This window comes from Chenopodium album, chromosome 5 (genome assembly GCF_948465745.1).
Source record: "Chenopodium album chromosome 5, dcCheAlbu1.1, whole genome shotgun sequence".
NCBI lineage: Eukaryota > Viridiplantae > Streptophyta > Magnoliopsida > Caryophyllales > Amaranthaceae > Chenopodium > Chenopodium album.
Genome location: NC_137838.1, coordinates 63,219,487 through 63,291,575, shown reverse-complemented (window position 1 = coordinate 63,291,575; position 72,089 = coordinate 63,219,487). Strand labels below are relative to the sequence as shown.

At 34.6% G+C, this 72,089-nt stretch overlaps 6 protein-coding genes, 1 long non-coding RNA gene and 1 pseudogene across 7 annotated transcripts; 5 read left to right on the top strand and 3 right to left on the bottom strand.

The window, feature by feature from the left end:
• Window positions 1–12,308: 12,308 nt before the first annotated feature.
• LOC145632997 (uncharacterized) lies at window positions 12,309–13,938 on the top strand. Its single transcript, XM_081685311.1, has 4 exons — window positions 12,309–12,590; window positions 12,738–12,825; window positions 13,035–13,103; window positions 13,217–13,938. The coding sequence occupies exons 1-4, from the start codon at window positions 12,309–12,311 to the stop codon at window positions 13,936–13,938; spliced, it is 1,161 nt and encodes a 386-aa protein (XP_081541437.1).
• A 1,178-nt stretch (window positions 13,939–15,116) lies between these two features.
• On the top strand, window positions 15,117–21,055 carry LOC145630852 (uncharacterized). Its single transcript, XR_014112277.1, has 3 exons — window positions 15,117–15,434; window positions 20,652–20,900; window positions 20,989–21,055. It is a non-coding gene; the product is annotated as an uncharacterized LOC145630852 (long non-coding RNA).
• A 1,280-nt stretch (window positions 21,056–22,335) lies between these two features.
• LOC145632996 (uncharacterized) lies at window positions 22,336–24,926 on the top strand. Its single transcript, XM_081685310.1, has 3 exons — window positions 22,336–22,638; window positions 22,820–22,936; window positions 24,465–24,926. Exons 1-3 carry the CDS (start codon window positions 22,336–22,338, stop codon window positions 24,924–24,926), a joined length of 882 nt encoding a protein of 293 aa, XP_081541436.1.
• Window positions 24,927–29,025: 4,099 nt separating this feature from the next.
• Window positions 29,026–29,502, top strand: LOC145630851 (histone H4). Its single transcript, XM_081682997.1, has one exon. It carries the CDS (start codon window positions 29,094–29,096, stop codon window positions 29,403–29,405), a length of 312 nt encoding a protein of 103 aa, XP_081539123.1. The 5' UTR covers window positions 29,026–29,093; the 3' UTR covers window positions 29,406–29,502.
• Window positions 29,503–44,053: 14,551 nt separating this feature from the next.
• On the top strand, window positions 44,054–47,747 carry LOC145632995 (disease resistance protein RPM1-like; annotated as a pseudogene).
• Window positions 47,748–48,307: 560 nt separating this feature from the next.
• Window positions 48,308–50,177, bottom strand: LOC145630850 (jasmonate-induced protein homolog). The gene is made up of 3 exons (XM_081682996.1): window positions 50,046–50,177; window positions 49,501–49,916; window positions 48,308–48,647 (listed from the first exon to the last, which is right to left on the bottom strand). The coding sequence occupies exons 2-3, from the start codon at window positions 49,903–49,905 to the stop codon at window positions 48,447–48,449; spliced, it is 606 nt and encodes a 201-aa protein (XP_081539122.1). The 5' UTR covers window positions 49,906–49,916; window positions 50,046–50,177; the 3' UTR covers window positions 48,308–48,446.
• A 7,015-nt stretch (window positions 50,178–57,192) lies between these two features.
• LOC145632164 (uncharacterized) lies at window positions 57,193–58,927 on the bottom strand. Its single transcript, XM_081684466.1, has 3 exons — window positions 58,789–58,927; window positions 58,206–58,640; window positions 57,193–57,594 (listed from the first exon to the last, which is right to left on the bottom strand). Exons 2-3 carry the CDS (start codon window positions 58,614–58,616, stop codon window positions 57,388–57,390), a joined length of 618 nt encoding a protein of 205 aa, XP_081540592.1. The 5' UTR covers window positions 58,617–58,640; window positions 58,789–58,927; the 3' UTR covers window positions 57,193–57,387.
• Window positions 58,928–62,843: 3,916 nt separating this feature from the next.
• Window positions 62,844–68,900, bottom strand: LOC145632163 (eukaryotic translation initiation factor NCBP-like). The gene is made up of 6 exons (XM_081684465.1): window positions 68,640–68,900; window positions 65,146–65,241; window positions 64,954–65,058; window positions 64,739–64,816; window positions 63,359–63,478; window positions 62,844–63,258 (listed from the first exon to the last, which is right to left on the bottom strand). The coding sequence occupies exons 1-6, from the start codon at window positions 68,766–68,768 to the stop codon at window positions 63,127–63,129; spliced, it is 660 nt and encodes a 219-aa protein (XP_081540591.1). The 5' UTR covers window positions 68,769–68,900; the 3' UTR covers window positions 62,844–63,126.
• Between the last annotated feature and the right edge of the window lie 3,189 nt (window positions 68,901–72,089).

Here is a 72,089-nt window from a genome sequence, read left to right as displayed (position 1 = left end):
CAAGAGAGGGCGTGATAAATCAATAACAATTATATTTCAAGCAACAATAATAATAATGAACCATCATCATAATAATATTCTCAACAAAGTATAATATATTAGCAAGATCCTAGGCATTATACTAACAAGATTAATAACAAATCCTAGCATATCACTAAACATAAAAGATCAAAGCCTTAACCCTAACATGATACTAACATGATAGAAGAAAATAAGAAGCAACTTAAGCATGATACTATAAAGCAATAAAAACATCCTAACACGATACTAGGAATAGTCTAAGCATGTTTTCTAAAGAAATAGAGCAATAAAACAACTTACTTGGTTGCCTCGTATCTCATCCTAATACTCGTTAGTAACTTCAATAAAAGTATTAAATCAAACAATTAATTTAAATAATTGAAATAGGGATTTGGGACCAAACCCTCAGAAATTATCAACCTTTCATGTCTAGGGCAAAGGCAACTTCGAGTTTGGCTAGGTGTGTCTAAGTCTCGTGAATGCAGTATTTTTATTTGAAAAGGGAAGGCTTAGAAAGAGGGAGAAAGAAAAGATATTAACTTGATAGAGAAGAGAATAGAAGATTGTTGATGTTTGTGAATGAAAAAAAATAGAAAAATACTACCCTATTTATAGATAAAATAGCCCGAAAACGATCAGAAGAAGACCGAATCCTATTAGGAGTAAAACTGCCCCTGTCGCAGAATTATATGGTCCAGCGCGACGCGACATGGCGTGCCAGCTTTGTCGTTCTATGCTTGTAGACACCCATTTGTGTCTCCCAAAAATCAAACCTGGTGATGAGTACTTTTCACGTCGAATCATAATCGAATGAAGTGAAAGTGTGGAAAGTCTAGTGTTGTGGATAGTTTTAATTTCATTTCTTTTCTCTCTGTTTTTTGAAAACCTAATTTGAGAAAACAGCCAATCCAGTTTATTTTGGTTCATAGCAAGGGTTCAATAATGGTGTAGTTGGATGGGGTTTGAAAAGAGCTTTCCAACGATATATTATAAGCCCAATTCCGATGAATAATGAGGAAGTTATGGGCAAATTACTAAACTGAGCCCGGTTTGAGCCTTATATACGGCACAATGATCTAGAGGAGGGCTTAATATGGATTTATCATTCCTAATGCAATTAGGGTTGATTTTAGTCTTCTATATTCTTCTAGAAGGTTCTTTTCATTCCTAATTCAATTAGCATTGATAAATTGACTTTTGTTAACTTTTTAGAGTTTTAATCAGAATAAAAGAGTGTTTTTAAGGAAAATACGATTTTACCCTCTGTACGGCCAAATTTTATCTGATTTTTGATGATTGTTATTATGTAGCTTGATTTTTATTGTTATTGCTTGATCACGCCTTTTATGCATGTTTAAAGGGAATTTGGTACTTGTAATCACGCTTAATAAGATAATTAATAATCTTGTTTAGGGTTAATATGATTATAATTCAAGTGATCGCCAATAATAGTTTTGTTTGTGCATTAATATTCAACCAACGTAGATAAACAGGTTTAGGGTTAACCTATTGATTGAATGTTAGTCAGAAAGTGATGAGTGACATTTATGTCACTCTTAGGGAGTAGTTTTAGAGTCATTTTCGTGTTTATTTTATCTTATTTTCCCTTTCTTTCTCTTGTTTTCTCTTTAATAAAGTTTTTTGTTTATTTGGTAGTGTTGGAGCGTTTTAGTTTATTTTCTTTATTTTATTAGCTTTAGTTTATTTTCGTATTTTATTTTACTTTATTTGCTTGTATAGTTTTTGTTTTATTTTTATTAGTTTAGTTTTATGTTTCTTATTTTCTATTTCATTTTATTTATTTCTATTTTTTATTTATTTTATTCTATTTGTCGTGGTTTTGTTTTATTTCGTCCTTTGTTTATTTTCATTTTATTTTATTCTTTGTCCCAATAGTCTCCTCAATCTTGCTCGTGTTTGTAGGTGTGTTCGAGGTTCAAGGTATACGCTGCAATTTCCAAATGGAGTGAGTCTCGGGTTTGCTCTGCTACTTGCTGTTGCCCCTTAACCTTCACCCCACCTCCCTTATCCTCCACCACACACACACCAACAACACAAGCATTTCGCTGCCCCTGCCTCACTTCCAGTTTCCAGCAACAACAACCACAATCACCCACCAATTCACGCGCCCACTGCACCAGCCACCTAGATCAAATAAACGCGTCGTCAATTTTCTATCCCTAGATCAAATACAATTTATACAACCTAAACAAACCTAATACGAGTATAAGGCAAGCATAGGGGTCGAACCACAGAGAACGGTAAACACCACCAAATGTTATCGACAATTAAGCTAGTCCGGAATAGGAGATAAATAAACTAAAGTCTAAAGATGCTAAAACAAGAAATAAAACATTAAGGCACCAAGGGAAATGGGTAGGTGAAGTTGACGCTTGATCATGCAATAACAAAGTAGCAAATCAATGGTAAACTAAACATGCATGAATACCAAAGTAAAGGGTCCAATCTAGCCGCCTTCCGGGGTCAATTGGCTTCTCCTAACATAGCCTCTATGCTTCCACATTAGAACCATATACTAGGAGGTACTATTAAATAACAATCGATAGTAATGAATCTCAACTAAGTCAACTTCCGTTACTTGTTAGTAAAGACTCATCTTTGATCAACTAACAATGTGCACTTGCAAGAAAGACCAAAGAATATCAAGCATTCAAAGACTTTAATCACCATTAACATAACCTCAACATTAAAAGCATGAACAATTAGCAACTACACCATCCCCACACCCTCGGCTAGGTGACTATACTCACAAATCATGTTGAAAACAATATCAATCATCAAATCAATAAGCATCAACATGATTAATAAGCAAAGAAGAAAAAAAAAAGCAAATAAACAAAATCAAGAACAAAGGTAAAGAAAGAGAGTAAGAAATTGCTCATTAATTGAAGATGAAGGTCTACAAAGGATTGAACAAGCTCCTTCTTCAAAATCCAAGTTCATTAATGAAGAAAACCTCACTTTCTCTCTCTACCAATGAAGACTAACCCTAACCTAACCTAAAACTAAAACTAATTAGAGAGAGGAATAGATAGTTATTGAATGTTTTATTACCCCAAAAAAAAATGGGTATTTATACTAACTTAATAAAACTAGGAAAAATAGAAAAAGAAAATAAAATAAAATAAATTAAAAAGAAAAGTAAAAATAGAAAACTAAAATAAGAATAAAAAAAATAAAAGAAAGAAAATAAGAAAAAGAGAAAAGAAAACAAAGAAATAAAAAGAAAAAGAAAATTAAACCCCAAAAACATCAGACCCCCTTCCTCTTCTAATTCGAAGTTGGCTGCTCAAAAATGGGGGAGTTATCCCATGCTTTGCATCTCACCAAATAAAACTAACAACCATCATCATCAAATCACCACCGCTCATCATCATTGAAAATCGGCATCAAGCAAACACCACCGTTCGATCCTCATTAAAAGCCATGTGCATAGCTCGTGAAGCGGTTCGGTCGAACCATGGGTTGGTGCGGCCGAACTACGGGGTTGGTTCGGTCAAACCATGGGTATGTTCGACCACTCCTCTTCGATTAACAAAACCCACAAAGTCTCTGACTCGAAGTTCGATCGAACCACAAACGGTATGCTCGAACTTGATTGATTTTCAATTTGTTCTGATTTGCTTAATTGAGGGGCCGAATTGCTTGTGCGAATTGGTTGCTTAATTGTTGCTGGTTTAGGTGCGGCTGATTGCGGGTGTAAAGCAGGCTGTTGTGAGGTGAATTGCGGGCTGCTGTAATTGGTTGAGGGAGGTTGATTGCGGTGGCTGGGTTGCGTTGGTGTTAGTGGTGTTGGGGATTGCGTGGCTGCTGTTGCGGGGCAATGGTGCGAATTGGAGCAGGGGGAAAGGGAGGTGAGTGGTGGTGTGTGGTGTGCGCTGTTGCGGCTGGTGGTGCTGGTGTGCGTGGTGTTTGCGGGGTTGCAGTTGGTGGTCAGATGGTTGGTTGTGTTGCTGTTGGTGTTGTTGCGGGGTGAAGCAGGGGATGTGCGGTGCTAGGTGGCTGGTGCAGTGGGCGCGTGAATTGGTGGGTGATTGTGGTTGTTGTTGCTGGCAACTGGAAGTGAGGCAGGGGCAGCGAAATGCTTATGTTATTGGTGTGTGTGTGGTGGAGGATAAGGGAGGTGGGGTGAAGGTTAAGGGGCAGCAGCAAGTAGCAGAGCAAACCCAAGACTCACTCCATTTGGAAATTGCAGCGTATACCTTGAACCTCGAACACACCTACAAACACGAGCAAGATTGAGGAGACTATTGGGACAAAGAATAAAATAAAATGAAATAAACAAAGGACGAAATAAAACAAAACCACGACAAATAGAATAAAATAAATAAATAATAGAAATAAATAAAATGAAATAGAAAATAAGAGACATAAAACTAAACTAATAAAAATAAAACAAAAACTATACAAGCAAATAAAGTAAAATAAAATACGAAAATAAACTAAAGCTAATAAAATAAAGAAAATAAACTAAAACGCTCCAACACTACCAAATAAACAAGAAACTTTATTAAAGAGAAAACAAGAGAAAGAAAGGGAAAATAAGATAAAATAAACACGAAAATGACTCTAAAACTACTCCCTAAGAGTGACATAAATGTCACTCATCAAATTCCCCCAAGCTAAACCTTTGCTCGTCCTCGAGCAAAGCTAAGGCAAAAGAGAACAAGATGGAATTATTAAAGGCAAAAGAAACAAAATAGAAACAAAGAGAAAGAATGTACACTAACTCACTGTCGTAGGAATCACGGATGCATTTAGCGTATGCATCAAGCCCTTTAAACCCCTATGTCGCCAAAGAGGACGAGTAAGCTCTCGTGAGGGTTTCCTAAGAGGTTTAACCCACAACTCTTGGCAACACATAACATTCAAGGCAAAGGTGAAATCAAGAAAACTCGAGTTTTGATATTTCAAACCAAACACAAACAATGGGCTAAATGCACAAGAATACAATCCTTTCTAGACATTAAAGGTAGCCAAGCAAAAGAATAGCTAAGGTTGATGCACACATAATGCATGCAAAGGGTAGAGAACTTAGAGGGACTTACACTCCTCCTTATCTCCAACCAAACTTCCGCGTCCTCTCTAGTTTTGCTTCCACTTTTAAGGTGATATCTCGAGATTCCTCGAAGGAATCGGAAGAAATAATCAATGAAAAACATTTAGGCTACCCGACATCTTGGCATTGATAGCTCGCTCAATAGGCTTGGCTTGATTACCCTCCATCGGTAGTAACTAAACCTTACTAAGGTCAAAAGGTCTTAAAAGGGTTGAAACGTTTAGGCTAGGGTAAAGGGTGTGGAAATAAATTTGGAAATTGGTGGTAAACTTAGAAGTGAAGCAAGGTTGATCATTCCTCAATTCAAACTCAATAAACTACCAAATTTCAAATAAAAAATTCTAGCAACTCCTCCCCCAAGCTTATTCTTTTTCAACCAAACAACAAATATTTTTGTATTTTCTCAATATTTTCTTCTTTTTTTTTCATTTCTTTTTATTCTTTGCTCTCGCCTCTTTTAACTTTGAGCGGCTTTTTCTTTCATTTCCTTTATTTTCTTCTCATTTACTCAAACCATTCAATCATAACAAATATAATCACAAGTACCAAAATTTGAGTTTTTCACTTCTTTTTCATTCTTTTTCTCACTTTCATTAACCAAAAATACAAATCAAGTCCCGAGAATGCTTCACAAAAACTAATAAAGGTGAAAATAAAGCAAAGGTCCATTGGTTTGTAATGTGGTTATGCCAAAGAAGGGAAAATGGCTCAAATTGGGTTACTAAATGAGCAAATGCAAAAGAAAAATAAAAGAATAGAAAATAATAAAACAAAACAAAAATCCTAATTGCCTTCGTCTTCCCCTAGGTTGGTTCGGTCTCGATCTTGGGTAGATTAAGCCAAATTCTCGATATAAGCTAGCAATGCCAAGGATCCAAACGCCACACATGCAAGAAATGTAGAAGGCTAGAATAAAATAGACACATCCTCACAAAAATGACGGTAGTGGAGTAGCAAAAATCACCTTTAAAGTTTCAACTAGCTAGAGAGCGACAACCGTCTTACCACAAACCAAGTGAGTTAAGGTCTCATAGCCCTTAAGTTCTACTACCTTGGCAATGTTATATGTGTGAACCAACCTCGACATTCAAGTGCACAAAAACCTCTAACAACTAGCAAAGAGGGTATTCTAGGTGCTAAAGCCCAATTATGTCCAAGTTTAAAACAAAACATTTTGAAACTTGCCTTGAATGCCATGGAAAGACACTATACAGACAAATATTCACAAAACCAACAATACTCAAGAATGCATATACAATTGTGCAAGATGAAAGCATGATCAATCAAAACTACATATACCAAAAGTCAACTCAATAAGGCGCTCATGGCCATCCAAACATAGAAAACCAGTCTCAATAATAGACTTTGGCAAGTATGAGAGAAATAAATCAAGCAATCATGAGACTATGGATTAAGAAACCACCAAGAGATATTGATAACCCCCCCAAGCTAGCAAATAGCTACTCCCCCAAGCTAGAATGAAGCATTGTCCTCAATGCTCAAAATAAAGGCACAAAGGGTGGGTGGGAGGGGAAGGAAGAAAACTAATTCACACAACAATTCATAATCATACAATCCAAATGCAAATAAGAAAGCAAATCCAAGATGAGGGAATAAGGAAAGAGTAAACCAAATGTGAGGTGGGTGTTGAAACCCACAATTGAGCCCATTGTCCACAATTTCATCTAATTCCTCGTCTTTATTGCTTTTCCAAATGCAAGCAATCATTGGTGTGCTTCTTCTCAAGGAGCTCAATCCAAAATCTTTGCACATGAGTATATGCATCGAGTACCTATACACATAGACAAGAGAGTAAACAAAAATGAGAAACACAAAAGAAAGAAAAAGAAAGCAATAAAACACGGGTTACTTCCCGCAAAGGCTTGCTTAACGTCCAAGCATGACCAATCTAGTAAATAACCCGACAAAGAACGCAAAAGCTTGTCATATGCACCGGAAAACATATCAAGAAAGATAGAATACGCGGTGCTCATATGACAAGAAAACATAAAGTACAAGGAGACTTTATGCTTCAAGGAAGGGAGAAAAGAAAAAGTAAAAGAATCAAAAGAAAAATCAAGAAAATAAGAAGAAAAAGTAGAAGAAGAAAAAGAAAAATCCTCACAAAAATCTTTTTGGTTGGCATTATAACTCTTTTCCTCATCAACAATGAAAGAGTTGGGGGCTTCAGAAGCATGAATAGGAAGAGGATCCCTAAGAAGTTCTTTGAGAAAAGAAGGGAGGAACAAAGGATAGTAGGAGATATGGTTAAACCTTTGGGAAAAAGGTGTATGAGAAAGGGAAAAAGGGGTAGCTAATCCCTCATCACAAGATCTCACATCACTAATGAGGGAATGAAAATCAATCATGGAATCCTCAAATGAAGAACCCTCACGTTCTACATCTCCCTCAAGCTCAAAAACTCCAAGGTAATCAACCTTATCCTCCTTTTCACCACAATAAACAACCTTTCCTTCTACTATCTCAAAATAAAGAGTGAATGGGGGCAAATTTCTCTCAAACTCATCTCTTTCTAATGAAGCTTTATCAATGAACTCACTCATAAGGTTATGGGCTACCGTTTGAAACTCAAGAAATATTTGGGCCATAATCTCAAATGAGTCCAAATCATCATGAATAGACGAGTCAAAAGCTTGCTCATTGGAATCATCTAGGGGACTATGGGGCACACCTTTAGAATTCATGCAAAAATCGGATGCAATATGAGAAAGAGCATGCACTTCATCATCATTAGAATGTACCTCATTACATTGAGCTATAGAGGGAGGGGAGTTGAAATCATGCATTACATGGTCACTATGGGGAGCATCAAGCACATCATGGGAATTCATATTAGACAAATCATGACAATTAGCATCAATATTAAGAGCATGAGAATCCCGAACATAAGTCTCATGATTGGCCCTCTCCCAATCATAATTATCCCTAGCTAACCATGAATAGAAATCCCAAGCTTCATCCAAAGACATGTCTTGAAATTTACCGTTTAACATATTATCAACTACTCCTCTAAAATTCTCATTTAATCCCAAATTGATGATTTCACAATAATCACCCTTGGTTAAACCTTTAACACCATCTAGGAAATCCTCAAGTCTATTGAAATACACCCAAAACGGTTCATTATCAAATTGAGGAATAGAAATATAAGCCATTTTTTTTCAAACAAAACAAAGAGAACAAAAACAAATCAAAAGAAAATATATACAATGGACTAGTATCAATAAGATAACATAACGGTAATGGAAGCCGGTCCCCGACAACGGCGCCAATTTGACAAGGCAATAATCGTGTCGTTGAGCGACTACACCTAAGTCAAATTAATTTATAACGCTCTACCGACCTAATACGTGTATAGGGTAAATAGAGGGGTCGAACCACAAGGAGACATGCATAAACACCGCATTCACTACTTAAGACTTTAAGCTATCTCGGGACAAGAAGTGTGAATAACTAAGAGATTAAACTAAGGATTAAGAATGATTAAAGATCAATATAACTAAACACTAAGGGAAGTGGATAGATGTAGATGTCACTTGATCATGCAATAACACGGAAGCAAAGCAATGGTAAACTAAGCATGCAAGAATATCGAAATAAAGCTCGATCTAACCGCCTTCCGGGGTTAATCGATTTCTCCTAACATAGCCTCTATGTTTCCACATTAGAACCATATATTAGAAGGTGCAAACAAAGAATTATCGATAGTAATGAATCTCAACTAAGTCAACTTCCGTTACTTGTTAGTAAAGACTCATCTTTGATCAACTAACAATGTGCACTTGCAAGAAAGACCAAAGAATATCAAGCATACTAAGACTTTAATCACCATTGACATAACCCCAACATCATAAGCATGAATCAATTAACAACTACACCATCCCCACACCCTTGGCTAGGTGACTACTCACAAATCATATTGAAGACAATATCAATCATCAAATCAATAAGCATCAACATGATCAATAAGCAAAGAAGGAAAATCAAAATAAGCAAACAAAACTAAATACAAAAGTAAAGAAAGAGAGTAAGAGATTGCTCATTAATTGAAGATGAAGATTTACAAAGATTCAATCAAGCTCCTTCTACAATATCCAAGTTCATCAATGAAAATCCACACTTTCTCTCTCTACTAATGAAGTTTCTCTTTCTAGATTAAGCTCAAATGTAGAAAATTAAAACTAAGTTCATCTCCTCCCCAAAACGTTCTAAAAATGGGACTTATATAGTCCGTACAGAGCCAGCTGATAAAAGGAGAGGTCCGACCGAACAAATGGGAAGGTTCGGCCGGACTACAGGGTAGGTTCGGCCGAACCATGGGTAGGTTCGGTCGAACCTCCCTGATCCTGGTCTGGTCGAACTCCTGTGGTTCGGCCACTCCTGCAAAACTGCCAATTTTCATCTTGCCCCTGCCTCAACGTTCGGCCGAACCACTGAGCAGGTTCGGCCACACCTTGGTTCGGCCACACCATCAGAAGGTTCGGCCGAACCTCTTCTGAATCATGCTTCCTCTAGCTTCCTTTGAGCTTAGCTTCCTCCTCTTGAAAATCCCGCTACAAAGCATAAGCATGAAAATCACAATAGGAACAAAGCGGGAAGACTAAGAAAAGGGAGGATAAAGGAGAAAGAAAAGAGGAAGCAAAACTAAGTAGAAATGCTTAGAAAAAGGGCCAAACAAGTGCAAATGAGGGGAGAATTCTTAGCGAAAAAGGATAAAAGAGTGGCATAAATGCCACTCATCAGAAAGCGCACATGAATACGATCAGAATAAAGTAGAGGCCTATTATTAGGGCAGGTTCAATCTCTTTTACGGTGTGTTTGGATAGAAGGAAATGGAAGGAAAAGAAGGGGAGGGAAATGGAGAGATGTGATATCTTTCATTTGGATAACAAATGAGGAAGTAAGGGAATTAGAGGGGAGAGAAATGGAGGGATTAAATTGTAGGAAAATGATCCCTCAAACAATGGAGAGATTTTGAAGGAAAACTCACCATTTTTCTCTCCCCTCCCTTTCCCTCCCCTCCTCTTCTCCTCCCTCCCCTTATTTTCCTTCCTCTAATGTTATCCAAACACACTGTTAGGTTGGATTTGTACCTTCATCCGCGAACTACCAGTCATGGTTCCAGACTATTGGAGTTGACGATCTCCTGGATCGTTAAGGGGTGTAATCTTCACCTCGTGAACGGTTTATAAGTTCCTAAAACTTGTTGGCAACTCTTTTCTCTATCTTCTTTCCCTTTGGACACCACCGTACTTTAGTGTATGGTCACAGTGGGGTTCAAGATAGGGATAATGCTTGAAATATTCCCTACAATGCTGATTCACGCATTTTTTTAAACCCTGTACGAAATCCTTCATCTAATTAAATTCGACTAACAACGTCCGTACTTATCTTTGAAAATCAGATTTAATCTCTTTAAAAACACTTATTTTAATCCAAATAGAATTCTTTAATTATTTTCATAAAAGATATAATTATTAATCATAATCCCATTAGAACTCAAAACAACCTTCTATATTATTCTAGAAAATCAAAATCAATCCTAATAACTTTAGGAATATTAATTAATGGGCCCTCCACTAGATCATTGGGCCATAAAACCATTTTAGTCCCAAATTAGTATTTTAGCCATAACTTCTTCATTATTCATCGGAATTGGGCTTATAATATATTGTTGGAAAGCTCTTTTCGAGCCTAGTCCAACTACACCATTATTAGACCCTTATAATGGACCAAATTAAATTAGACTGGACATTTTCAATAAATAGAGTTCATTTTGAAAATAGAAAGAAGTGTTATTTTTATTAACACAACTACATCACAAGACTTTTCACACTTTCACTTTGTTTGATAATCAAGTAACGTGAAAGGTATTCATCACTGGGTTTGGTTTTTGGGGAGACACAATCAGGTGTCTACACTTACTTATCATCTATAGTCCGCTCTTTCTCTATAGATATTATGTTCATTATGGAGACTTTAGTAGTTGTTAATGATGTTGTACAAAAATTAGTTTCTCTAAGGTTTGATGGTTTTTGTGGTATAGACTCTCAAGGTCTTAGCAGCGGGTTGATAGTTTTTTTGTTTTCCACATTTAGGGTAATACCTATAGTAGTATCTCCCAATGTAATTTTGTGTGAAGTTTGTACCCCGAATGATGAAATAAAACATATAATGTTTGTGTACGGATCACCTCATGCTTCGGGTCGTTCTTCTATTTGGGCCAATATTTCTAATATTTTACAACATTATCAGTTTGTGGTTCTAGTAGGGGATTTCAATCAGGTTGAATACAGATCAGATAAGGTTGGTGGTTAAGAGAAAATAGTGGGTTAAACGGAGTTTCAGGAATAAAAATTTGATACTGGTTTACTGCACATCCCTTTTACAGGTCCTATTACTTAGACCAACGGTCATAACAATGGTGATCCAACCTTTGAACGGTTATATAAAGCTTATGCCTCTCATAGTTGGCTGCTTGATCATCCAGATGCTTCTCTTCTTCATCAACCTATACTTTTCTCAGACCATGCGGCTACTATTCTTCAGGAAAAGTCTACTTCTAATGGTCTCAAACCATATAGAATTTATAATTGGTGCCTTCTCTCAAAAGAGGTAGCTGATATTATTGCATTATCTTGGTCTTTGGATTTCTCGGGCTCTCCTATGTACTCTATCTCTCGAAATCTAGATGGGATGCGTTCTAAACTGCTAAAATGGTGTGTCACTCATAAGAAGCTTAGGGGTATTAATTGGAAAGACTTGCACAATTCTCTTTCTCCTTTGGCTACTAATCTAGAGTATAAACTTCATCGATAAATTTTTCTTTCCTTACGAGAAGAAAAAATCGCTAACTCTCAGGCTGCCTATCTCTACAGGAAACAACGCGCTAAAGTCAAGTGGGATGTTTTAGGATATAGTCACTCTCACCTCCTTTTCTCCCATGTTTAGGTTCGACTCGGAAAAAAAAATCCACGGTCTCCAATATTCGTCACGAGAATGGGTTCATGATCAGAATGACATTCGTAAGGTTATTACGGACTACTTCTCGACCCTCTTCAATTGTCATCAGTCTCCATTATCGACAGCAGATTTTGACTGGTCAAACCTGGAGCTTTCTTAGCTCTCAGATACGGCTAAAATTGATCATATGATCCCCTTCTCTGCTGCGGATATCGCATAGGCTATGTTTATTGGTATTGACGATTCTAAATCTCCAGGTCCTGATGGCTTTACTTCAGCTTTCTTTAAATCACATTGTTCTGTGGTTGGCCCATCGGTTATCTCTGTTGTTCATATCCAATACTTCTTCCTCCATGGCCATATGCTCAGGGAATGGAATCAAACCTTTATTGTCCTCATTCCTAAGGTGGATTATCCCCAGCAACCTTCACAGTTTCGTCCTATTGGTTTATGCAATGTCCTCTACAAGTGCATAGACAAATGTCTCTCTTCTCGGCTTCGTAAGGTAGATTTATGGCGGACAACGGCCTTCTAGCCCATAAGGTTCTTTTCTACATGCATGAATCAATCTCAAGGCCGCACTATGTCAGCTGCTTTAAAGCTGGATATGAATAAATCCTACGACAGGGTCAACTGGGAATTCTTATGACAGGTTCTACAAATCTTTGGTTTCCCTCCTTACAGGATTCATATTATTCGGCAATGCGTCTCTATAGTTTCCTACCAGATTCTTGTTAATGGTAATCTAACATAGGTCTTTAGGCCAGCTTGTGGTCTTCGTCGGGGAGATCCACTTTCCTCATATTTGTTCGTTCTTTGTATGGAGATCTTCTCGGCCATAATTTGAAGAGCAGAAAGATTTGGGATTTTCAGAGGGATTCGAGTTTCTCGTTATGCTCATTCAATCTCCCATCTGTTTTTTGCTGATGATTCTCTCTTGTTTTTCCAGCCTTCTCCACAGGCCTGCTCCTAGGTGCTCCATGTGGTGCAACAATTCTGCGATTTGTCATGTCATACGGTAAATTTGCAAAAATCCTTTGTTCGGTTCAGCCCTAATGTTCCAAATGATTACAGGGATTATTTAGCCTCTTCTTTGCGTTTGAAGGCTCACTTCTCTGGGCTCGTACTTAGGTCATCCTGTTGACATTGGCAGAAGTAAATGTAAATCTTTTCGGCCCCTTGTTAATAAGATTGCCATTCGCTTGGCTACTTTCGCTCCTTTGCACCTCTCAGCGACAGCTAAATTGGTTATTAACTCTATTCTCGTCGCCTCTCTTAATCATGTCCTGTCAGTATTTAAGATCCCGTCCTCTATTACAAATAAAATTAATAATATGTTAGTTCGTTTTTGGTGGAAGACAAGCTCTCAATCTAAAGGCATGGCTTTTGCTCCAGCTTCCCTCCTTTTTATGCATAAAGATTTGGGCGGTTTGGGTATTCATCGGCATCTAGGTATTTTCAATTCTACCTTGTTGGCAAGGCAGTCTTGGCATATTATGCAGAATCCTCAACTCCTAGTTTCTCGTGTTCTCCGTGCTAAGTATTCATCGCTTTTACATCTAAGCTCTGAAATTCGCATTTCCAGACCATCTTGGGGATGCGAAAGTTTACTAGAGGGTCTTCAAACTTTAAAAATTGGTCTTAGTTGGAAGGTTGGGAATGGTTCTCAGGTTCGTATTCTTCTGGATTCTTGGGTTCTAGGTACTTCTGTGCAGTTTAAGGATTCTCTTGCTGGATCGATTCAGCCAACTCTGGTGTCTTCTCTTCTGGATCCTAACACCAACTTTGGGATTCTACCTTGGTACATGCTTTATTCCCTCCTTCCACAGTTCCACGGCTACCAAAATCATTAGCCTTGAGCGTCCTCCCCAGCTTATGGATGACAATGTTTATTGGAAATTCACTCGAGACGACGTTTTCTCCTCCAAGTCGACTTACGCCATTTGATCAAAGGGTCGGAGTGGTTTCCTCAAACGTCTTCCTCTATTTATCCTCTCCATTGGAATAAGTTGTGGGAACTTCCTATTCTCCCCAAATGGAAACTCTTTGCTTGGAAAATTTTCCATGACGTCTTCCCAGTGGTGATAAAGTTGAGAAACAAGGGTCTCCCTATATATCCTCTTTGTTCCTTTTTCCATTTAGTTCCTGAGTCGATAGAGCATCTCTTTATTCATTGCTCATTTACTCGACGCCTCTGGGTTTGTGGCCCTTTGGGTATTCGTCCTCCCGCTCCTAATCTTTCTTTCCTGTAGTGGTTTGCCTCGTTACTTTCTACTGTCATTACACTTAGGGATTGATTGGGTGTAGACTCCATTTTATCTTTCGCCTAGGCTATTTAGATTCATAGAAATAACATCTGTTTTCGAAAGGCGCTCTGCTCCCCTATCGTTGTCTTCCAAATCGCGCAAGATTGGGGTCTTCGTAGTTCAGCCTCCAGGGATCTTTCTCCTTTGGTTGTTACTCCACCTCCTGGCTTTGATTCCCACGTTTTTTCTTTTACTCTTACAAGAAATGGAACTGCCTCTCCGACAGTGACTCTCATCATGAATGATGCCTGGGATTCTCAGGACTGTAGAGCAGGTATTGGCTAGTGCTTCTATTCTTTGGATACTGGTATCAGGCTAGGTGGCGCTGCTCGGGCTTGCTTCGCCCTTTCAGCTTCTCACACTACAAGAAAAAGTTGAATTAGCGACTGATTTTTGCGACTACCATAATAATCAGTTGAAAAAATTATTTTTGTGACTGAAAAAGACGAGCAGTCGCAAATTTTGCAACTGATTTTGCAGTAGTTGCTATGCGGTCGCTAATTAGCAACTAATATTTGCGACTACCATAATAATTAGTTGCAAAAATTATTTTTGCGACTGCAAAAAACGAGTTGTCGCAAATTTGTAACATATTTTATAATAGTTGTTATTCGGTCGCTAATCTGCGACATTCTTACAACTTTTTGCGACTAAATTGCAGTTGCTAAGGCTAACAAATTTGAAACAATTTTTTTAAAAAATTTGCGACTAATATTGCAACTAACATGGTAGTTGCTACTATTGTTTTTAAAATTTATTAAAAAGGAATTAAAACCCTTAATATATAATAAGTTTTTTTTTTGGTACGGAAATATAAAAACCCTTAGTAAAAGTAGTACAATAAGTTGTTGCCGCCAAAAAACACAATAAACAGTTATATCAATCCTTCCTTAAAACAAAAATTCATCACTCCCTATTTACAAACATTGCTGCTCGAGTGCTCGATACTCTTCATCCTCACAAAAAAAACAAAGGACAAAAAACGAAGGCCAGTGCAATTCAGAACTTCAGATTAAACCCACGTCGTCTTCATCTCCTCTCCGGTTAGTCGCATGCTTCCTCTTCCTAGTGTCCATTCAATATTTCTCATATTGCAATTTGCTAATTGCGATTTAGTATAATTGAGTATTTTGTCCAATTTTTTAATTTTAGTCTAGTTTCGTTTGCAAATTGCGAATTGATTTTAAATTTCAAATTGATTGAATTGTGAATCAAATGAGTTGTGAATTGATTGAATTGAATTTAATCTGGTTTATTGCGAAGATTGAATTGATTTTGTTTGACAGGAAATTGCGAATTTTTGGGTTATTTTTGAAGTCAATTATTAAAAAACCATTAAAACATGATTTATTATTCAAAAATCCCTAATTATTTTTAATTTCTTAATGACTGATTTTATTTGCACTGCTGAAATTTGCAAGGTCTGGATCTGTTCGAATTCTCTGTATAATTTTCAGAAATTGAAATAATAATTAAGTGAAGTGTATATGCATTTTTACATTGTAATTAAGGATAGAAATGACAATGATGAAGAGGATAAATAATAACCAAGATTAGGTTTCCTAAAGAATTTTAATTTAGTTAGCTGTGGTTGATCTTGTGGTGTTGCACTGCTGCCGAATTTAGGTTTCGTTACCTGGTTTTGAATTTAGGATAAATAATAACCATTGCATTACCTGGTTTTGAATTTATTATATTGCAGTAATTTTGTGTCTTAGGTGCCAGAATTGTGGCAGAATTGTATACTGCAGAATGAATAATATCTGACAATGTAAATACTCTCTGCAATATGTTTATATAGATGTTGTAATTGATAGTTTATATGACAGAAACTTATAAACAGGAGTTTATATAAATGAATTAGTCAGACTGACTTAAATCCCTATATAATATTTTTAGATTATTTTTCTTATATTTTTCCTTAACACTAGATATCCTATTCTCATATATATGATGCTTCATATTTTGATGTATGTAGTTTCCGCTGTTCTTAAATTTTGTTCCCTGATTTGGTAAAATAAATTGATTTGTACCTATCATTGTTTTGTTCTGCTTGTTTCACTATAAGCATATGCGAATCGTGGATACATACACTGATGCATTATGTTTTTTTTTTTTTTATTTTTTTGTTCCTATTAAGTTTCTTTTTTTGGTTTCTCTGTATTTATGTTGTCCCACCAAATGAATATTGAACACTTTTGTTTCCATTGTTTCAAAAATAAAGAAAAAGGATTGTGTATACACTATATGACTTAACTGCTGCACCTTTTCTTGCTTATCTTTCTTTTGTCTTCTAAGTAATTGCCTAAATAACTAAGTAACATATATAATAAGAATAAATTACATATATAAGAAGACTATATTACATATATGTGTATGATTATTAATGTCGTTTAGCAGTTAGGATCATGGAGAAATTGAATCGAAAATGGATGTATGAGAGATTAGAAGGTCGACTACTAAAAAAAGAGTTCACAATTGGCATGCGAGAGTTTATTGAGTTTGCTAAACAACACCGTGATTTTCAAGAATCTTCAAAGATCAGATGTCCTTGTTCAAAGTGTAAAAATGTTCCTTTTTTAGATGTTGAAAGTGTAAGAAAGCATTTGTATAAAAAAGGATTTCTTAATGACTACTATGAATGGGTTTGTCATGGAGAGGATTTTGATTCTTTAAAAGCATCAGATGAGCCGTCGGATCCGTATGTTGACATGATTATTGATGCATTTGGTCAAGTTGATGGTGATCCAATGCATGAAGATATTCGGAATGTTGAAGAAGAACCTAATCCTCAAGTTAAGAAGTTTTTTGAGATGTTAGCAGCCGCACAAAAACCATTGTATGAAGGAAGTCGATTATCTGTTTTAGAGATGGCTTCAAGGATTACGAGCTTGAAGTGTGAATACAACTTGCCCCATAGATGTGTCGATAGTATTTCATCGCTCATTAGTGAAGTAATTCTTGATGAGAATTCAATGTCCAAGACGTACTATGACACTAAAAAGGTGGTAAAGGGCCTTGAACTTCCTCATGAGAATATATATGCATGCCCTAAAGGATGCATGTTATTTTGGAAGGATAAAGCTCACCTTGAAAAGTGTTTGAAATGCGGGGGAGAGCGTTATAAGAAGACTTCTCGTGAAAAATGTGTGCCGGCCAAAGTGTTATTCTACTTCCCGATCGCGCCAAGGTTGCAAAGGCTCTATGCGACCAAAGACCTTGCACATGAAATGCAGTGACATTAAAAAAATCCTAGGGTAAGTGGAACACTCGCCCATCCAAGTGATAGTGAAGCATGGAAACATCTTGATAACACATACAAGGATTTTGCAAGTGAGCCCCGTAATGTTAGATTGGGTCTATGCACAGATGGTTTCTCAGCACATGGAAAATTTGGAAGGCAATATTCTTGTTGGCCAGTAATTGTTACCCCATATAACTTGCCTCCATGGTTATGTATGAAGAAGTCGTTTATGTTTTTATCCTTGCTCATTCCGGGTCCTAAAAACCCAAAAGGGAACTTGGATGTGTACATGCAACCCTTGATTGACGAATTGAAATCTTTATGGGAAGTAGGTACAATGACATATGATGTATCCACAAAGCAAAATTTCAAGTTACGAGCTGCCCTTTTATGGACGGTTAGTGACTTTCCTGCGTTTGGGATGTTATCTGGTTGGACTACATCGGGAAAGATGGCTTGTCCATACTGCATGGACAAGCATGGATCTTTTTGGCTAGACAACGGCTCTAAAGTATCATGGTTTGATAGTCACCGTCAATTTCTCCCACCTACACATCCTTATAGAAAAAACTGCACTGCTTTTTCCAAAAAAAGAGCAGAAACTCGATTGCCTCCTCCAATATTGACGGGCCATCAACTATGGGAGCAGGTTAAGGAGATTCCAAAGTCCATTGATCCAAAAATCCGTTCGACAAAATCAAAAAAGGTCAAGACAGGGTGGCATAAGCAAAGCATCTTTTGAGAGCTTCCTTATTGGAAAGATTTGTTGATTCGACATAATTTAGATGTTATGCACATTGAAAAGAATTTTTTTGATCAACTCATCCACACAATAATGAATGTGAAAGATACCGCAGTTGATACAGATAAGGCTCGCCTAGATGTTCAACGATATTGTAAGCGGAGTAGCTTAGAGCCTATTGAATCTGATGATGGGAGCTTGATCTTCCCAAAAGCACCATACACTCTTGATAAAGCACAACGTAGAGTGTTGTGTGAATGGATAAAAGATCTTAAGTTTCCAGATGGATATGCTTCTGATTTTGGTAGATGTGTGGATTTGCAAGCCTGTAAGATACATGGAATGAAAAGCCATGATTGTCATGTGTTCATGGAAAGGTTGTTGCCCGTTGCAATGAGAGAACTTCTTCCTGATAATGTTTGGAAAGCAGACACTGAAATCAGCCAATTTTTTCGCTATCTATGCTCCTACACTATTAAAGTTGATGATGTGACTCGTTTAGAAAAAAACATTCCAGAAATCTTATGCAAGTTGGAGAAAATATTCCCACCTGCATTTTATTCAATGGAGCATTTACCCGTTCATTTGCCACATGAAGTAAAAGTGGGTGGTCTTGTGCAATATAGATGGATGTATCCATTTGAGAGGTAATATACATTTTCCCAAGCCACTCCATTGTTTTCAACTTTCTTCTATATGATTTATAATTTTACATGTGAATGAGTCAATTTAACATATTTTGTAGATTTCTTAATCATCTGAAGAAGAAAATTGGTAATAAGGCATGAGTGGAAGGCTCAATTTGCAAGGCTTATCTTGCAGAAGAGATTTCTAACTTTTGTTCTTATTACTTTCAACCTCATGTTGATACGAAATCTAGAGATCTAGGACGCAATGTTGTTGATGATGATGATCTAGATTCAACTATACCAGAATTATTCCAATTTAGCAAAGGTCGTGGCAAAGGTGTCCAAACAAGGTTTTTAGATTCGAAAGAATTCAAGCATGCACACCACTATGTTCTTTCCAATTGTGGGGTGTTAGGAGAATATGAAAGGTACAAATTTCTATAATTGGTAGTTATTTTATGCAATTTGCTAGATTATTAACGTTTTAAGGTTTATAGGAAGTTTGAAGAGTCGATGATGCAAAAATATCCTGGTATTGACCTACATGATATTTGGAGCAAGTTTTCACGTGAATTTTCCAAATGGTTTCAGGATTTTGTAAGTTTTTACAATCAAGTTTCGACATATCATTTGCTAAATATGACTAAGGTTATATATTTTATTAATTAATGGCTTGAATTTGAAATTAGGTTATTGAATCTAATGAGACTGATGAAGTGATTCGAGCACTTGCCATGGGTCCGTCTAGACAAGTCAAAACATGGAGGCAATTTGACATCAATGGCTTTAAGTTTCACACTTTTGATTATGGAAAGCACAAGGCAACTATGAATTATGGTGTGGGTGTAATAAGTGAGGAGGAAATTGATTACTTCGGCATTTTAGAAGAAGTCATTGAGCTGGTCTACTTGGGGACCGTAATTGTCTTCAAAACCTTCTTATTTAAATGTAATTGGATGGATTCAGTGAATGGCATGAATATTCATGAGCAGTATAGATTAGTTGATGTGAACCACTCTAAGAATACCCTGCATATGATCCTTTTGTTCTAGCACATCAGGTTTATCAAGTGTATTTTACCTCTTATCCAAGCTTAAAGAAAGATAAGAGTCAATGGTGGGCTGTTTTTAAGACTAAAGCTAGGTCAAGTGTGGATGCCCCAATCGATGAGTCAATTTTCCAAGTAGACATTGCTGAGACCCCAACCCTTTGTTCGTCGGATGATGATGATGGTGTTATGTACGAGGATATGGATGAAATGGAGGAGGACGGCTCAGGTGGTGAAGAGGAAGAACAACATGAAGAAGATGAATGGGATGATACTGAATCTGAATCTGAAGAAGAGGTTGATGGAGAGTTAGGATACACTGACAGCGATGACGAGGACGATGACGAGGATGATGATGATGATGATGATGATGTGGATGAAGAAGAAGAATAATTTCTAAGCTTGTAGTTTTCAATTTGTTTGCTTTGTTATGGGCTTATTTGTTTAATAGACAATGTGTTTATCTTATTTGTTTGGTATATGATAAATGTTTTAAAATTTCTTGATCATATTTGTGAGCTTACTTTTTTTTATAATTTTTTTTTTTATTATGGGTTATTATGTATAAAATAATTATTGTGCTTCTGATCTTTCTAGTTCTTTGGAAATGAAATCCTTCATGAAAAATTCAAAATTTGGTCGGGGAGGTAATCAAGGCGGTGTCCGAGCCAATAATCAATCGGTTGATCAAGACAATCCTGTGGTCACACGACCGACACCACCACCTTCTAATGGTCCTGTGCAAGTAAATTCTAATGCTGATGTTGCTGTTGAGAATGATGTGGCACCACAAAATTTGAATGGAGTAGAACAAGGAAAGATTGAGCTCTCACCATATGGGCTATGGTCAGTTATATTTATCTATGTATTATATTTGTTGTCTTAGTAGCTTATTATCATTATTTATGCTTGTGCTTAATCTTTCTTGCATCAGGTTTGATGACCATACCGTTAGTGGAAATGTCACAAAATCTTGGAAGGCACACTACAACCACCCATACCACTCTCCATAGTGGATGTTTTGTGTCCTGTTCTCTCAATTTTTTTTGGGGTTTGTTCCAGTTTGTAGAAGATGGACCCAGGCTAACTACCAAGAAGTCATCATCTAACTCTTGTCATGAAAAGGATGGGTGGTAAGTGAGTATACTGGTGTGTTCATAACACACTCCGACCTCTCCCATCTCATGTTGTACCAATTCAGTATATTTGAAAAAAAGAAGAAAAAAAAAAAGGTTTGGGGTTCTGCTATTCAGTCTGTGAATCTGTCCTCAGGTGGCTATTGGCCAGTTTTTCTTCTGTAGATAGTTGAAACTATTGAGAAAAATGCCTGTTATACAAAGCTTCAATAGCTTTGATACCATTCGTTTCTTTTTCAACCTCCCAGCGGAGAGAAGTTGAATTTGTTTACTGCTCTAAGCAGAAGTGTTTGTATGTGCATTTTTCTTAATTTATCCATTCTTTCCCTAGTATCTCTCATTTTACTACATATAACTTGTTTTTCTTGCTCCAAAATAGATGTCCATCTTACTATTGGTATTACAGGATTTCATAAATAGTGTGCCTCTTCTTTATAATTATTTCCTCCAGACTCACCCACCTGAGAGTGAAGTGAATTATCGTAAATCACTGTGGTGGGTGTTTTTTGGTCAATTTTTGCATTTGTTTCTCACTGATTGTGTAGTTGTGCCCTGCATACCCGGAGCTTTGATTTTGCTCTTATTCATTGGATATTGACTATTGAGATACTTCTTACCTTTTCTCCTTTATGTTGCACTTTTCTCATTGACCTATATGCAGTATAACACTAATTTCTGGAGAAAAAAATATGTATGTTTAGGTTACTTCATGATTATTGCTGTTATGGTTAATGCAGAAAATCACATACGATAGATATGAATCTTGTGGAGAATCAATGAATCATGCATGTGTTGATCAGATAAAGCCTCTGTCATAGCCACACGGACCTGAGCACTCACACTATGAACCATCACTCTTGTCCTCTTCCTCTTTTAGCATAGTGCAAACAAATGACCAAAACAAATGACCACTAGATTATTGATTCACGAGTTGCCCATGGTTTTCGTCATGCCAATATTTTAGTGTATCTTAATGAGATAGATCGTTAAATTTTGGTAGTTAATTGAGCTTTGGCTTACTATAATGTGTTGTTGTGTAATATCCTGCACTCCTGCAGCCATATCAGGTTGTAAATTAGAAATTAAATGATTTATGTATAATATGCTATTTTGAGTTACATTATAAACTTTACATGTTAATTCTAATGCAGCGTACATATACTTGGAGACCTGAGTTCGATGCTAAGGCTAGGAAAGAATTTGACAAAAAAGCTGGGGACCGACTTAGGGGCACATTGAACCAAGTTTACAAAATGGCTCTCCATAAGCAAGTTAGTTTCATGACTGACACTGTTCGAGCTGAATTCATAAATAAGCGTAAGCATCCTGATTTTGTAAAACGTTCTAACCAAGCAAGAGATAATTGGTTATCTGGCCAAACATTAGAGAAGTTTGACCCTGGCCATCGCCAAGGTAGCGTATCTACTCCTCAAGTGGTTAAAAAAATGGTAAGTGTATGATTTTAACAACAAACTTATGATTTTTAATATAAGATAGAAGCAAGTAGAAACTTTTTAGCCACTAATATAGATGACTAAACTGGTCTTTATTACAATTGCTCTATAGTCTATGTCTTCCTATTTTTTTTGTTGTTTTTCTGTAAGTGCTAACAACTTCTTCTAATACAAGGCAAAGAAAAAGGATGGAATTTTACCAACTGCTGCTGAAGTCTATGAGAGCACTCATTCTGTTTGTGTGGGCAATGATGAAGTTGAATTGATGGGTGACAAGTCTCAAAAAGTCATGGTATGAGTATACTTATATATTTTTCTAAGATTACAAAAAAATATATGGTAGTTAATGTTTGGAAATATTATGGATTGTTTATTTGTTTGTGTGATTGAGTTGGAGGATGAGAATGATTTGCCGGCATTAATCATATGATTAATGTGGTATGGCATAATGTGAATTGAAACAGGTTTATTTTGAAGCCATACCCTATAGGAGGGAATTCTTCAATTTACAAAGGAGACTTTGTCGAAATTTTTACGAATAACTGCTTACATAAATTATTTTGCTATAAGTGTTGCATCTTTTATTTTAAAAAAAAGGAAAATTTGCAAATTACCACCCAAAAAAAGTATCAATTTCTAAATAACCACCCATTTAAAATTTTATTTTAAATTACCACCCACTAAAATGATTTTTTTATGCAGATTACCACCTTTTTTCAAAATCCGGTGGAATTCAGATGAGTGGGGCCCTCCTAACGGCTACTAACGGCTAGTTTCTCCTTCCCAAATGAATTCCCCCCAGATTTTCCCCTATATAACATTTCTCCTACCCTAATTTGTGATTTGTACTTCAAAAATTCCCCAAATTCCTCAAATTTCACTCCCTTGTAATTGCTGTAGCATCTTGAAGAAACCTCAGAGGTGAATTCGCATCAGGTAACCTATGACATTCTTTAAATTTAGGGTTCTTATTGTGCTTAAATTGGGGAAAACTTGCTGATTAGTTGATTAGGGTTTACTTTCTTCGCAAATTAGGATTCTTTTCCTATTTAATTGGGGGAAACTGAGTGTTTAGTTATTTAGGGTTCATGTTCTTTGCCCAATTTAGGTTTTTTGTCATCGAATTGCTGTTAGTACTGGGTAAGTTGTGTTTGCAATTTGTGCACTTAATTAAGTACTGTTAGTATTGGTTGAAACATGTTTTAAGCTTTTATGTTTATTTGTTGTTGGAATTATTGTGGCAGAAATGGAAGAGAATAAGGTGATTCTCAGATTTAAGTATTTGAGTAGCTTACAATAGTGAAATCGACAAAAAAATAAAATAATTTAGGAGGGAAATAACGACTGTGGGCCCCACACGCCTGAAATCAACCGAAAATTTAAAAAAGGTGGTAATCTGCGTAATTAATTATTTTAGTGGGTGGTAATTTAAAATAAAATTTTTAATGGGTGGTTATTTAGAAAATGGAACTATTTTTGGGTGGTAATTTGCAAATTTTCCTAAAAAAAAAAACAACGATAATAAAAATACCCCTGGTCCTCTGTTCCCCTATAGTTGTACCTTTGTAATCTGGAACATCTATTAAGAGGTAAAATGACACTTTTACCCCTAATCCTCACATTCAGGAATTTCCAAACCATCACCACCCACCCTCAAATTAAATTAAATTGTGTTTTAGAAGTCCAAACTAGTTTTAGGCTCGGACGATGTCCCAAGTCATTGCTTGTATTTTTATTATAGTTGTTTTTATTTAAATGTATTTAGTTTATTTAAGTTTTAACATTTGAGATCATAGTTACTAATACATATCTTAATGCAGGGAGAATATATGGAAAAACTTGAGGAATATAAGAACAAAGGAATTGAGATAAACCCCGACAAAGTCTACTTGGAGGTTGTAGGTGGGCAAAAGAAAGGAAAAGTCTACGATTTAGGGAGTGCTTCACAAATGTATTACAAGAGCGATCCTAATTCTCAATCTACTGCGTCATCTTCCACTCCTTCCATGATTTCTCAATTAAGTTCTCAAGTTGAAGAACTAAAGAAGATGGCGGAAGAAAACCATAACAAGGTGGAAGAAAGCCAAAAAATAGCGGCAGAGAGCTTAAAATGTGCTCAGGAATTCGTCGAAAATCATGAGATCGAAAAAGCTACATGGAAGAAGGAAAAATTAGCTATGCAAAAAACATTGCAGGAAATGGCATCACTTGTAAAACAAGTTTACCGTCCTTATAAGCCTCCTACGCCAGCAGTCACCCGCTCTCGTGATACAACTAAGTGATTTTTATTTTATTGGTGGTAATTTTATGAACAACTGGTCTTTTACATTGTCATTAGTTCTTATTTGAAGCAGCTTTTTTTATATGGGAGGTGACTTTTGGAACAATTAGTCAAATGAGTTAAATATTGTTTTTTAATACATTGATACAAAATTGATTATATTTTGGATATTTGAATAAAATTAACATTTTGGTTATTTGAATTTATGCGTGGGTACCTTTTTTTTGTGATTGATATTGGTTGTCGCTAAATTATGGTCTCAAATATTGATCGTAGTCGCAAATATTTAGCGACTGCAAATTTGGTTTAGAGACTGATTCGTTAGTTGCAAAATCATTAGTCTCAGTAGTCGCTAATTTGTCACAAATAATTAGTTTTGTAGTCGCAAAAAATTGTTTCGTAAGTAGTTGCTAATCCGTCGCAAAAAACATTAGTCTCAGTAGTCGCAAATCCATCGCAATTAAACTAATCTCCGTAGTCGCAAAAGTTTAGTCTCGTAGTCGCAAAAGTTTGGTCTTGTAGTCGCTAATCCGTCGCAAAAGTAGTCCTAAAACATTAGTCTAAGTAGTTGCTAATCCGTCGCAAAAGTAGTCTTAAAACATTGGTCTAAGTAGTTGCTAATCCGTCGCAAATATTTTACGACGGACAATAATTTAGTTTCTAAAATTTGAAAGTTAGTCGCTAAATGGTAGTTGCAAAGGCGTTGCAAATCCGTCGCTAAATTTGCGACTGTCCAAAAATTAGTCGCAAAAATGGATTTGCGACGTGGTCTTTGGCAACGAACCAAAGTAGTCGCAAATCCGTCGCAAATCCATTTTTGCGACGGATTTGCGACTACTTTGGCCGTCGCTAATTACCCTTTTTCTTGTAGTGTCAGGTGGAGTTACTTGCTTGTCTCTTTGCTTTACGGATGGCTCTTCAGCGCGTGTTCACCCAAGTTATTCTTCAAACTTATTTCTTGTCATCTCTTTCTACCCTGCGAAGCAATGCTTTCAAGGACATATCCATTGTTTGGATTCAACAACAGCTCTAGGATATCCTTCCTTCCTTTCAAGTGTGTCTCGTTCAGAAGGTTTCTCGGAATGCTGTTCTTCCGGCTCATTGTCTAGCTGCGTCAGCTAGGAAACGTCAGTTACTTAGCTACCTTTATTAGTTTTGTTCCCTTTCTTTTGTGTTGACCTTTGTCAAAAAAAAAAAAAAACCCCCGTAAAAATAACTCTTATGACTCTAGCTATAATCTCAAACAATTGTGCCTTTACTTTATAGTATTCATAGAATATTGTTTTTATTTCTATTAAAGTAGTAATTAATAGCATGTTCAAATCAAAACATACAAGACATATAGAATATGCTTCTTCATATATACTCATTCCTAGTGTTTCTTGTATAAATATATATGAAAATAATGTTTATTTTTAATATACAAAATATTCATAATATTTTTTGACGTGTTCTTTTTAAATACTACATGTTCATTTTTTTAAATGTGTTCATATATTTTTATGAAATATTCATTTTTATTATCGAAAATGTTCATATTTTTTGACGTGTTCACTTTTTATTTCTAAGACCCTGTTCACTTCACCTTAAAAAAATAATATTCAGTAAATATAATTTAAGTTCAGCAAAAATAGTTTCACTTCAGTAAAAATCAGTACCTTTAAGAAGAAAATATAACAGAGAATCAGTTAATATAATTTCAGTTCAGCAAAAATAATTTAAGTTCAATAAAATTAATTTCAGTTTACTAAATATAATTTAAGTTCAGCAAAAATAATTTCAGCAAATATAAGGTGAAGTGAACAAGGTCTAATTGTTTATTTTTTTTAATGTGTTCATAATGCTTTTATTTTTTTACGTGTTACTTTTTTAATTACTAAATGTTCATTTTTATTACATGTTCATAATTTTTTAACTAAATATTCATTTTTGAAGGTCGTTGTCCAACAATTCTATGATTATATGACACGAGTAACTATGTCCGATTATAATACTTAATGGTCATTTCTTTTAACGTATCCGCTTTCTACTACTAAAGGTCGGTTCACTTCAGCTTAATTTCAGTTCAGCTCAGCTCCAATCAGTTCAGTTCATTTCAGTTCCTAATTTTCTTTTCTTATAAAATATTTATCTCAGCTCTATTTAATTCAATTCAGCTCACTTCAGTAAATATGAACATACCCTAATTTTTTTTTTTACAATGTTTTTTTTAAGTATTCATATTTTTTTTAGTAGATGTTCATTTTATAGCGTATGATCCTAGCTGCACGACCAGGGTGTAGCTAAAACTTATTGCCAATTTATAACCAGATAATTCTAGAGCTGTCAAAAGCTGATTCGATCCGAAATACCGACCCAAACCCGATTATTAACCGACCCATCTGAACCCGAAAAAATGGTGACCCAAACCCGACCTGAAACCAACCCTAGACCTGAGTTGACCCGAGTATGTGAGACACTGAGACCCGAACCCAAACATGAACTGACCTAGAGATGACCCGACCCGAATGTAACCCGTAAATTATTGACCTGAACCAAACTCGACTTGAACCGAAATTGACCCAAACCCGTTTTAACCCGTCAAAACCCGAATTTAACCCGACTTGTTACTAACTCGACCTGAATTCAACCTGACCCATTCCTAACCCGACCCGAATTTAACTCAATCTGTTACAAATCCGACCCGAAATCAACCCGACATATAATTGACCCGACCCAAATTCAACCCGACTTGTTATTGACCCGACTCGAATTTTGCCCCAACCTATTACTAACCCGACCCAAAAATTTAACCCAATCTGTTATTAACCCGACCCAAAAATTCAACCTAATATGTTACTAATTTGACTCGAAATCAACAAGACTTGTTAAGTTGTTATGACTCGACCTACATTCAACCCATATTATTCCTGACTCGATTTCAAATCACCTTAAATGCAATATAGACCACCTTATTATTGTTGATCAAAGCATTTTGTCTAGGGAGACCAAGTCGGTCCACGGTAGCAAAAGAAAGGAGCATCATCCCCAAATTTAAGAGTTAAATATATCATATATTTGTTGTATGGTCAAAGGAGATAATTATCTTCCTAAATTATAGACTATAGTTCCCTAGTATTTGCCATATATATTATATACAAAGGAAATAATTAGCTTGATAAAAATGATAATTATCTATTTATAGTTAGTTGAACCCCAATATGACCCGACTTGGAAATGACCCGACCTGATTGTAACCCGCAAATTATTGACTTGAACATAACCCGACTTGAACCCGAGAATGACCCAACTTGGAAATGACCCAACCTGATTATAACCCGCAAATTATTGACTTGAACCGAACGCGACTTGAACCCGAGAATGATCTGACTTGAAAATGACCCGACCTGATTCTAACCCGCAAATTATTGACTTGAACCGAACCCGACTCAAACCCGAGAATTACCCTAACCTGTTTTAACCCATGAAAATCCGAATTAAACCTGACCTATTGTTCACTCGACCCAAATGTAACCCGACCTGTTATTAACCCGACCTAAACCCAACCCAAACCCGATAAAGATGTATGACCCGACGTGACCCGGCTCAAGCTTGACCCAACCCGAACCCAACCCGCATAGATTACGACATTAACCCGAATTGACCCGACCCACTTCTACCCGACTCATTTACCCGAATAACCGAATTGACAACTCTAGGCATAATTCAAGTACTACAGACACTTGCGGAGTAATAAGCTAGATGAAATTTTTTTTTGACTGAATAAGCTAGATGAAACTTAAAACTCGTAGAATCCTTAAAACAATAAAACCTAGCAAGGCTAGCAGCAGCAGGCAGGACAAATATAAGATTCGAGCATTGGAAAACATTTTACAGAATAAACCAATCACAACCATTAGATTTAAACCATTAACGGTCTTAAATTTTAAGTACTCTTCACACGGATTGACCTTATTTACCGTCAGATTAAACCACATCCAATGGCTGTAATTAGTTACAAACAAAATCAACAATTCCCTCCAAAACCAAATATTCAAAAAATTTCAACACCCTCCTTATATAAACCCACCCCCAAAATCTTATTTCCCACCACAATCAAAGCATCCATTTGCAGCAAAAATCCAATTTAAACTTAAAAACTCAAATTCGGAATCTCGAGAACGAGAAAATGTCAGGAAGAGGGAAAGGAGGAAAGGGGTTAGGAAAGGGAGGAGCAAAGAGGCACAGGAAGGTTTTGAGGGATAACATTCAAGGTATCACTAAACCCGCCATTCGTCGCTTAGCGAGGCGAGGTGGAGTTAAGAGGATCAGCGGCCTTATTTACGAGGAAACTCGCGGTGTTTTGAAGATATTTTTGGAGAATGTGATTAGAGATGCTGTTACTTACACTGAGCATGCTCGTCGTAAGACTGTTACTGCTATGGATGTTGTCTATGCTCTTAAGAGGCAGGGCCGTACTCTCTACGGGTTTGGTGGTTAGAGTATAGTAATTTTAGGGTTTTTATTTTGGATTTGAGTTTTGATGTAATTTGAGATTTGATTGTTAGTGTTAAATATATGAATTAAATATTTGCTAATTTGCAGTCTCTATTGTTTTTGTATTCTTTACTTTCGTAGTTTTGTTTGTTATTTGAATTTGATCTTTAAAATTACGAATTGAAAAATGATCATGTTATTAGATCTAATTTTATTATTTTTGAAATACGTTCAATTGGTGGTTTGAAGTTTGTTGAGAAATGTTGCCCTTAGTTGAGTTAATTTGCTCAATTTATGGTGGAATTTCAGTAATAAAATCACATATCAATTTATTTCTGAACAGATTTTGAATCAAAGAAAAATGAAGGACAACAGATAAGTTGACCTCAATACTTTGTATTAATATAAATTTGAAGTGTCATTTCTATTCGGAATGTATTTGCTTTTGATATTCGGTATTGGTAGAGTTGTATTGAACAAATTTGGGGAATGGGGATGAACATTATCATACTCAGTCACTCACCCTTCATTTGCCTTGACTGTATCATTGGGTCTACCCTTTTTGCCCCGTTTCATGATCTTCAATACTCGGTATATTCATGACTAGTCACTTATCAATGTGCTCTTGATCAAATTGCCTCAATTGATTGATTTAGAGAAGAGTGGAGATGGTGATGCTAATAGGAAGCTCAACTTCAGAAGCTTTTAGCATCCACATTATCTCGCTCTATGAACCACTCTGATTTGATCCTGATAGAGAATATGCTAGCCTTCTAGGACCGGATACACTTCTACTATCAGGGGTTATTGATCTGTAGTATAGTCCTCGGTTTCCTTGGTATGAAGATGTCAAATGACTCATGCTAATTGCTTGTGAGTTTGTGATCTTTCCTGAAGGATACGTTTAATTGTTCAATTATTCGAGGAATTCAACTTTAATTTGTGAGCCCTCGAGGCAGATTCTGAATGAAGGTGTTACAAGAGAGTTCAGATTTTAGTCTGGAATGAGTGAGTAGTTTAGGAGCTTTCAGATTTCAAAACTCTTCTTTATGCAGATCATTATCAGAGAGGTAAATGCTACTCATAATAAAGATTTTAAGTTGTATTGTACTCAATTACAGGTATAAACCTTTAAACGTATAAACCTTAAAAGGTGTATCTGGTCATGGCATTGTGTGCTAGGGGTTCTGCAGACAGCAAACTACTCGAGCTGTTGTGACTGCACTAATAAACATAGCTCATCCAAAATTCAACTAATGTAATGTATGTATGTCAGACCAGAATTCATTAAGCATACAAAGAAAATTCAAGGAAATCGTTTTAATGAAAGGTGAAATAATTCCAAGGCCCGAGTTGATCTGATTCATATGTCGCTGTTAATTTCTCGGACTGTTCCAATCTAATTCATAGTTGAGAAATTGCTTCATGACTTTGCATAGTCCAGCTGATATAGCATGTACTTTGTTGTGAAGGTTAAATTTCTGGCAAGGCCAATACACTGTCTTTTGTTTACTCGACTAGTAGAAACAAATGAATTGATCAAGCTAAGCAATGCAATGATTATAAACCACACCAACGATCAAGATAAACAATGAAACTTCATCCAATTATTTTGTTGAACATAGTTAACACATTGTTGTTTATAAACCGAGTAACACCATACATCAGTTTTCCTGTGTATATATGAATAATATGATATTGCAACTACAGGTCTACAACAAATTTTTTATTCATTCGAAAATTTCAATCAAAGCTGCAAAAAAAAAAAAAAAAAAAAAAAAAAAAAGAGGGGAAATCGAGAAACAATAAGTCAACAATACAACTGGTTTTAGGTAGGATTTGTATCTAACTCATTTATGAACAAGATAACAAATTAACAAGTTCTTACAAACTCTTAAATAAACCTGGTTCACACTAATTTATTGTGGACCACTTATAATAGAGATACTATGGTCATTTATTAATTTTTAAAAAAGGTTACTATGTTAAAATAATGGTCATTATGTTAAAATAAAAGTGATTGTTTTTATAAAGGTCATAAGAGATAAAAAAATTTTAAATGAAAATTTTAAAATACTGGTCAATATGAATAATATAGGTAACTAGGTTAAAATTAGGATCATAACATCATACTTTAGGTTTGTAATAATATTAAAAATCACACAAATTTTATTAAAGGTTACTATGTTAAAATTAAGGTTACTATATTTAATATTAGGGTCACTATGTTTAATATTAGGGTCACTATGTTCAATACAAAGTCAGTAACGCACATGTAGAAGTTCGGGTCCACAATAATATTATTGTGAACCAGGTTCATACAAGTTTTTCTGACAAGTTCTTACTCGATTTTTTTGGAATAAAAATTCAGGTCACCGTTAAAATTAGAACATGTCACACTGAAATTTGACTCCGAATATCCCGGAAATGATGTCATAAAGATGTCACACTCAACTCATAGGCTGACGAATTGAAATGTTACTCCGTATTAAATTAGTACGATATGGAAACATGATATGATATGGCCATCTCAACTTGAGGATTTGTACAACTAATTATATCAGCAAAACATTACTGTTAATTCGGACGATATACTACAAGAGGGGGGTGAATTGTAGTATGTCATCCGAATTAACAATTGGTATCAGAGCCAATGCTCTAGATAAAACCGGGTAACCCTGATCGAGGAGCAAGTTCCAGGCTAGGATGTATATCTACGAGAAATGCAGCAATTGGAACTCAGCCCGAGAATGTTCCCAACTCCACATTAAGACCAAAATCTTCTTGTAAAGCAGAAGTAATTCAAAGATTAACATCTTTGAGGTAAGCGTTCCGTCTTTGAATTCTTTGTTATATGCATGTTATTATGTGTGCGAGTTCCTTGCGGTATTTTTAGTTAAATTGTTGATTTTATTATTAATGTTTTTAAATCAATTTTGTGTAACCTCAAATCTGATTTGAGTGTATTTAAAAAATCATTTTTTCAGATTTATAAATTGATTTATTAATAAAGAATTTGTTTACTGGAAATAGTTTAAGGAACTTATTGTTTAGAATTATGCATATTTGGTCTTTTGGAACCTGGACTACCCTTGAATGGAAACTTAATTCTTTAGGCAAGGTAATAAACGAATATTTTGAATATTTGCCAAAGAATGACCTTATCATGTGTTTTTATTATTCTGAATATTTATTATGTAGACACATGATGTTTATTGTTAGTAAAGATAGTTGGCTTAATCGTAGTTGTTTTAATTATGGATTATTGACGACTATTACTAACAAGAAGGTACCCAATATATATTGGGTGACCAAAGCCAAAAGGTGAATGATTTTGCAGGCTATGTGAGTGGAGACAACCTATTAATAATGATGATACTTTGGTTGTTTGTATATAAGGAATTATGTGCAAGTTCCTCTCACTAGAGAGCCTTTATAAGAGGTTTGTAGTAGGTGAAGCGACAATATGGAAAAGTGTGTAAGTCGCCTATACTTCTCTATGTAAATATTGGTCATTTTCTTTTGGTATATATCTTAATCCTTCACAGATTCATGTTGAAATTCAATTACACATTTCCAAGGTAGTATTTGTGAATGGATGTAAAAGAGAAGTTGTTTTAAAGCTTATAGCATATATCATGACAAACTAACTTCTCTTCTAGTTTGGTGCTGGTTGTTAATGATTGTTTTGTAGGTTTGTCCATTGAGATAAATTGGTGCATAAAAGTTTGTTCCGTTAGGAACTTGGTGCTTAACTAGTTGGAACTTGATGAACTTGAATTGATAAAATAGATTTAGGATACAGGAATAACAAAGCTTCTATATCAAGGTGCTATAAGAGTTAGTGTACAAGTTCCTGTTCAACTTCTTATGCAAGTTTCAGTCAAGTTCCTATTGTTCAAAGTTCTTTGGAACCAAGCATAAATTCCTGTAGCAGACTCTTATGAAGGATGATGAGTTAAGATGACTATCTTTGACTACGTGTTGGAGATCCATAATTTCGTTTATGGAACGACATCCAAAAGGGAGTATTCTTACTGGAACTTTATGTTTCAATACTTTTATGCTTTAGATTTTATCTATCTCTCTTGACTAACCTACTAACCTTTTGAAAGCACAAAAGAATTCTCTTGGGTTTTGATTTTTCAGGTTATATCTTCAGAATGAATATTTGAGGAACTTTGACAAGGTGTTGAAGAATTTGAGATTAAACCAACACGTTCCTCTACCCAAGATACAATGGTCAAAAGGACTAGAAGGGCATGTTCCAACCTGATATCAATAGGAACATGAACAGTGGAAGGTGCATAGTAGGAAGGAACTCGTAGTATCTCGACAGCGAGGTTCCAAAGGGATGATGATTGTTAAATCAAGATATTTTCTGCTATAAACCTACAATGGAAGAACTTTGACTTATAAGACTAACACAGAAGGTAAAATTGTTGCATAACAGGTGATTAGTAAGTCAAGTTCCTATACCATTGTGAACATTTTTCTTGTCGAGTTTTTGATGCACTTTTTGGTGTTTAAATGCTTGTAACTTTAGATGTTTTACGAAATAATTCTATGCTTCAAACTGTAAACATGTTAATCTTTTTATGCTTGATAAACCTAGTAGGAACTCGATAATAGGTATATGTATACGTAAGTTCCAAACAGGTGAAGATTGAGAAGCATGAGAATTAAAACATGTTATATTCTCTTTCAACATCGGGTAGATGGTAAGCAACACTAATCCATTGGATCTTAGTGATATGGATCTGTTTATCATGTGATATTTAGAGACTAATTGAAAGAGATGTCTTGTTTATAAGTAATGAACGCAAATGGACACTTGGTTACTTTTCTTAATAGAAGAGATGATGAATTTTTTGTTGAAAGTCTTTTCTATCACAGGGTTTGTTGCTAAATGTTCATTATTTATGAAGTTATGGATCTAACAATGGAACTTAGTTCCAGTCATGTTTGATGTTTGTAGTAGGAACACAGGATTGACAACAAGTTTCCAACTTTGAATCATGAAAGACATGAAGAGAACAAAGTTATATGCTAATGGTCTTTGCAGGTTCTTCGAAATAGTTTTCAATGTCTCTTACTACATCATCAACACTGAAGCAATAGATCTTTGATTAACAAGACACCCTATGTTCCACTTAGGGATGTTTGATGATAGAAGTGCCAAGGTTATAAAAGATGAACTCACAAATTCTTGTAGAACTAACTAAGTTCCTAGTAAAGAAATATGTCACTAAGGATAACAACAAGGGCTAGCTACACATGTTGAGGAACTTTTAGATGTTAAGTTCCAACTCATGCAACAAAGTTCAATGAACTCAATACAAGAAAGCAAGTTCCGACGAAGTTCCAGAGCTGAGATAATATTTGTTCCGACCAGTAAAATCTCAACAAACTATGGAGCTACAGTGTCTTATATGCATATGTAACTAAGGCCGAGCCTCAAGATATTGAAACATTTGAGGATGGAGCTTGAAGGTTAGATGTGTAACAAGAACTCAATGAGCTTAAAAGGAAGAAGGTGTTTGTTACATCCTGAACCTATTCTAGAACACCTAAAAAGGGTCGGAGATTAAAAAGGGTGTTCTGGAAAAAGCTTGTTGAGTAAGGCACGTGATTGGAACAAGGCCATGTTGGTTCTTATAGGAAACAACCAAAACAAAGGTATGTATTGTTTTTCAGGAACTTGTTGCTCGTATAGCTAGACTTGAAGGTAATTGAATATTATTTTATCTTGCTGTTTATATGGGATTAGAGTTGTACCACATGGATATCATGGATGTCTTTTGTATAACTTTCTGTTATAGATGTCTATGTGGAACATACTCTAGGATAGATTGCTATCCAAGTTCCTTCTTGAAAATTAAGCTTTAAAATTGTCAATTTTTGTTTTCAAGATGGACTAAGGTATTAGTTGTACTTATTTACATTGATTATATTTTTGGTACAACTAACGAGCCATTGTGCATTGGTTTTGATGATTCTATGATGAGAAAATATATTTGTAAGAATTAACCATTGACAATGGAACTTGAGTTAGAAGTGGAAGTTCATATTAGATTTGAGATCATGAAGGAACAAAACAACCACTTCAAAAACTCCAAGGTAAGCCATCATATCAACCAAAGTTTTAAAAGTTATATTTTTACTGGTTTAAGACTACATAAGATATAAGTTTCTGTTCACATGACGGCATTAGATGAATTGAATTGATATATTTTTTGTATGAATGCAATATGTGAATTTGTGAATGGATTCTCTGATGGTTTTGTCTTGACTTGTCATATTCTTGTATATTGCTTAATGGAACAAGACTTGATGAAACATAACATGAGTATAAAGTATTTTCCCCTTAAGTTATGTCAAGTTGAGGTTCCTATGCATGTTAAACTTGAAGTAAAGAATGTGCGCTTATTGTTTATGTGTCACACTTAGTTCTTATGTTGTAAAAGACATACTCACTAGCCTAAGAGTATTAGAGGTCTCATAATAGAACTATGGGTGCTGTCAAACACGAAGTTCCTAAGTTGCCAAAGGAAAAATGGAAGAAACTTTGATGGAACAAGACAAGTAAGTTCCTAGACCGTTTGTACCTCACTTGTTTAAATTTCAGAGTGAACTAACCTATCTTTTAGCCAACTTTCAAGCATCCACACCATATTTCTTCGAATGCAACATTATTCTACAACTTTTAGTTGTGTGTCCGTGTTGCGCTATAATTATTTCATATTTTTCATATATTCGGAATTCTATTGACCCTATTTCCTTATCTTTTCATATAGCCATACTTCTTATTCTTAATTCCCATGTGCTCTAAGTTTGTTCATCATCTTTTTATGGTTCAATGAAACGTGAAGAAAGTGATTACATGTTGAGGGGGAAGTTGAAGAAAAAGAAAAGAAGTAAGCACTTGAAAAGGAAGAAGAATGGTAAGGAACTCAGGGGGAATAAGGTAGGAACCAAGAAATCAAATTGGTTCATATTTGGTTGTGGAAATCAAGTGTATGAGTAAGTATTTTCTTCATTGATTTAAAATGTGTTATTCTAGGAAAGCATGCAAAATCTTTGTAATGACACCCTATGTTAAAAAAAAAAAAAAAAAAAAAAAAAAAAAAAAAAAAAAAAAAAGAAGAAGAAGAAGAAGAATAAGGGTGATCCAATATTTAATTTCCTAGATATCTAAATATGAAGAATATTGACTATGTTGATGTCGTGTACTCGTATACTTATTAAGCTAACTAGTGAAGGAACAACATTAAACGTTGAAGGAACTTGACTATGAAGCTGAAATCTGTTTAAGTTCCAGTAAGCAGAATGTTTCTCAAAGAAGTTGGTAGTTGAAGTAAGGGAACTTGGTTATCAATTAGCAAGATGAATATGTGTTGTGTTTAGTAGGAGGTTCAAGAGTATGAAATGAAGAACAAATGTGGTGAACCTTATCATCTCAAAAGGTCTAAACGAAGAGCACAAACTCCACTTCATGTTCCCTCTACTTATTTTGTTCCATATGCTTCTTTATATATCCTTTGAGCTTGCGCTTTCATTTTCCTATTCATGCAATCCATTTCTAACTTTTTAGCTTTGATCTTTACTTTATTTTTAACTTCTTATTTGTCAAGTTCAATTAAGGGTTTTGAAGTTGGGCCTTTGGATTGTGAGTTGGAAATTAGTGTGGAAATAGTATCTAGTTTGAAAAGTGAGTACCTTGAGGCTTTTAGGAACATCAAGTGTTTAACCATTATATATTTACTTATTAAATGGTGGTAGGTGTCACATATGACTTTATGTGTGTGTAATTTACGGAAAACAAACTTGTGGAACAATACCCTTTTGATAAAGACAAAAGGGGGAAGAATATGTATGATGCTTATGGTATGTAGTAGTTAAGTCTAAAGTTCTTACAACATGATCTTTGAAAGTATATATATATTGATAAGGATGTGTATTGCTAAGTTTCTAACTATGTGAAGTTCCTGTGTATGTTCCTAACTTGTTCTAAATGTTATTTCCTTGAAGAACTAAGGGGGAATAAATGTACAACGATTTATCCTTAAATGTGTTATAAGCATCATTAGTTTGTCATCATCAAAAAGGGGGAAATTGTTGAGTAATTAGGTTTTGATGATTGTAAACTAATGATGATTATCTATCTAATGTGTTTGATAAGTTGTGCATAGAAAGAACAAGTTATACTTGGAACAGGATACAAGGAACCTGAGCAGTCACATATATATATATATATATATATATATATATATATATATATATAAGGAACCTGAGCAATATATGATAAGCAATAGAGAAACAAGAACAATGATGAGTGTTATGGTTGATAAACATGATGATGGCTAAAGAACCATGAAGGTAACTATGTAAATAGGTGTTTGCATATGTTAGCTTCATAAGGTAAGTACACTATGTATACATGAGTTGTATATGTGTAGGAGTATTTACATAAGCTTTAAGTTTAATTAGTTCTCTCACTTGAAGTTTGTTATGACAAACAAGCTTCAATCTAATGTTTCTCTTAAGTGTTTATGTGAAGACAAGAACTGACTTAGGTGAAGTCAATGGGTTGGAACATAGAAGACTTCAAGAGGAACAAGAGAGAATGAATGAACCTAAAGCAGGTTCTCCCACAAGAACCAAACCACGAAGGAACCAGAAGATATTCTCTAACGAGATGCAGAAGGAACCTTTGGCAGGCTTTCCCACAAGAGCCGGAGCATGTTCCCTAACAGGTACATGAAGAGTTCCCTAACAGGAACTCAGTTCTCTAACAAGAACTATCTAAGTTCCCTAACGGGAACGTTCCCTAACAGAAACTTAACGTTGCCCCGAGATATAGAATACATCAATATTACAAGATTCCAAAACAAGTGTTTCAAAGAAACAACATGAAGACGGAGAAATCGAAGTATATCGCTCTAGGATTCATGTAAGTATGTTGGACATAAAAGTCAGTCTGGAACAAGTCTAAAGAACCAAGGTGAACTCATGATAGTCAATGAAATTAGAGTTACTGACTTGTCAGGAACTCAGAGACTGTCAGAGTTCCAGAACTTAATCGGAACTTAGGTCTGCACGTCGTTAAAGGTCGCAGGTCGAATTTAATGATATAAATATTTACCTAATACGTGCATATCTTTTAGGGATTTGGTTTTACAGAATAAAATTATTTATTTTCTAATAAATCCCTTTTGGAAAAAGATAAGTTATTTTTGGAAAATATTTTCAGTAAAATAAGTTTTAAATAAAATCTAATTTTATGGCAAGTATATCTTTTGTTGAAAGATATGGTAAATATAACTTTTGTAAAAAGATATGGTAAGCATATCTTTTATAAAAAGATATGGAAAGTATATCTTTTGTAAAAAGATATGGTAAGTATATCTTTTGTTAAAAGATATATTAGTATATTTGGAAAATATAAGATTTAGATAAAATCTGATTTTATGGTAAATATATCTTATTATTATTGATAGAATATATTCTTAACAAAAGATATATTTTTGGAAAACTTATTTTTGGAAAATATCTTTTATTTCTATCTTTTAATAAAACTTATCTTTTATGAAAAGAATAATTTGGGTGTACTATAAATATGCTCATATGTATTCATTCAAAGTCGAGGCTGATGAAGCTTAGTGGTCGTGCTTAATGGTTTCATCCTTCACCACGAAGCTAAGTCAAACCTCCAGGTCGAAGTTCCAGTCAGGTTCCAGTTACAGTTCGTCCAGTAAGTTCCAGATAGATCTTGAAGTGTCCAGCATATTAGTTTTATCCCTTTATTCATTGGTATGTATTTAGAGTTACTCTTTGAGATCTTGTAATTGGGAAAAAGGGTTTTGAGTGTTTTATGTATTGGGGTGTGAGAGTTCGTGAGGATTCTCGTTATAATTATATTGTAAGAGTGCAATGTGTGAGCTTCTAGGTGAGGCCGATTGAGCTTCTAGTGTGAGGCCGAGTGGGTAGTACTTTGATAGTACGAGTAGTTTTGTACTTAGGTGGTACAAGTAATTTGTACTTTGGCAGCACGTGTAGTACTTTGGTGGTACGAGTGAATCTAAGTGTGGTACTTAGATTGGGTAGGATAGGGTCCTATCAAGTAGCAAGTCCAGTGAGGAACTTGTGAAATAAAGGTCCGTGTCTAATAGGTTGTAACTTGGTGTTTGCCCTATTATAGTGAAGTGTGTTTGAAATCCCTAAGGTAGGGTCGAGGTTTTACTTCCAGTTGGGCCCTGGATGGTTTCCTCGTAAAATCCGCTTTGCATTGTCTAAGTTCCTAACAACAATCAGTTTTATATTCCGCGAAAAGTAGGCACTAGGAACATACTACAATTCACCCCCCTCTTGTAGTATATCATCCGAATTAACAATTACTAAATGTCTCAAAAGTCAACTCAATTATAGTACAAATCTTACTTGGTAAAATGGGGGAGAATTTAATTAGTTTGGGGTATTATTTGATCTAGATATCAATAAAGAATTGTATGAATTCATCAATGCAATACACAAATCTCTATATTATCTTAGGAATTCTTTAATATCATAAGGGCGTGTGGCGTGTCCTCAATATGTACTAGAGTAACGTTTTGAATATGACATCGGTAATATTAATATTTACGTTCTATAGAGTATTTGATTGGAGAAATTGTTATCAATCTTCAATTAGGTATGAGTATTATATACGTAATGTATAAAAATTGTAATATTGGAAAACTTTACAATGACATGAATTCCACCGAAAATGGATTTTTTTTTCATGTAATAATCATAATAAATAATAAATCATTTGTTTGTTTTTTTTGTTCAAACTTATAAAATTGCAATCATTCACAATTTGAGAGATTTTCTATAATACATAAGAAAAATACATATGCTGCATATTAAGTGTTTTTTTTCGATTTGTATCAATTAAATGAATGTGGTAAGAATATCATACTTTTATATTATCCTAGCAACGTGATCCCAAACTATGTTAGATTCAACAAAACTGAATTTGTTTATTTATTTTTTAATCCAAACTAATACAGCTAATTCAAGGCTATCAACCTTAAACTTAAATAGTTTACAGTTGTTTGAGTTAAACAACAAATACATCAAACAAACAAAGTTTCTCTCTTACCAACAAGCTAAAACCCAAAACCTCCAACAACCTTGCAACAATCCACGGGTCGGGTTTACCAGATCTTTGATATATTGATCATCACATCTTTGATACCAGGTATCTTACTCTCTCTTTTTCTTTTTTTTTTTTTTTTTTTTTTTTTTTGTGTGTGTGTGTGTGTGTGTGTAATTTTGTTGAAATTATATTAAGCTAGTTAAATTCAAGTTGTGCTAGTACATTGTAATTTGAAGCTCAATGAAAAGTGGTTTGAAAAGGGGTGAGTTTATTTGCTTAACTTGCAATTTTTTTATGCTACATGTCTAAGGTTACAATATCCATATATATAGTATATCGGAATTCGTTAGAGGGCATCTGATCAGGGGTTTGAGTGTTTTCAGAAATTGAGAGTGGAATGAATATTAGAACTTAGAATGTTGTTGGGGATTCATGAAAGTATGGATTATTGTCTTGTCTATAGGGATGTAAATAGGAATAAATAACAAGTACTAGCATCCTTATGGCAATAGACATAGGGTTTGTTCACTTGCCACATCATCATATAAATTCTGATCTTCATCCAACAAACCTACTATCAACCATAGATAAACTTGTTCAAATATTTATATACTGGTATCAAAGTTATCAGAATCGGGATTCTACTTTGAATCTGTGAGTGGGGTAGAATCGAATCGGTAAAATCGAATCGTAGAATCGTACGATTCTTTCAAAATGTAAAATTGGGCTTTAAAATGTAACAAATGACTACTTACATAATTTTATAGCAATGAGAATGATAATAATATATATTGTTAATAACATAATATTGACATACAAACATAAAATAGTTTTTCAAGTAATTTCGCACGTGCATAACTCAAACAATACACTATAACTACAAAGTCGGATTATTGGCACACATTCTTAACCATGAGAGTACACTACAGTTGTTGTTAAATTATGAAAAAAATAACGTTGTCGACTCGTAAAGTTGTTTTCCCTAGACCCATGCATAATAAAAAAAAAAAATCCAATAATGATAGAAAACTAAGTGTCAAGTTAGTTCATTTAAAGAGATAGCTAAAGAATGACAACTACAACAAACTCATGTTATAAAAGTGTTTTTATATGCCCAAAGTTGAGTGCATGAGACTCATGAATACATTCTTATGCCCATAAAATTTAAATGGTTGGATAGAATTTTAAAAGTTATTTAAATTGATGTTTTATAAGCTTTATTATGATTTAGATTGAATAATATGTAAGTCATTCACTAAAGTTAGGTTCAACTATGACACCCTTACACTCTTTAGTCTATAACATAAAATATATAAATGATATAGGTACGAAACTAATTTTATTAGAAAGTAGTCTTCAAGAGCTTTCCAATGACATATTATAAGCCTAATTCCGACTTCGGAATCAAAAGTTACGGGTTTCCAAAAATCAGGTTTTTTGCAGGAGTTGAATCGGTATAGAATCATAGAATCGGTACCGATTCCACCGATTCTAACCAATTCTACCGATTCTATGAGCGATTCCACAGCATAACGATTCTACCAGCGATTTACATCGTTTAGGTGGATTAGGATCGTAGAATTGTACGATTCTACGATCTGAATTGCGATTTTAATAACAATGACTGGTATAAAACCTACTGTCAACACAACTCATTAAACTCGTCAAAACAAAAAATAAAGAAAATTTATTAAAAAAAAAAAAGAAAAAGAAAAAGAAAAAGAAAAAACTGGGCCCAACAAACTCCACTTGTCAACATGTTAAACAAAGGGAGGCAAAATCAAACCGGTTTGAATTTACAAACATCAACATTTTTTCTACTCTTCCAAACAATAAGAGGTTTGTCTTCTAAAAAGGTTAAACAAACCTCTTATTGCTATGGCCCTTGGGGTATTTGGGAGTTAGAGGTTTGAGGGAAAAAGAGAGATTTGAGAAGAAGGAGAGGTTTGACCAACTCAAAAAGCTACTTAGAGTACGTGTTTGGTAGTTAGAGGTTTGGAAGAGAGTTTGGGGATGAAAAAGCTCCTTTTTAAAAAACTCATATAAGAAGGTTTTTGGAAGAGCTATAGCTTTTTGGTTATTTTATCTATGAAACAGCTAACCGTTACTTACCAAACAATTTTACACAAACAACTAATATAATCAGTTAGTCAAATTAGTTAGTCAAATAATTAAGTTCACTCAATCCGCTAACCTCTAACAGCTAACATCTAACTCCCTAACAAGCCTTAGTTCCTTATCGATACTTTTTAGGTTTTCATGTAATTTTTTTATATTATGATGGCAAATTGACAAGTTAGTCATTTTGTGCCACCTCTCAATTTCCATCTCTTAGGACGAGTTCGTTTTAGTTGAGTGTTCTAATAATATAATTTTATAAATTATTACTCTCTGTTTCTAAAGTAAAAGCCCATTTCTTCTTCTTTTTTTTTTTTTTTTTTTTTTTTTTTTTTTTTTTTTTTTGAAACAAAGTAAAAGCCCATTTCTCGTTATTATGTGAGTACGTAATAAATATTAGAATTAGATTTCTATTAAAGGACGGAGGGAGTATCATGCTTAAATTAGTATGAATTGAAGTTTTATAATCTTGTCTAATTTGATATTTATCTAAATTTTGAATCTTCTTATCCAAAAGATCTTATAAAATTCACATTGTTTATGAATGATAATAGAGTATAACTCCTATTTGCAGGCCTCATGGTCCTTAGTGCTAGTGTGGCAAGACTTGTGAAGGGGTATGATATAGTATAAAACTTGCTATTCCTAGACCTTAACAATTATCTTAAACTTTTGGTTTGGTTTATTTTTTAACAGTTTAAATATGTAATTCTAATATATCTAATATTTATCATTATTTTATTTATCTTTTGTTTAATATTATTGCGCCAACATTCTTTTTTGGGTGTCTCAAAATACCGTGTTTGTTTTTTAAAATTTCTAATTTTATTTTACATAATTTAACAACAATGCATCTAGTTTTTTTTTTTTTTTTTTTTTTTTTTTTTTTTTTTTTTTTTTTTTTTTTTTTTTCTACTTTTCAGTCTGCCTATAGTGATTGGCCTTACCTTAATTAGTGTCATGTTTCTTATCATGCTTAAGTTTACTACTTCTTCTATCCTTCAATTTTTGATCCATATAATGCCTATTGAGAGTGAAAGGTTTAAAAAACTGTTACTACATATTCTAATAATCTATGTAAAAAAAAATAAAAAAAAAATGATGGATCTTGTTACATTTGTCGTACCATATAGTTTCATAATGATTCTTTTCAGTTTTCAAAAGTGTTACTAACATGTAGTAGTTTATAAGCTATAGATTAAGTTATTATAGATTAATGTAAATGGGGCAAACATTAAAGGATGCCTCAGAGAGTTTCTATCCAACACAATTCATGGGACATACATATTTTTCAAAAAAAGAATTCTTTAGTAATAATGTCTCAATGATAATAAATTTCTCCAATGTCTTTATCTATTTGCAGTACAAAGTTACAAGAATAAGAGTTGGACAAAATGGCTTTAGCAATACCAATACCAGATAAATTGCTGAGTTTTCTCATGGAAAAGGTTGTTCCTGTACTACAAGCTGAGACACAAAAGTTTCAGAGTGTCCCTGAATTACTAGATGACATCAAAAACGAAATGGATATCGCGAAAGATTACTTGAAAAAGGCCGAGGTAAAGGTGGACAGAACAAAGGAGCAACTTAAGAAACTGAGTAATTTACGAGCATTGGTTTTTAAAGTTGAAGATATCATTGACGAATATAAGCTGCTTGAATCAACTCATCAAATAGAAAACCAGCAAGAAGACAGCACAGGGTGCCTGTTGGGAATATGGGGATTATTAGACCGAAGTTCTAAGGAAGTCGACGAGTTTAAGGATAAACGTGGGATCGCTTGTTCAATTGTAAGGATTAAAACGGCTATGGAAAAGATAAAAGGAAATGGAAAAGGTTACGAGGAGTCGATTTTTACACTCAAGGAAGAACTAGGATTAGTCCTACATGACCCTGGACATTGTCCACTTTATAAGGATGAAGAAGATTTTGTAGGGTTTAAGAATCGTCAATCTAAAGTGATTGAGAAGTTGGACTTAGAGAATAAGATTTATGGTAAAGGACAGTTTGTGTTAGCTGTTTGGGGTCAGCCGGGACTTGGGAAGACGACCCTTGTTCAGAAATTGTATGAGAAAGAGAATGTTCGGAAGCATTTCTCTTTGCTAAATTATTTATGAGAGAATAGCTTGAATTGTATTGATGATCTTGGCTCTTATTTATAGCCTACAAAAGATAACCTACACAATATAAACTATATCATATAAACTTCCATAAATCTATCTTAAAATATCACTAAGATATATTATTATCCTAAATATAATATCATAAGATCTATATGGCAAATATATCAATAATATATTTTCCTATATTCCTAACACTCTTGTTATGCTTGGATCACAGCAACCAAGCCTTACAAGAAAGTGGATCTTCTCAAGTGTTTAGCTAAACAATTCATAACCAGCTCGAGTGCTGCAGTTGTAGACGACGAATCTATAAGTTATTTGAAGGGATTATTACAGGATAATGATGTTTCTGAAGTGATTATAGTTGATGGTTTAAGGAATTACCTTCAGAAAAATCATCCCAAAAACAGGTATGTAACTCATAATTGCTCGATTCTTTTTACATTTCATGAACTTGTATATGAACAGAGTTGTTGATTTTATTCAGTATTTACTCTGATTTTCTGAATATGAGAAAATTGACAGGAATACTCTAGCTCAAATGCAACATAACCCCAAATATGAATTTGTATGCTTCATATACTAGCATTCCCATGAATTCTTAATGAAAAAATGATGGCTGAATGCTCAAATATGTATGCTTGTATAGTTGTATGTAATTAGCAATTTCTTGTTGTATATATATAGGTACTTGGTGGTTATTGATGATGTCTCGGAAATGGAGGAGTTGTCTAAGATCATCAAGGCTACTCTAGTACCAAGTTGTAGCGAAGGTGGTAGAATATTGATGACAACAAAGAGTGAACGCATTGCTAATTATTGGAAGACTTCATCTTCATATGGTGAAGCCTACAACCTCAAGTTTTATCTGAACAAGATGCTAAAATTCTGTTCAATAAGAAGGCATTTGGAAACCAAGGAAAGTGTCCTCGAAAGCTGAAAAGTTTAAGGGATACAATTGTGAAAGAGTGTGATGGTTTGCCTTTCTTAATTGAGAAAGTTGGGGCAAATTTCTCGACCACCCATAAATGGATTGAGTTGTATCATGATTTTCAAATCAATCCTGTTTCGCCAAGCTGGAGCAGGGAAGTTTTACTCTTAAGCGGATACCATGAAATGCCTTATCATCTTAAGCCATGTTTTCTATACTTGTGCATGTTTCCTAAAGGCTGCAAGTTCAAAAGAATGAGAATAGTTCGTTTATGGCTTGCTGAGGGCTTTGTAGAAGCTAAGGATCATAACACTCGCGAAGAAGCTGCTGAAGAATATCTCAATGAACTTGTCGAAAGAGGTATGATCTTGAAGCATAAACTAATTTAAATGTCACAAATTAAGTTTTATATGTGATTGATTGGGCCACAATGTGTGGCCGGGGTTACTTACCAATTGAGTAATTCCTAAGACCCTAACCAACCAAGCTAACTCACTCATAACCTACCGAGTAACCCCTTACCGAGTAACTCCTGAATAAGTAACCCAGTCATACAGTGTGTCTAGCCATACAAAAAAGGTGTTGTTTAGAGGTACGTTTTATCAAATATTCAAATAAACTAGGTAACTCGAGGATGAGTAAATTTCAATTATATCATACATGTAAAAGCTGTACAACATAATAAGTAAAAATTGGGAAAAAAATCTAGCTCAATTGTAACTACATGTTCAATAGTTTGATAAGTAATTGTTCCATTGCTAACATACAGATACTTGTATTTATATATGTATAGGTATGGTTCATCTCTTGAAGAGCGACGAAACAGGAAGAAACAGGACTCTAATAATTCCATGTATGTGGCAACATATAATGGTACCAAAGTTGGCAGAGTTAAGTTTTTGTCAAGTGTTACCACAAAATAGATTAAGTACAAACAATCAATGTCGAAGGCTTTCGATTCACAAGGATGCACCAAATACTGTCATTCCCCCAAGTGTCCGTTCAATCCTTTCATTTGCCCGCCTCGAAAAATTTCCTATCTCATGGTCATCACCATTCCAGGAAGCAGAATTCCGGCTAAAAGTACTAGACCTTCAAAATGCCGAGTTTTCTAATGTCCCCGAAGTGGTGGGAAAGCTACATAACTTGCGTTATTTATGTATGAGAAACACCAAGGTCAAGAAGCTGCCTGAATCTATTGGCGGACTCTGGAACCTTCAAACCTTAGATCTCAAGAAAATGGATGTAGTAGAGCTCCCAAAAGGGATTAACCGCCTTCAGAAGCTCCGACATCTACTCGTATGCAATTATAAAGACGAAAAGATGGTACCAATAAGGATACACGAAGGCGTGTTGAATAATTTCAAGGAGCTGCAAAAGCTAGCATTTGTGGATGGAAGTTCGCCTACTCTGGTGCCCGGTTTAGATACGCTAAAGCGATTGAGAAGGTTGGCAATCAAAAATCTAAGGCCGGAACATGGGAAAACATTATGTAATGCATTGCAAAACATGATACAACTTCGATCATTGAGTGTAAGTAGTATTGAGATTAATGAAAATGTTCAAGTTAATGATGAAGAAGTAGTTCTTGATTTGAGCAACTTAATATCTCCTCCTGAATTTCTTGAGAGGGTTTACTTGAAGGGGCCTTTGGTAGGAAATGAATTGCCAAAATGGGTGCATAAACTCAAGCATTTGGTAAGATTGCGGTTGATAAACTCCGGGTTTACGAACGATCCACTCGAAAAGCTTAAAGTTGTGCAAGAGTTGCTTGTGCTTGAACTTGATAATGCATATGATGGTATGGTCTTGGATTTTGGGTACAAAGGGTTGAAGAAAGTGGAGGTGTTGCGTATTATTAGGCTAAGGAAATTGAAGACGTTAAAAGCTGGGGAAAACGCTCTTCCAAAGCTTAATGTAGCTGAATATCATACTTGTTACAATCTAGAGGATATTCCACATCAAATTCGGAAAGCAAGTGATACATTGTTAAACACTCGTATTATGAGTCGTACCAAATCTTCGAAGTTCTAAGAAACTAGTTAATTGATTTGTCTTTCTAGATTTTATTGATAATGTATATGAGTTGATGATCAGTTAGATTAGTTGGTTAGCTGTTTGTCAAACGAGATAATTATATGAACAATGAGGAGATTGTATATTATTCAAGAAATGAGTAGTCGTGGGTAAGGGTAACGACTATTCTGCACTATAAAAGCACAAAGGTTGTTGATGATTATGTCGGTCTAGTATTTCTCGATTTAGATTAGCCTAAATTCATATATTGACTCTGAAAATTCTATAATTTTTTGTTATATATTAATAGTGACATTAATGCATCAACAGACATAAAATTCGAAATCTTGCAATTAAAGGTGAACAAATAAATGAATTATTTGCATTACATTTATTTATGCCCATTCTTTCTAACAATTTGAACTCATGCATGAAACATTATAAAGTATTGCTTAACCATGAAAGTGCAAAATCAAAGAATTGGGATTGAGATAAGAAAAAGGTGAACATAGATTATAGTAAATTAGTAATAGACATCATTATCTAAACCAAGGAGGTTTCAAAAAAAAAAAAAAAAAAAAAAAAAAAACAAGGGGGATTATTTATTCATAAACATGGTAATAGTTGCATAATATAGAAAAGGCAGGTTACAAGATTAATTAAAAGTAACAAGTCCCTTGGAAAGTTATAGCAAAGTTGGTTGACATGATATAATAATCAAGCCTTGGGTAAGAAACGATCGAAGCTAGCAGCAATCAAAGCACGTTTATTGCCATTGTCCTTGATCTCAGCTGTTGCTGAAGTACCTGTCTCAGCATCGACGAAGGTACTTGTGTTGGTGGATGCATCTAGTTTTGGTTCAATTTCACTCCACTCCATTTTCTCCAGCTTGTAAGGATCCCCAGCTTCCACATACACCTGCAAACATCGTGAAAACTAATTCATTTGTTTGTTCCCTCGTAATTGCGTGCTACATGGTTGCATATACTCTCTGTTCCATAATATCACACTACATTGTTGTAGATTTCTTTTCAACTTATTTCAGGTACTTATTACTTATTGGGTTTTTCTAAGCTATGCCCCTAAGGTAGTCGAGTTTCTAAGGTGTACCCATGCTTTTTCAAATTTCTAAGTTGTGCCCCTCAACTCACTACCATTAATGAATGGTACCCTCCTTGGGACTTCCACGTCACCTATAGTTAACTATAAATTTAATAAAAAGATGATAAAAGGTAAGGAAATGACACGAGAAAAAAATCTAAAGCCATGAAATCATACTCTCAATTAACTTTTAAATAACTAATAAGGGTACATTTTAGTATTGATAAGAAGTTGAAGGGCACGGCTTAGAAACTTGAAAAAGTATGGGCACACATTAGAAACTCAACTACCTTAGGGGTATAGCTTAGAAAAACCCTTACTTATTTCTTAATAAATTCAGATCAAATCAAACCAGATCAGGAACATTATCACTTCAAATTAGAACCTTTAATTATCATTTACTTATTGCTTAATACCGTTAATTGCGTATTACAAAAGATTATGAAAATTACATATTTGAAAAGTTTATAATGAAATGAATCTAACAACATCCATTTTGATAATGTTTTTCTTTATAGATTAGTATTAAAATGCGGTAAAAATTTAGTCAAATTATTAATAAAAATTTAGATCAGACCTTATGAAAATCAAACCAGATCTCCTTGTTTCAGGTGAAGAGAACAAGTCCTTATATGTATGCGTACATATATATCTTATTTGAATGTCATACCTTGTTAATTTCATCGGAATTGTCGGGTTTGTCCCAAGCCAAGAGATAGCCAAGACCAGGAAAAGACCTGTCAAAGGTACCATAAACGATTGCACACTTTGAGCCAACAATCACTTGAAGTTGTCCTTGAGAAGTAGCACCTTGGTGTACAAACGCACCATGATCTTCTCCGCCGATTGTGCCAGGAGGGTTGGCTACGAATTTTCCCTTAACATCATGGGTTTTCATAAGCCTTATTGGCCGGTGTTGAGAATTCTGCATAACACCTCCTACTGCAACCAGCAGATATTGCTCATCCTTCACAGTATCGTTGTTTGCTAGGATAGTTTGTGCCTCTTGCATCGCCTTTTCGACTGCTGCTTTCTGCTTGCCATTAAATTGAGCATCCACTTGAACTGAAGTCATTCTTACCTTAGCTATATATGTTCGTCAAAAAGCGTTACATATTTATTTACAAGGAACAAAAAATAAAATGAGTTAGGAAGTATAAAGCTAACATCAATATAGAGGTATAGAAACTAGGAAAAGAAAGAAAGAAAGAATACCGTAATGAGCTTAATAGTTAAAGGAAGTTTGTGCGTTTCAATGCAATATATTTTGGTGTAACCAATTTCTGTATTTATAGAAGTGTATGTGATGCATAGTCAAATGAGAAACTTATATAAATATTATTTCAGTTTCATATTATTTACAACGATTTAATAATATAAAGTATGAGAGTAAAAATATATAATCATTACAAATAATAAAAAACGGAGGTAATGATAACGTATTGAAGTATCATATTCCAATTTCATTATTTAAGACTTTGAGTACCTCACGGAATCAAACATTTATCCAATTTCATTATTTAAGTATTCATACATTATTTAATTTAAGTACCTCGCGGAATCAAGCGTGTAAGCAGTCAATATAAATATTATGATGGGATACATCATACATTCATACATACGTGTAAGTAGGATAGAAACAAGGAAAGAAGATTAGAAGATACTCATTGACTAGGGAATTTAAAGAAAGGGGATGCGAAAGAAGAAAGGGATATTGTGAGGGACTGAGATTTATTTATTTATTATTTACTTTTTTCATTCTATTAATATTGCAACAATGATGAAATTACGCATCTTAAATCACATACTGTATGCTAAATATCTATATTTGTGTAAAAGTAAAAACTATAAAAAGTTGATATTGTGAAAGTAATTTATGAGACAAACAAGATTCACACAAGTATATGATGGTTAATGTATCATATTATATGGTCAAACAAGAGTGATGAATAGTGCAAAAAGTCCACTATTGTAAAACTAATAGAATGGAGAAAATATTTATTAAGTACTTTCTTGTGGAAAATAGGAGAAAAATATAGAGATGAAAAGAGAGGATCTACCCAGTACCCATCCGCTCAGTCCTCAATAACTAAACTACTATAGTTCTTATCATAAGGAGCTAAAATATCTTTTGTTTCACTAGCTTATACGAAGCATATATCTTCGCAAGAAAAAAGATCCTTAAATAAATTTGATGTCAAAACCCCATTTTAGTTATTATTTAAGATATACAGCAAGTAGCTAATAAACATTGTAATGAAACATTATTTACTTGTAGTTAAAACATGCAACATGCTACACCACTTGTAAAATGTTGATTAACTAAAAGCAAGTATTGATTGAATTAAAGTAAGTAATAATTAATTTATGCAACTTATAAGGTATTGTAGCCAACCATTGAAGAATATTGTAACTTGGAAGTGTTGGATCTTTGAACAGGGAAGGAATCAAGGGGGGCTAGGGTAGGCCACGACCAATACTTCCTCTATTTTCTTTTATTTTCATTAGTTTGACTGATATATTTATTGAGACGCAATTTTGTCCATTAATATCGATAATTGTTAATTAGTAAAAGTTATAACAAAATTATATTATGAAACTAGACATTATGACGAATCGAATGATATATTATATAATAACATTTATTTATTTTATAGAGGTGAAAAAAATCAAGTCAACCTTAGTATGTGGATAGTGTAAAAATCAAAGTGATGCATTTAAAAAAAAACGGATGGAGTAACATTAAATTCTTATACTTAGGGTCTATTATGTTCATCTTCATTTCAACTCAGTTCAGTTCAGCTCTAATTAGTTCAGTTTAGTTTGATTTCGTTCAGTTCAGCTCCAATCAGTTCAATTCACTTTATTTCCTAATTTTTTTTTCTCTCATAAACAATTCATTTTAGCCTTACTCAGTTCAATTCAGCTCCAATAAGTCCAGTTCAGTTAAGCCCAAATCAGTTCATTTCAGCTGTTTCTAGTAAATCAGAACATGCCCTTAATGTTATCATAATATACTTAGCCTAGTGATTGGTCTAGTTGAAATAAGAAATTATCTAGTATGTGGTTGCAAGTTCGAATCTTGTAATCTTGTTAGCTAAACTATTAATTATTTTAAATTACTGTTGAGACAAAAGAAATAAACCAAATTGATCCTAGCTTTGGCTAACTAATACAAAATTTCTAGTTACGCCAATGTCTTAGATATTTAATATGACAAGGCAAATTAAAAAAATTTTGTTGCTTAAATTACCATCAAAAAAAGATGCTCTTATGTTATTCATATCATGTTAATTAAATATAAAACGAAAAAAAGTAACAAAGTTAAGAAGACAAAATAACAAAGGAAAATGATAGTCGTCAGCGGTAGATTAAGGGGTTAGAGCTCCCCTCGCACATGGTTTCAAAGAGATTTTGAGATCGATTCTCATCACCCGCCCTTATGCCTCTCTGAATACTAAAGAAAAAAAATAACGAAGGAAAATAAATGTTCTTGATAAGAATCGAAGCACTAGCTACGTCGTTGTCAATATATTCAGATTCTCCATCACTCAAAGTGTGATAATAATATATTGGAAAAATTAAAAGAATAAATCCACCTATCACTTTTTCTTAAAACAATTTAATCCTACCTTTGCTACTCATCTGCTGAAAATAATCCCTTAACCTGTTTGTTAATTTTAGTAACTTGTTTTAGAAAATAACTTGCCATATGTCCCTTTTTTATTGGCTTTTTTTAAAATAATAAAAAACAAATTAAATAACAATAAATTAAATTTTTAAATAAAAGCTTCCATCTTTCCCGATAAAAACCAGCCCCTTACTCTTGCCGGAGCAGTGCCCGACCCCTTTCCTGTCCCCACCGACCTTTATCACCGAACATAAAACATCCCTTATTCATTCCCACATTGCATCCTCAATTTGCTGACCCTTCGTACCCCACCTAATCGTCAATTTGCTGACCCTTCGTACCCCACCTAGTCTAGCAGCCGCGCCAAATCATGATCAATAGCCCACAATTCTACTTCACACCACCAAATTCGTACACCCACAACTCTGCAAGCCAACAACAGACGACCACCGCCCCACTGAATCTCGCACTCGCAACTCCCAATATCAAAGTGACAAATTATTTATGAGAGAATAGCTTGAATTGTATTGATGATCTTGGCTAATATTTATAGCCTACAAAAGAAAACATCACAATACAAACTCTATCATATAAACTTCCATAAATCTATCTTAGAATATCACTAACATAAATTATTATCCTAAATATAATACCATAAGATTTATATGGAAAATACATCACAATAATATATTTTCCTATATTCCTAACACCCTCCCGCAATCGTAACGACAGTAACACGAACGTTACGATTGTTCGCACTTTTTTGAAGTCGATCGAGTTGCACCTCTCTGTTGATGTTGCCTTCAATTTTTTTTATTATTATTTAAAAAAAAAACGAACTTTTGAATTGCTACCACGGCCCTTTGCTGGTGTCCATGGTCTTCTGTCATGACCCTTTGCTGGTGTCCATGGTCTTTTTCTTACGGCCCTTTGCTGGTGTCCGTGGTCTTCTTTGCCACGGCCCTTTGCTGGTGTCCGTAATCTTCTTCTGCCATGGCCCTTCGCTGGTGTCCGTAATCTTCTTCTGCCAGGCCCTTCGCTGGTGTCCGTAATCTTCTTCTGTCAGGCCCTTCGCTGGTGTCCGTGGTCTTCTGCAAAACTTTTTTTTAATAAAAAAAACGCCAAACATGGCTTTTCTTCATCTCCATGGAGATGCAATATTAGAGGAAGCACACTCTAACACTGCAACCTAACCAAATCACATATGATCATTCATATTGATCACATACACCAATAATAACACACGCATCACATGGTTATTCCATAAAAAAAAAAAATTAAATCAAAAAATAGAAATTTCAAAGAGCAATATTATTGCATAGCGGAAGCAAATTTATGAATCCCACCGGTGGGTTTGATATTCTAACCCACCGGTAGGGGGAGAATTTGTACGGTCCCAAGATTTAACCTGCTCTTGATACCATGACAAATTATTTATGAGAGAATAGCTTGAATTGTATTGATGATCTTGGCTAATATTTATAGCCTACAAAAGAAAGCATACACAATATAAACTCTATCATATAAACTTCCATAAACCTGTCTTAGAATATCACTAAGATATATTATTATCCTAAATATAATATCATAAGATCTATATGGAAAATATATCACAATAATATACTTTCCTGTATTCCTAACACAAAGTTAATGTTATAGGGTTTCTCGGTCAGTGTTATATGGGTTACTCATTCAGGGTTACTTGATTAGTGTTATAGGGGTTACTTTGTTCTTTTATAAATGACCAAATGATGTGACCAACCACACACCATACGGACTACATATCAGCAACTTTTTGGTGCAGCGGGCCACACCGTGTGGCACGGGTTACCCGAGTTATTTTGTTAGGGGTTACCCAAGTTATTCAGTTAGGGGTTACTCGGTCAAAAGTTACTTGAGGGGTTCGGACAGGGGTTACTCGAGGGGTTCACTCGGTCAAGGGTTATATTTGAGGGGTTATTGGGTCAGGGTCTCGAGTGCGTTACTCGAGTTAATCGGTTAAAGGTTACTCGGTCATAAGTTACTCGAGTTACTCACTCATGAATTACTCGAGTAATTCGGTTAGGGGTTACTTAAGGAGTTTGATAAGGGGTTACTCGGCCAGGGGTTACTCACTCAAGGGTTACTCGTCAGGGGTTACTCGATTAGATCAAGGTTACTCGAGGGATACGGCCATGGATTACTCGAGGGGTTACTCGGTCAGGATTAACTCAAGTAACCCCTTACCAAGTAACTTGAGTAACCCCTGACCGAGTAACTTGATCGAGTAGCCCCGGCAACTCGACAAATTTAAGAAACTCGAGTAATTCCTGCCGCACAATACAACAGGGTGCATACAAAAAATTATGTTCTAACAAATCAAATTACTCCGCCCGTCCCAGAATAATTGACAAGGCTTTTTTTTCACTATCCATATATAAATTAACTTTGACTTTTTTATTTTTCACTATTCATAAAATATATTGTTAGATCGGTATTGATATAACGTTTCGTGATATAATTTTTTGTTATAATTTTCAGGAAAATTTGCGAATAAGGTTCTTTAAAGTGGTTGACCTTGTGAGAAAGACCCTTTTATTAAAAAAAAAAAAAAAAAAAAAGTGGCACAAAAGGTCCTTATATTTCATTTGGGTTGTGGGGAGGGTCCATAGACCAAAGTCCTCGTTGACTAGAATTTTTCGGCCAAATTATTATGCACGTGAAAACTTTAGTTACTAATTTTTTTTTTCCTTGAAAAAATTGCCCGGAATAATCCAATCTTTGGCTTATCCACTCAAAATAATCCCACCTATTGATTATTTTTAAATAATCCGACATTTATACCTAATCCGCTTAAAATGGTCCCAACCGGTCATGTAACCTGTTATAACAAGTTACTTGACACGTGCCGCTCTGTGATTTGTCAAAAAAATAAAAAAAAAATAAAATAAATTTTTAAAAATTTAATTTTTTTTTAAAATAAATAAAATTAATAGTTAAAATACCACCACCAGCCCCAAGCCTTCCTGCCAACCCTGACACCCCAGCCTAGTCGCTCCCGTCACCTAGACCTCCGGCGTCAGCAGTGCGCCTAAACCCCCTCCCCTTAACCCCCGCTCCCTCCCTCACGAAACCACCGTCTCCCTCCCTCTCCCTCGCGAAATAACCAACGAAACTTTATCACAAAAGCACCAGCTCCCAACTCCAACTCTAGCGTTGGCGCTGACGTCACGACGGCCCCTCCCTTAAACCACCAACACCCTCCCTTTCCCAAAATATCCAGGCATGATATGCATAGACGAGCTTTTCTGTCCGCTGATCCTATCAATCCTAGCCCCCTCCCCGTTCCCCGTCTTTACGGCCGCGCCGATCTTCCCTGTCCCACCGCGCCTTCCTCCCGACCTTAATTCAAGACGATTTGGTGGGTTTTCAATTTTTCGAAGGTGGTTTTGGATTTGGTTTTTGAAGGTGGTTTGGGGATTGTTTGGCAGGGGTGGGATCTTGGTCGGCTTCTGGGGCGGTGGACGGTGGGAACTCGGTTAGTTTCTGGGGCGGTGGGAACTCGGTCAGTCTTGGGTGGGTTGGTGGTTCTGAGGTCTGGGTTTGGGTGGTGGTGGGGAATAGTGGTGGCTGTGGTGTGGCTTAGGTAGTTAGGTGATGGTGTTTTTTTTTTTTTTTTTACTTTTTAAAATTTTTTTTTGAACAAATAAAGTTGTGACAAGTGTAAAATAATTCATTTTTTTTTTAAAAAAAATTATCTCTTCAACCGGTTACTGGTCACTCGGGACCATTTTGAGCGTATTGGATATAAAGGTCGGATTATTTAAAAATAATCAATAGGTGAGATTATTTTGAGCGGATGAGCCAAAGGTCGGGTTATTCCCGGCATTTTCCTTTTCCCTATTTTTCTCTCGATTTATCCCTTACGAAACCCTAATTTCAGACCCAAAGTAATCATAAAGTAATTTCAAGGATAAGAATTCAAGATTTGTGAAAACTTTTGGGCCTGAAATTAGGGTTTTATAAGGGGGAAATCGAGGGAAAAAGGAAAAAAAAGGTAACTTTTGGCCAGAAAAATTCTAGTCAACGTCGAAATTTGGTCAACGGACGTCCCCACAACCCAAATGGGATATAAGGACCCTTTGTGCCACCTTTTTTTTATTTTTTTTTTATAAAAGGGTCTTTCTCACAAGGTCGATCCCTTAAAAGGACGTTTCTTGCAAATTTTCCTAATTTTCATTACTATCTACCTATGGAAAATTAAGGGGAAACTAGTCTATCGACATGTGTGCAATGTTTGACTGTTTCAATGATTCTGGGACAGATGGACTATTAAAGTATGATAATGTATGAGTATAACATTTATGTCACTCTGTAACTCTGTTAATGAAATTCAAGTAAATGTACACTCTATTGTGCCATGTGTTTCATTTTTTTAATACTTCTTTATTTTTTTCGGGAAATTCCCTCTTTCTCATATTGAGAAACGAAATTTGTTTCTAATGGGGGCATTTTCGTGAATAAGTCAACAACTTTTTCATTATTATGGGCTTCACAGTTGAATAAAGTTGGTGGTTTATTTATAAAAATGGCATGTGAGAAACAAATTTTGTTTCTTACTATGAGAAACTGGGGCATCCCCATTTTTTCATCCCTTACTTCATAGCTTAGGTTTTGGTAATTAGAACTCAACAATTCATGCACCATACAGGAATAATGGAAGTGCAATAATAAAGAAATGATAGAGAGGAATTGAACTACCAATAAGTGCATAGATAATATATAATAGCATAGATTTTACTTCGTATGAGTTAGCGTTACAAAACCATGGGGCATTATTTATTCATAAGCATAAAATAAAACATGATAATATAAAGTTGCATAATTAAAATCTTAAGTACCCCTAATATAGATTATAACGCATTTGGCCTGGCTAACTTATTATAGTTAAGCCTTAGGCTCGAAACGATCGAAACTGGCAGCAACCAAAGACCGCATGTTGGTGTTATGGGTGTGCTTGATCTCAGCAGTGGCTATAGCGCCTATCTCGTGGTCGATGGAGGTGCTTTTGTTGCCGGAAGCATTTAGCCTTCGTTCGATTTCACTCCACTCCATCTTCTCGAGCTTGTAAGGATCTCCAGCTAACACAAACACCTTCAAACATTGCTAATATTAATTCATAATTTTTTTGTTCCTTCATTCAACTCATTCATGTTTGTATTGCATGTTATTAGTCTTATTACGGTGTATATATATGCATATTATCTCCGTTCCATGTACTAAATTGTTGGTTTTTATGTGTTCGTACACATATTTCTTATTTGAATGTTTTCTTATAAATTAAGGAATTTTCTAAACTGTGTACATGGGCTGATTACATGTATGTTTTAAAGCATGTATATTTATATACTTATTCTATCAAATCGGTCCAATGACAATGTTTCCACAATCAATTAATTTAAAAATGAGGAAGTTTATAAATTATTCTTTAGGATTCGCCATTTTCAAAAATTTGAACTTTTTCTCTGGGTTTTTTAGTAAATTTTAGAGAGTGTTGATTGTTTTTGTAACTTAACATGTGTCTATGGGCACACGTTAGAAAAAATGTTATTAAAATTTAGTGTGCCTATTGTTATAAATTTGTAACTTAACATGTCCCAAGCCTTAAGCTCACTTAAAATTTAGTGTGTCTATTGTTATAAATTTGAACTTTGTCTCTGGGTTTTTAGAAAAAATTTGTAACTTAACATGTGTCTATTACTTACCTTAAGCTCACTGCCAAGGCTTATTTCGGGCATGTCCCAAGCCAAAAGATACCCAAGAGCAGGGAAAGACTTGTCAAAGGTACCATATATGAGTGCACACTTTGAGCCTACAACCACAGGAAGTTGTCCTTGCGAGGTAGCGCCTTCGTGCACAAACGCACCGGATGCTTCTCCGCCGATGGTCCCTGGAGGGTTTGTGACAAATTTTCCCTTAGCATCATGGGTTTTCATTAGCCTTATTGGCCGGTGTTGAGAATTCTTCATAGCGCCTGCTACTTTAACCAGCAGATGTGGCTGCGCGTCCTTCGCACTGTCGTTGTTGGCTAGGATGTTTTGTGCCTCCTGCGTCGCCTTTTCGATTGCAGCCTTCTGCTTGTCATTGAATTGGCTATCCACTTGAATTGAGGCCATTCTTAGTTTCTTACCTTAGCTTGGCTGATTTCATTTCATGCATTCATAAGTGTTACATTTTAATTAACAAGAAAAAAAAATAGAAACTCAACCAATCCACAATAATATAATATAAAATACAGTAGTGCGTAAAAATATACCTATTAAGAGGGAAGAAAGTATATATACATACCTTAATCAAATAGAGTAGTTGAAAGAAGTTTATGCTTTGCAATGCAATAAACTTGTTGTCACCACCGTGTATATATAGAGGGATTATAATGCATGCATAATTTTTAAAGTTTTATTTATTATTTTTACGAGAATAATTGGATAAGTATCAAAGTATTGCATGCATTATTAAAGCTAACACTACTTTAGACAAATTATATAAGATACTCGTATATAGGATATAGGAATCAGAATACTCTAAAAGCATGCAAATGGCACAAATAAATAATAATATTTTGAATAAATTGTACCACGTGTATACATATATAACAATAGTTAAATTTTCTTGCTTGTATGTATTATCTCGATGATCACAATTAGCAAATAATAGGATTAAATTTTTTATTTTTTTTAAGAATTGCATTTATTAAATGTTCAGATCTCCATCCAATCCATATAATTATATATTTGTGAGTCGAGTATTAAATTATGATTAATATATGGATGAGATGGGAAGACATCTAATGCATATTTTTGTGGTTGTGAATTCGAATCTCATGATTGACATTTTTATTAGAATACACTCATAGTTGAAAGATGACATGGCGAGGGTGCCACATGACACATAAACGTTTTTAGGAACGCTTTTTAATAAATAAATAATAGTTTTTGGGCTCGGGCGATGCTCCGCATTATTACATGGAACTCATCATAATATATGTTGTAATTTATGATTTAATTTTCTTCTAATTAAATTTGTTGTTCATATTGTCATTTGTTATATATTAATATTTTGTATTCAAAAGATCACATAAAAAATCACATAGCTTGGTGGTAAGACAATTAGTTCTAGAATTAGAGGTTGTGTGAGTTCAAATCTTGTGGTGAACTATTTTTATTTTTTTTATTATTATAAGTGTATGATATTCATTTTAATTAAGAAATTTCAATTAAATTATATTATTAACAATTGTTAACAACTCGTGAACAACTAAATAGCATAATATGTGTAGAAAACCCAAAATTTAAAATTTAAAAATTCAAATGGAATATATTTCAAAATTATGTTAAATAGAGTAGCTTAAAAAGGAAAAAAAATTTGACATCATCCTTGCATTTTGGAAGGAAAAAACTAAATAAAAAGTGACACGTAAACAATGATGACATCATTGATTGTTATTTTAATATATATATATTTTTAAAATGTTAAAAAATAATTCCTAGAAGATAAAAATATATTTAAAATAATGAAATATTTTTTTTAATTAAAATTACTGATTAAAAATAAATCAAAATATAATTAATATTAGCCGTCCATTTTAAAAAATTATGGTAGTCAAAAGTCATAAGCCTACATTAGAATTAAAGTAGAAAGATCATTATAAAACAGACTGAGTATTGAATAAGATTAAGGGGCCGTTTGGTTCGCACGGGGTAATCGGAATGGAATGAACAAAGGGAAAGGAGAAAAATGGAATGAAAATACCTAAAATTTGTCATGTTGTTTGTTTTAAAAACAAAGGGAAACAATCCCACTACTCCCACCACCACACCACCACCACACAACCACCAAAGTCATTAGCTTTCCACATATTTCAGCCACCAAACCGGTCACCGCGCCTCCTCCACCGTTCATCGCCATCCGCCAGCCCTCCCCCGTCCCTCGTCGACCCAACAGATGTCAACCCTCCCCCGTCCTCCTTAGCCTAGAAAACCCTAGATTCTAATATCACTACTCACTCCCCGTGAAACCCGTCGGCCGACCCACCCCCACCCTCGAAACCCTAGAGCCTAGAGTTTCGATGTTAGGGGAGGGTCGGTCGGTCGTTTAACGGTGAAGGAGATGTTTATTTTAGGTTTTTCGATGCTGGGTTTCGATAGTGAGGAAGACCGACGAGGGGAGGGGAGGGTAGTTGCGGCGAGGGGTGGGGTAGGTGCGGTGAGGGGTGGGGATGGGGCGGCAAAGGTCGTGGAAATCAGGGAAGGTCGTGGTGTAAATCGGGGAAGGTCGTGGAAATTGGGGTAGAGGAAGGTCGTAGATGGGCGGCGAAGGTCAAGGAAACGGCGGCGAAGGTCGGGGAAGGGGCGGCGCATGTCGGTGGATCCGTGGAGGTGCGACTGGGTGGTGGAGGTAATGTATAAGGGTGGTGGCTAATGTAGGTGTGGTGGTGGAGGGGTGGCTAGGGAAAGGGAATGGAAAAGTCTAGGGGGGTGGGGAATGGAGTTGGAAGGATTTGGGGTAATGGAGGGGGGCATGGGAATGAAAAAAAGCGCATAACAAACAACAACAAATGTCAGTTGATTCCCATTCTCTTTGTTGATTACCCCCAACTAAATGGCCCATAAGTAATATTGTGTTAACGCCTAAAAAGATAATGGATAACAACAATAGCAACAAAAAGTATATACGAGTATAAATTAAAAATGAATATTTCATAAAAAAAAAAAATAATACTTCCTCCGTTTTCTTTTACTTGCAACACACCTTTTAGACACGCAATTTTAGGAGATGATTAGTGAGGGTAAACGAGCTATTTTATCAATATAATTTTTACACGAAGATTAGAATAGGGTTAAGTATCATTTGTAAAAATTATAATGAATAATTTATCCGTTTACATTACATAAACCCGACCTCAAAACACGTGCCACAAGGCTGTGTTGCAAGTAAAAAGAAACGGAGGAAGTATATAATTATGAAGGGAAAAATGTTCTTATAAGAAGCGTTGCTTTTATTTCCCAAAAAAAAAAAAAAAAAAAAAAAAAAAAAAAAAAAAAAAAGGGCATTGCTTGCTTACATCTCTGTCAAAATATTCACATTCTCCCTCACATTATGGGCAAGAAAAATTATTTTTCACAATTTTTTTTTAATTTTTATTTTATTTTTTTATAGTCACAAATATTTATTTAATGGTCAAAGAAAATATATTCTTGCTTTCACTTGTGCGCACCATGCATGAGGGACCAACCAAGCAATTCACAATATCAATTTTTAATACATTATTTTGGAGAAGACTTCCATTGTGTTTGTGTGCCACGCCAAGCCACCATATTCTTTGTTTGAATTTATGGGTTGCAGTTTATTTAGTGATCATGCTTGTACTGGGTTTATCTGTATAAAAAACTTTAGAAAAAAAAAAAAAAAATTGATGTTAGAAGGAACAACATTAGTCGATTATGTTTTTTAGTTGGAATAATACCAACTACAGGTCTACAGCCAACAATAAGGTTGTTCTAGGGCGTGTTCGGCAAAATATAGATGTGAAGGTAGCTGTAGTTGTAGAGGTAGCTGTGTAGGTAACTGCTAAGTGTCAACAAGATGTTAGTTGTGAAAATAAATAATTTAGATATGAGTGTTCGGTAAAATAGCGGTTGACTAGCTGTTACATATAAAAATCAATATTTTATTTTTAAAACTATAGATTAAATTTTCAACAGCTACCTCAAAAGCTACCTCTAATTTCAAAAGCTAATTTATCTAACTTTTCATAAAAGCTACCTCCACCACTAAAAGCTATCCTAACCACTACTTTGTCAAACACTCACATTTTTTGTTAAGTAATGGTTTGACTTGGTCAAACCACTAAAAGCTACCTAAAAACTACTCAAAAGCTAGCGCCGAACACGCCCTAGTCAAGTACCAATCGGATCAATTCGGTTTAGGGGTCATTGTTTGGGTGATTTCGAAATTGGGTCAATTCAAATAGAGTCAAGGCAGGTCATGTTTGATTATATTATCAATAAGCTACTCCGTATGACATAATTTAACTTAAATACCTTTAAATTGCTGGTTTCAAAAAGAAAAAAAAAAAACCCTTAAATTGTATATTTTTCCTGCATGACTTCATTTAGTACTCCGTAGCATGTTTTAAACACAAGCTGTCACAAATTTTGTCATAATTCCTCCTTTTAATTTTAGTTGCAAAGTCTTGCAACTGTCCGACAGAAAGGCTCGCTTTTAGTCAAAGCGTTGCAACTTGCAAGTAAGTAAAACTGAAAGGAGGAAAAGTACATTGTCTCATTATCTCACCCTACAATTAAAATCTAGATGCTGAAATAGTGTAAATTCCAAAAGTATTGACCTAGTTACAGTATTCATTACAGATTTCTGGCAAGGATCCTGTCATATATTTTCAAGAGCCTTGCAAATATTCAGGTCCAACATAAACATGTTCAACAGATTGATACATAATAATATCACTTAGCTGGCATCACTTCAGTGTGATTTTGGCCATTAAGGAACATTTGGGAAGTGAGGACCCAAGATAAGTTACGACTCCTAAACACAGGAACATTAACAAGTGCGTCAAGAACCTCCCTTCAAAGATACACTTCCTGTATACAAAAATCCCGTCTTAATTTATCCCCTCAGCCATGTGTTTCGGTATGAAGAGTTGTCACGTAGAGAAGCATCGTGAGGCTTGTATTCCATCACATAGCTGTGGGGAAGCTTCAAATGACGTTTTATAGCATCTCTCAATCCCATCACAGCCTACAACCCACGTAAAATTTGAGAGTTAGAAACAGATTAACACATAAGATTATAAAAACTTTTATCGTAAGTTTGGTGGTGATAATTTTAAAATGCGAACCTGATGGTCGGATGCATTCCTATTCCAAACACTCAATATGTCCTCACTAAACCTTATGCTGAGTACAGCACCACATATATTATCACCATAGTCAAGCTGGTCACCTACCAAGGCTAAAACCTGGAATATAAACAAGCAAAACCAGATTTAAAGTTTAAACAATGTGCAAGCCTATTGATCAATAGAAGAAGAAGAAGAAGAAGAATAAACATTAGGCCAGCAAATTGACTCATCCTGAGAGAGAGAGAGAGATTGGGTGAGTTTTTCAGTGATACTTCCAAGAGTTCCAACAGAATAACAATAAACAGATAATTGATTCCATCTGGCAATAATAGTCACATATATCAATTTGGAATGCTAATGGGGTAAAAAAAAATAAAAATTGAATACAAGAATTCTAGGAAAGTCGGCAACTTAACATAATAAATACTTAAGGATGGAATTCCCAAAATGCATCTACTTTATTGAGTGATGGGGGAAATTAGAATCTCTATTAATATCTTTACTAATATATTAAAAGGCGTTTATAAAAACGTCCATGTACCACGTAAATACTTTTATAATACGCCACGTCACTTCACAAATACTTCATGATGCCACATCACCTACCCAACATCTCTTTATGCCACATTACTTCATACTTGTATATAAAAATATAATGTTAAGGGGATTTGAACCCCCAACCACTTATAACAAAGGTGGCTTATTAACCATCTTGTCAAGCGTGTTATAAATATTAAAAAAAAATATATACATAAGCGTAAACCACATGATTTAATTATTAAAAAAAACACATTTTATAATATACAAAGTATATCGATTTTATATTTCAAAATCCTTAAAAAAAATGCCCCAATTGCACCACTATAAAAGTAGCAACCCTGACCGCCCGGGCTACTCACTAGTTTTATAATAATATAGCAACAGCAAGCGACACTTGGGAGTATTCTGTAGAGGCTTTTTTCCTCAAAAATTAAATGCCAGTTCAAAAAAATGGTATTCTTTTAACAAAAAAATCTTACTCTTCCTTAATTCACAATTCATGGTTAAAGCTTTTAGTAAAAATTAATAAATTATGATAAATTCCCCTAAAAAAAAAAAAAAAAGATAAATCCTACAATAAAAGTTGTCAAGACAAAGTCACATAGTTGCAATCATCTGTCAAAAAAAAAACAAGTGTTGCAATCTGCTTGTTTCATAGAGCAAGATGATCGATTTTATCCTTCCCCATACAATTTCTACATAGGTACCAAGAATGTCTAGAACAACGCCCACAACATTCAATCAATAGACAATTCAAACAGCTCAACAAGGATATCAAAAGATCAGATAATTAAGAAAGATTTACAACAATTACAACTACAAATTTGAAACACTGACCAGGTCTTCCCAGAAGCGCCCTGAAACAGCCTTCTTGAATCGGATGATCCACTTCCCACCATTGCAATTAGCAGAATCCTAATAAAGTATAACCACAATTGTTAAAAGAAAAGAAAGCACCAATTATACATCAAAATGAGAGACCACAGAAAACCTCAGAAAGGCATTATCATGCTCAAGAAAAATGCATTCAAAATCTAGCATCGAGAATTTACCTCCCATAGTGGGCGAATTCCATCTTTGAAAAGATGCAAATCAGTTGGGCTTGGTAATGTAGAAGGACGGGCAAAATGACAATAGCAGACCCAGAATCCTTCAACCTATATATACCCAAAAGAATCAAGAAGCAATATCAAAATAATGACTGAAGGAATAATCAGCATTAATGAATTCATAAGCAATCTTACAGTGCTAAAGTCCACAAGTCTCTTTATGCTCTCTTCATAAGGTGTTTGTGTACGCACACCAGGAGCTCGACGAGTATACCAAAATACAAACTTGTGCTGTTTGCAATGATCAGCAAAATGTTAGAGATGACTGTATGCACAATAATCATATTATGTAAAGCAGAAGCATTCTTGTAATTTAGGAGAAATTATTCTTTAATGACAGCGCACAGGACATTCGCCATTTTTTATTATTACTTTTGTGAATTCAACTGGAAATATGAAAGGTAAACACTTACTCAGGTTCAAAAGTGAACACTTGTGCAACAAGGAGTTGGTCATCTAGTAGAAAGACAAATCATCTAACCTATTAAATACTAGTTCATAATTTGATGCACTTCGAGAGCAACCTTATGGCCTGAACACTTAGGCCATGCTTGAATTCAGGGTGATAAATTAAGGGGGTAATAGAAGTCAAACAAGGAAAAACATAAGTGATTAGAGATGTTATTGTAGGGAGATAAGGTGTTTCTAAATGAAATAAAGTATTTGTGACATAAGGAAATGAGAGAGGTGGAGGATCATTACCCTCATGATGAGGGTAATAGACTAATAGTTACCCACCTCCTCCTAGTGCAACTATTACCCCCAAAATGAGGGTAATAGTTTCCCTTTCTTCACCTATCACTACATCACCATTACACAAAACTCCTTGCAATCACACCATCCCTATCTCCTAGTTTAGTTGAATTTCATAACCCTAGCAATACATTACTATCAATCCAAGCATACCCTTATTAAAGAATTGATTATACTATTCAAATAAAACTACAATAACAACAAAGCTTTAGTCCCAAAATGATTTGGGGTCGGCTAACATGAATCGTCATAAGGAATTGTACGATATATAGAAACGGACATAACAAGACCATCATTTAAAAGAGTTTGAAAAAAGGTGAGTAAAGTGAGTAAATGAAAGAGCATTTAAGAAATTAAGGGAGTTTTGAAAGGAAATCAAGAATAAAAATTAAGAAAGTTGAAAACATAAGGTCTGGCTGTCTGAGAAAACTGTAGCAAAGGAAAACAATTCGGCTCATAAAACTAATTACTTAATTAAGATAGCTGACATCATAACAAAATCTTGTTAATACACATGCTCTTCTGCGTATACATCAACCTTATATTAAATACTATAGCAATTAACACTAGACCTGACTGATCCAAACCCAAAGTTCACTTTCCAATCATATTATCACAAATCAATTTTATTAGGATCAGTTTCAAATAAGCTCTGTATGCAGCATAATTTTCAAACTAAGATCTGTGAGTTCAACAAAAACCCTAACTTTTATTCAACAACTGAACCCAATATTAAGTCAACTCTTAGTAAAACAAAATATTTGTTGAATCCGAAAGCCATGTTCATTATACTCAACCAATTAAGCAAGAACTTCAGTGGAACCTATATTAAAAAAAAATCATGCAAATGTGCCTTTAACACTCAATTTACATCAGCCAAATTGATTTTGCTCCAAAGAAGTTAACTAATCTTGTAGATCTCTCATAAACAATCACCCTCAATGCAAAACTCAAAACACAAACCAAATTACTTTGGTGATTAACTTGTCATAGAGAGTATCTCAAAGTTCAAATCAACAATGTGATGTCCAATACAACCACTTATAGTTATGAAGGAAGACCAAGCAAAAAGGAAAGACATTAAAACATATATTCTTCATTTCAAGCTCTACCATATTGAGTCATTCTCATTAATATACACAACATATATCTCTTTAGCTACCCTCAAAGTTACATGCATTCCCCACTTAATACATTACTCCCATAGCCTAAGCATGCAAATGAATACTGTTGATGCAGTGCACGAGGAACAAACACTCCCCAAAGCTCAAGGCGCTCTAGGGCAACAGGAAGTCAGAAATCCAGCTGCACCTAGGCATGCCCTGTGCGCCTCATAAAAGTGAGCAAACTACCCGGAAAAAAAAAAAAAAAAAAAAAAAAAAAAAAAAAACTATTTAAATGAACTTTTCTAGCTAAAAAAAAAAAGAAAAAAAAGCTGAACCCCATTTTCCTAGCTCCTACGTGCGCCTTAGGCAAGCTTTCCTATACACTGGTAGGTCAACAAAAAGCTAACAAAACTTCTGCTACACAATTGATTAATCTGCTTATTCCTACCCGTCTATCAAAGCGACCAAAACAATTTTTTAATACCCAGTTAGACCCAGCAATACCCCCAAAATACCCCAAATGCCAATTAAAAATTTAAAAGAGCAACTAAAGTTAGAAAAATTAGATGTGTTAATTTGATTTTGTCCCTAGCCTTCCCTTTTGCAAACGGTTGGTGTCTTAATAAATCATAACCTTATTACTTATCCACCAAATAAGAATTGTGCGTCCTCCATATCACTAAACTGGGCATGAATTCACAAGTTTCTCTTTATATATAAAGTTGATAACGCTAGTCTATAACATGAAGCTTGTTCCATTGTGCTTTCACTAAGTAGCATCATGTCTATAACATCTTGTCAAAAGAATAAACTTCATCGCAAACAAACAAAACGGTGAGGATGAGATGGTGTGTAAAGTTGTAAACTAATAGTATATGATTTCCTAAGGATGCTGAAAGATGACCTTAGTACGGCTTCTCACTCACTCACTGAAACCCCCCCACCCCTGATCCCAAAAATCTATTGTTCAAAGGGATTAGTCGCCCCCATAGATCTACTAAGCTAGAAAATAATAGCTCCTATAACATCATGGGATAAATATGAAAACTTGATTCATAAAATCACAAGGAAAAGACCTAAATTTTACATCAAGGTCCACAGATATCCATTATTGTATCAAAGGCTTGACGAAAAGTTTGAGTTGGCAAAGAAAAAGAGATACCCAATACCCCTTCAAACCAGAAGATGTGTAAACAATGAACTTCAAAAACAGGCCTCATTACACTTTAATACTCATTTATCACAGCAGCACTCATCCCCGAGACAGCAAATTTTCATTACAAAGCTGCACTGTATTACTACCAGTATAATTGACTCATTTAGCACTATTTTACAATACGTTCAGCCAACATATCCCTTTAAAAAAAAAAATAAATAAAAAAAAAATAAAAGCCATATAATGTTGATTAATTATCCAACTGAAACCCAGGTACAAGCCATTCATATTTGCTAAAAACCACACCCCCATACATTAAACATGTTCAAAACCAAAATAAATTACAATAAATTCAATTTTTTAAAAAAAATATTGCAGAAAAAAGCTAAATTGCAACAAATTAATTCGAAAAACTGTACCTTTAAACTCAAGTTTAATTAAAATTGCCAAATATAAAATTATGAATTCAATTGACCATCAAACTAATCATACTCGTATCATCAAATTCACTATTTTATCATACAATTTCAATAAATTGACAATCACATTAAATTAGTTCCTGAAAATCGCGACGAATTGCAAAAAAAGGGGGAAAAGGGGGAGAGAGAAAGTACCCTAAGGGGGTGAAGGCCGGCTTTAAGGTCGCGGGCTTGACGTTCACGATCTTCGGCTTCTCTATCGAGCAGAGAATTATCAGCAACACCTTGATTGTTAATGGCGTTGTTCTTCTCAACCATGTCCATTTTTGAATGAATTGAAATTTGCCCTCTTTTTTTGTTTCAAACCCTAACCCCAATTGTTTGATGGTTTGATTTTGGCACAACTTTAATAACGTTTTGGAACGTGTTAGTGAACACGGACTGTTATTCTTAATTTCTCAGTTCTCACACTCCAAATTAAAGGTGTCAATATAAAGTACTACTACTAAGAAGGGGTTTCTCGAGATTAAGGATAAGTTTATTTCAAGACTGAGATTTATAGTTCCGACTCTGCCACATTATATTTCCACTAATTTTTAATTACTTTTTTTATTGGAAAATGCTATACATAGCCCTAAGGGCTACATATAAGCATTTAATTTACTCTTGAAAATTGTTTAAATTTAGAAAATCATGACAAAAACACACTAATTACACCGATCTGCGCGTGTTTTTGTCATGAATTCCTAACTTTATACATTTTTCAAGAGTAAATTCAATGCTTATATATAGCCCTAAGGGCTATGTATAGCATTACCCTTTTTTATTATTCAGACTCATACAAGAATTTCTCCAATTTCACACATTATTCCAAGACCCAATTCAGATTTACTTATCCAATTAATATTTATAACATTAATTTATTTATATATTTATTAATTATTTTAGTATGGTGAGTTGGCAACTCACTATTGGACAACATAATTATTTTTGTCCATTTGTATAGTCTCAAGATGGGTTTTGGAATCCAAAACTCATCTCAAGACTATATGTAGTCTTGGTAGAGATTATTGCTAGAATCTTACTCAAGACTTGTCTAAAGACTCACCTTAAGACTAGGGATAAACTTACCCTAAATAACTCTATTTTTATGTTGATTTATGCTAGATCCATGTGTTCGCATAGATTAAAATTTAAATCGGATTTTTTTTTATTAGATTAGTCGTTCGGGTTAATTTCTAACACGTCTAACGGACATCACTTCAAGACTTGTTGGTATAATTTTTTTGTTTTTTGATTTTGTTTTTCAATATAAAAAAAATCATATTATTATATCCTTTATTTTATTTGGAAAAAATCACTTTAATGATTTCAACTTTGACCGATTTACTCTGAACAATACCAATTTTGGATTATTTTCTAATAATCCCATCTTTGACATTAGTTTGCCTCAGCAGACCCAACTAGTCAAAATGTGGTCAACAACCTGTTATTACATATTACCAAGACATGTGTCAACGCGTGATTGATAAAAAAAAAAGGAGAAAAAAAAACTTAACAAATTTTTTTTTTAAATGGTAACTACCCTTCCCCAACGCGAGCCACCACCTGCCACCCACTCCCAGCCTACCCCTCTTGCCCCCGGTGCTGGTGCCACCTAGACCCCCTCCCCTTTCCCCACTAACCACAGCACCCCTCCTCGTAACCCCTTCCCCTCCCCTCAAAAAACCCCTTATAACTCCTCTACGGTCGTTGGAAACACCCAGCCACCTCCCCCCCCCCCCCGGAAACCCTAGCAAATCTAACAAAATCTTACTATGTTTAATTTTTATAAGTTGAAAATTAAATAAAGTGGTGAAATTTAGTGCACCAAATTTTAAAATATTATTATTGATAGTGTATATGACTGTAAAGTGTAAAAAAATTTATTTGATAAATTTAATAGTATATACAGTACATTACTTTGGTAGTAAATAAGCGGTACAAGTCGTTCATCGTAGAATTTTCTATAGGAATGTAATGATATTCCAAATTTTTTTGTTCTTGGAAGTCCTTATGAGAAAAATAACTAAACCATGTTGCTCATCACTAAACCACAATTAACAAAGTCATTTAGTTTCAATTGTGATTTTAATTAATTTATACTTAATTAAAAAATTATATGAGAACACCATATCATGTTGCTCATTACTTCTTCCCGACATGCTTTCATATTATTGAGGTCATGCTTTTGACATGACTCGAGTTAGCTATGCCACCTCAGCTAGGTTGTTAGTTGGTGGCCAGCTTAGTTTTTTATTTTACTTTATTTTCTCTCCCTATATTAATAGTGTAATACCCCATATTTTCATACGTATTTTCCTAATTAATTAATTTATTATTATTTCATAAAAAGGGTATTTTATTAAATTAACTTACTATTTGAATTTTGGAGCCAAAATGATATTTGAATTTTGGCGCCAAAAATATTTTGAAACCTAATTATTATTTTTAGATTTTGGATAAGATTTATTATCCATTTATTTTATTTTAAAAATCGGATTATTTATTTATTTCAGATATTTTAATTAAAGAAAAAAGTATATTTTATTAATTAATTAATAAGTCCGAAAATCCCAATTATTTAGCTAGGAATTTCGGATTTTCTATGTATAGAATATCTGATTTTCTTGGTTATTTATTGGTGAATAATTGGTATTTAATTAATTAATTATTTAATTGTTCTATATTATTTACACAATTATTTTTATTCCTCAAAACCGAGCAAAAATCTTCCTAAATATTATTAAGGGGTCCGAAAATTTGAGCTATAGAAAGCTCAAGATTTTTGGTCCTCTTGTATTATTTTGGGGGTAAATTGTATTTTTAATTATCTCCCAAAAATCTATTACTTTCCTAATTTCATTTTCCAATCTTCTTAATATTTGATCACCATATTTCCTACCTTTTATTTCTCTTGATTATTCCCCAAGTAATCTTCCTTGCCATATTATTTTTCATGACAAGATTGGCAACATACCTTCCGTATTTTTATTACACACAATCACCTTAATATCAAAACTTTCCATATTCATTAATTCACTTCTCCAAGTAATTCCATAACCCTACTTGCATAATTCTTCCTACATTTTTCTACCATAATTCATGCTCATGCTAGCCTATATATACCCCTTAGTTCATGATCAAACACTCACATCAATTCTCATAATTCTCTCTTATTCTCTTATCTTATTTATCTCTCTTTTTCTTCTCCTTCTTGCGCACCACCACCTCCACCGTACACAACCACCACTCCAGCAACCCCTGCCTCCACCAGCCACCTCCGGCACCCTTGCCGCCGCCTAGTCGCCCCTTGCCGCCACTCTCCTCCTTTTCTCCTTGGTTTCCCATCTTTTCTTCTTCTCTTTTCTTATTTAATTAATTATAATTATTATGGGGGATTCATAAAAATTATTGTAATACCTTAGAAATTCCTTTAATTTTCTTTAAAATACCTGTTTTGCTCTTTTAAAAACTCAAAATAGGAAAATCTAAGATATTACCGCCACCATGAAAATGGCTAAGGCAATTATCAAAGACACACGGCGGAAGACTATTTATAAAAACATTAAAAAAAACAAGTCAACTATAAAGTCACCCAAGATG

Coding starts and splice junctions, on each gene's coding strand:
- LOC145632997 (XM_081685311.1), top strand. CDS start 12,309: ATGTTTATTGGTATTGACGATTCTAAATCTCCAGGTCCTGATGGCTTT. Junction 12,591..12,737: donor TCTCTTCTCGGCTTCGTAAG/GTAGATTTATGG, acceptor TTCTTATGACAG/GTTCTACAAATCTTTGGTTT. Junction 13,104..13,216: donor GCGATTTGTCATGTCATACG/GTAAATTTGCAA, acceptor GCTCGTACTTAG/GTCATCCTGTTGACATTGGC.
- LOC145632996 (XM_081685310.1), top strand. CDS start 22,336: ATGCAGCGTACATATACTTGGAGACCTGAGTTCGATGCTAAGGCTAGG. Junction 22,639..22,819: donor CTCAAGTGGTTAAAAAAATG/GTAAGTGTATGA, acceptor TTCTAATACAAG/GCAAAGAAAAAGGATGGAAT. Junction 22,937..24,464: donor ACAAGTCTCAAAAAGTCATG/GTATGAGTATAC, acceptor ATCTTAATGCAG/GGAGAATATATGGAAAAACT.
- LOC145630851 (XM_081682997.1), top strand. CDS start 29,094: ATGTCAGGAAGAGGGAAAGGAGGAAAGGGGTTAGGAAAGGGAGGAGCA.
- LOC145630850 (XM_081682996.1), bottom strand. CDS start 49,905: ATGACTTCAGTTCAAGTGGATGCTCAATTTAATGGCAAGCAGAAAGCA. Junction 48,648..49,500: donor ATTCCGATGAAATTAACAAG/GTATGACATTCA, acceptor CGATGTTTGCAG/GTGTATGTGGAAGCTGGGGA.
- LOC145632164 (XM_081684466.1), bottom strand. CDS start 58,616: ATGGCCTCAATTCAAGTGGATAGCCAATTCAATGACAAGCAGAAGGCT. Junction 57,595..58,205: donor GCCTTGGCAGTGAGCTTAAG/GTAAGTAATAGA, acceptor CAATGTTTGAAG/GTGTTTGTGTTAGCTGGAGA.
- LOC145632163 (XM_081684465.1), bottom strand. CDS start 68,768: ATGGACATGGTTGAGAAGAACAACGCCATTAACAATCAAGGTGTTGCT. Junction 65,242..68,639: donor CCGGCCTTCACCCCCTTAGG/GTACTTTCTCTC, acceptor CATTGCAAACAG/CACAAGTTTGTATTTTGGTA. Junction 64,817..64,953: donor GAATTCGCCCACTATGGGAG/GTAAATTCTCGA, acceptor ATACTTTATTAG/GATTCTGCTAATTGCAATGG.